At 48.0% G+C, this 60,948-nt stretch overlaps 1 protein-coding gene across 2 annotated transcripts; it reads left to right on the top strand.

Moving 5' to 3' along the window:
• Positions 1 to 259: 259 nt before the first annotated feature.
• Positions 260 to 14,486, top strand: DMRT3 (doublesex and mab-3 related transcription factor 3). 2 transcript variants are annotated; one of them, XM_045065050.1, is made up of 3 exons: positions 260 to 719; positions 12,793 to 13,790; positions 14,239 to 14,486. In XM_045065050.1, the coding sequence occupies exons 1-2, from the start codon at positions 260 to 262 to the stop codon at positions 13,758 to 13,760; spliced, it is 1,428 nt and encodes a 475-aa protein (XP_044920985.1). In that variant the 3' UTR covers positions 13,761 to 13,790; positions 14,239 to 14,486. The 2 variants fall into 2 exon arrangements, with proteins under 2 accessions (XP_044920985.1, XP_044920984.1); XM_045065049.1 differs by having other exon boundaries at positions 12,793 to 14,486.
• Positions 14,487 to 60,948: the final 46,462 nt, after the last annotated feature.

Raw genomic sequence — 60,948 nt, 5'->3', positions numbered from 1 at the left:
GAGGCAGCCGCTGACGGAGGCGCGACGCGCGTGGGATTGCCGAGCACCCTTGGGAGGCTGAGGCTGCGGGCGCCGGGGGATCCGTGAAGACGGCGGCGGCACCTCCCGCCGTCTCGGAGCGCACGCGGCCGCCGGGGCTGCGGGACCGAGCAGCGCTCCGCCCGCCGGCCGCCCCGGAGCCGGCCTCGCTGCCCCGCGGTCCAGCGCCCCCTGGCCCGCTGCCGCAGCCAGCCCGCCTGCTCTCCCTGGAGCCCGGGACATGAACGGCTACGGCTCCCCCTACCTGTACATGGGCGGCCCGGTGTCGCAGCCGCCGCGGGCGCCCTTGCAGCGCACGCCCAAGTGCGCGCGCTGCCGCAACCACGGCGTGCTGTCCTGGCTCAAGGGCCACAAGCGCTACTGCCGCTTCAAGGACTGCACCTGCGAGAAGTGCATCCTCATCATCGAGCGGCAGCGGGTCATGGCCGCGCAGGTGGCGCTGCGCCGGCAGCAGGCCAACGAGAGCCTCGAGAGCCTCATCCCGGACTCGCTGCGCGCCCTGCCCGGACCCCCGCCGCCGGGGGACGCCGCCGCCGCCCCGCAGCCGCCGCCGACCTCGCAGCCGTCTCAGCCGCCGCCGCCGCCACCGCGGCCCGCCGCCGAGCTGGCTGCGGCCGCCGCGCTGCGCTGGGCCGCGGAGCCCCAGGCCGGGGCGTTGCAGGCGCCCCTCGCCAAGCCAGGTAAGAGTGTCTGCGGGGCGGGAGCCGGGCGCGGCGCGTCGGCGAAAACTTTGCAGCGGCCGCGGCGGCTCTGGCTGGGAGGCCCGCGGGAAGCGTCGGGCCTCACCGCCCCGCTCTCGCCGAGCCGCTTCTCACTGTCCGGGCGCAGGCCGGCCTTCGGTTGGACCCGCAGCCGGCACAGCCCAGGCACCCGCGGGCAAGGCGCCTCGGGCGAGGCACACGGCGGGCGAGACTGGGCGTCGGGCTCGCCAAACGCCTTCCCCGGGGGAACGTGGCCGCCGCCGCCGGTAAATAAGGAGATCGAAACACGACCAAGTTAAAACCCACGCGGGCACACAGCCCACGGCGCGGCCGGGCTTTTCTGGCTGCGGCCGTAGAGGGCCTTGCCTTGGGAGGTTGGGACAGACAGGGGCAGGTCACTCTAGGCTAGGCCAAGGTTTGGCCCAGTCCGAGCTGGGCCTGCTTCTCTGGCCCCAGGAAGCTGGAGTGAACCCGAAGCCTTTCTAGTAAGGCGCGGACTATGGCTTCCAGCTTCTTGTGATGTGTGGAAGGAAGCCCTATTTAGAAGCTCAGTGAAATGGACCAGAAAGCTTCCTGAGCTGGTATGGGGGACCCCAAATCTGGCGCACCCAGCTCTTACAGATCTCGGATCTTTGAACGCAGTTTCTCAGACTGCCCTCAGCGGTCTCTCGGGTCTAAAGAAGTACAAATGAGACTTGTCATCCGGCAGGGAAGAACAACTCTGTCCAGAGCTTTTCCAGGGGTTCTCAGTTCTCCGGGCCATGTGGGCCTCTTGCTAACAAGCGGCAGATTGGGAGCAAGGGCTCTCTTACCTCCCCTCCAGTCCTCTCCTCCTCTGCGGGGCTACTGTAGAGAGGGTGGGTCTCACACCCCCACTTCCCTGCTTCCATCTGCTGCCTCTCTCCGGGCCACAGACCCTGGATGAGTCTCTTTCCTCCTGGGGCATCTCTAGCTTGCTGTCCTGCCTAGCACAAGTACTCCTGTGATTTTAGGCTCTTGGAGTTCAGTGGACACGTATTTGATGTTTCCCTTGGAACCGACCTGTACACAGGTAAAAAGCACATCTTCCCAGGAAGGGGAGTAGGGGCTATAGTGAAATTTGGCAAGCACAGGCCCTGGAAGGGCCAGAGGCCTCTTGTAGGTGGACCTCTGATAGAGCTTCTGGTTACACCACCTTTCCCCCCAAAAAGACATTGCCCTTGGCTTCTGGAGACGCCTTCAGGAGCAGACTCACTGCTAAGGGGATAGGCAGCCTGGCTGGCACAGGTCTGTCGGCTGTCCTGTTGCTCAGTTACGCTCTGCAGACTTGAAGCCCTGAGAATATCTATGTGAAGAGGAGAACTGGGCCTTAGTGGACGGAGGACAGTTTGCTGAACTTGGATTTTGTGGATATTTAATCCAAAGTAGGGTATAAGCATAAGTACCAGTAATGGACGGCCCCCATCCCCCATGCCTTGGCGATCTTTTGTCCGTCTCCTCTCTTTGTATTTATACATTTGCCGTAGAGGCAGGGGAGGCGAGGAGAAAGAGGGTCACAAAGATTCTTTTCGCTATTCTCCTTTAAGTGAGGGCAAGTAACCAGGACGGTTGTGTCTCAGTTCCAGAAGCTGACCCATGCCAGTAACTTTTCTTAACCTTTCCGTTTCCAGTTTTCCCTGGCTCCGTTTCCCCAGCAGCCTAGCAGGAGTCAGCGAGTCTGTCCCCTTAGTAGGATTTTGCAGTGGCCCGTCTGCCGTGGGAGGGGGGCACCCAAGGGGGGGGCACCCCAGGGGCATTGGGTTCTGGAGTCTTTGTCCAAAGGGGATTCTTTCACACCCTGTGGTCTTCAAACCGGTCTTTGGGATAGCCAGAGTTCAAGTTTTCTGAAGAGTCGCAAAACCAAAACAACCTGGGGGAGGAGGGGTCGTGAGAGCAGGAAGGAAGGCCGGCAGGGTAGTAGCTGTAGTAGTGAGCTTTGGGGGATCAAAGAGGGAGACGGAGACAGATTTCTACTGGAGAAACCAGCCCTGGTGCACTCCCTCTTCCTCCAAACCAATTATTTGGGGGATGGCCTGAGCCTTCTGAATCGAAAACAAGTAATTGAAAAGACCAGGCTTTGGGGCACCCGAGCATCAGGAACTAAAAGCCCAGTTTCCAACTACTCATTCCTCGGACTCCGTACTTTGCACATTCATTTATATAACTTTTGCTCTCTTCTTTCAACGGGTCCGACCCCGTAGCTCCATGCTTTTAAAAAGCAGCCGACCACCAATCCAAAGGTAGGAGCAGGCAGGAGAAGAACAGATAATGCTTCCCATTAGGAAAGCAAGCCTACAGATGGACCCGTTCCATGCATTGCTCCATATGGAGGAAGCCCATTTGGGGTTTAAGTTAGGGAAAACTGTCTAGTGTGGAGACCGGTTGCTGTTTGTATCGTGCCTTTTTGCAGCTCCTCTTGTAATGTATTTGTAAGTAACATACTTTGCGAATTCAGTAGCCTCTCGGATACTCCTGGACAAGTAGCTCTCTGCATTTAGAGAACTAAGAGACGCTCTGTTAGAATAGTAGGTCCACGTGTACTTAAGTTCACAGACCATTAGGCACCTCCATGTCTCCTGGTGCATTATAGGCCTGTGTTTGTTGTGATATCTGTGCCAAAAATGCCGCTGGTTCTTTTTGCAAAGGACCTCTTGAGTGCATAGCTATGGGCACAGAGGCTTTTTTGCTGCCGGGTACAAACACAGGTGCACAAACTCAGGAGTCTCTCCCTCTCCAGAAATCTTTGAGAAACCCGCCCGCCCTAGAGAAGTGTATGTTTCTTGGGCACTGCTGGAAGAAAAACATCCACTGGGGGAGTGACACGGTCACACCACAATTCAGTTGTGTTGCTGAAAGAAATCTCTATCCCAAAATTCCGCTTCAGATTCTCTAAGGGAAGGGGGGTTATTTTATCTAACAGCGGAGAACGCTGAGCATCCCTGTCAGTATGGCCATGGCCTTCAGGAGACTTTGCACACTCTAACGTTATGAGTTCCAGTTCCGGACTGGAGCGTTCTTTTTTCCTTCTGGGTGTGCATTTCCCATGCTCCTTGATTATCGTTTAGGACTGACCTCATAGTACTCGGTTTTGATTGAGCCCCAAATTCTAATTTAAGCTTCTTTGTACCACTGACTCACTTACTCTCCTAAATTCCCTCTTTGTCCTCTTCACTCTCTCCCCCTGCCCCCTCCCTCATGAAAAGCTCATGGGAAGTGTGAACCTTCTTCAGCTCTTAGTGTATCTGAGTCAGCAGCTTCAACCAGCCAAGCCAGCCTTTCAGGACCTGGGCTCAAGAGCCGAGGCAAGTTAAGGGTCACGACCAAGGTGAGGAGCTTAGGTTACAGTCCTGTGCTCTCCTCCCTTCCCCCAGCCAGAAGCGTGTCCTCAGTCCCCCCAGGGCTGTGCAAGGAAAGACCTGTGGCTATAGAGTCTTCCCACATTTGTCTACACAGTAAGTAGGTGCACAGGTTCTTTGAAATGCTCTTAAAGGAAAAAGAAATAAAAAACGGCATAATTGCTTAGGAACCGAACAGGATCAGAAAAGACAGAAGGAGCTCCTGTTCTGTGCGTTTCTCCTGAATAGTAGGGAGAAAGGGACAGTGTGGAAAGCTGTCTTTAAAAATGTTACCTCTTGCTGGACTCCTCTTAGCAGCTTAATGCTGGCTCGGTGTTTTTTTTGCCCCAGCTTGATTGAGTCCTGTCCCATCTGCTTCCTAATATTTAATTTTACTCTTTATGTATGTATGTATGTATTTGAAGAAGAGACGGACGCACCTGCAAGTGTAGTGATTGTTGCCGGATCCCTGGTCCAGGCTGGAATAGGAAACTCTGGTGATCCTAGGCTAAAAGAAAACGAAAAAAGTGGGAAAGACTTTAAAGTCATTCATCAAGCCTAGTTATGAATTTACATAAAAGCGGGGAGGGGGGGGTCTGGTTATTGAGGACGGCTTGACCTGGGGCGAGGAGCCCGAGTCACAGTTGCCCTCTGAAACTGGAACACCGACCCACCGCAGAGAATCTAGGGGTCCCCTACTCCTGGTCCCTCGCAAACCTTTCCCCGAGGCTGGAGCAGGAAGGAGGGGGGTGGGGTGGGGAGACGCAGGGCGCACAGCTGGGGGGTGGGAATGAACTTGCGGTGGGCCCGGGGCAGCGTCTGGGAGGAGGCCCCCACCCCGCGGCACCCGTGCCTGCGCTTTCCTCTCGGAGGGCAGCGGAACGGGCACCCCAGGAAAGGTGTGCGCAGCGGCGGCGGCACGGCTGCCCTGGGCCGCTGTCCCCTAGCACCCGGTCTGTGTCCCGGGGACACTGCAGGCGGCGGCTCGGCCCGCTCCCAGGCCAGGCGCACCTTCCCGGGCTGCCTCCAGGCTCACGGGGCGGCGAGGGCAGGGCCCGGTTGTTGCGCGCGCGCCGCCCCGGGCAGAAGCCGGCGGCCCCTCCGCGCGCTCCCGCTCGGTCCCTGCTGCCGCCGCGGCTTCGGTGGCGGCCAGACCGACCACAAAAGCGTGCGCTCAGGCCAACCAAAAATAGGATGTCACTATGGCCCGGGGCACACTTCGACTGAAAAACTTCCAGTACTCCTCTGAAGTTCAGATTTAACCGGGCGTCCCGCCGTTTTGTCCGGCAACCCTAGGCCCAGGCAATCCCCCCTCCCCAGCCCCAGTCACCCCAAGGGTGCCCCTGGGGGTGGGGTGTCTCCAGTGCGTCCACCAGCTTCTCGCTGTCCGTGGGGGCCCTCCTGTCCCTCTGGCGGCGCCAGGACAGGGCTGGCCGGAAAGAGGAGCGCGTCGTCCGGGTCTGGGACCCGCAGGTCCGCCGCCAGCCAGGAGCGAACCCCCCCACCCCAGCTCGCTCCTCTGGGTTATAAATCTGGCGGATAGCCGGGCTCAGGACTTACACAACCAACTTTTCTTCTCCCTGATGGATGAGCTCCCGGGTTTAAAAGATTACAGTAATCACAGGAGGACAGTGTAAATCGAATCCGATAGCAATAACTTTCGGGGAAGGTCAGGCTCAAGTGAAATGTTACCAAGCAACAGGCATTTTGTTTGCAAAATACAATCAAAGAGCACTGATGAGAAATTCTTCCTGCCGCCAGTCAGCACTTTCTGCTAACAGCTTTACAGAGAGAGAGGGAGTACATCTTCATAAATCAAGGTCCGGGCAGGACTTGGAGCCCCTTTCTGGAAATGTTGCTCCTCTTCCTGATGGTGCGTGTGTGGAGGTTGGAGCTCCTCCTCGGCTTGCCTGCCTGTCCTCTCCCTCCGTCCTCCGTCCTCTCTCCCTCCCCTCGTGTCTTCCTCCTTTCTTGAGCTTTTTAACCTGCTCTGGCGCCTCAGGTCTCGGGATTGCCACCCTGCGTCCCACGTGGGCCTCGAACTGGGCTCCCGTGCGAGCTCTTGGCAGAGATGGGGGCCTGACGAGTGAACAGCGGGTCAGGTTGTCCTAGGTCCTTCACCCTGGGATCATCCTGTCCCTCTCCAGTCCCACAGGCTCCAAAGCAACTAATGGGAAAGGAAAACCTGTATGGGTTTTTGTTCCCTTTTGACTTTATCATTAAACAGCTCTTTTAAAAATGAGCACAATCAACTACCGACTCACCAGTATTATGGCAAACGGAACGTTCAGAATGGGTCAGTTCTGTACTGAATCTCTAATTTCTTTTTTGGATGGCAACGACTAGGCAGGACTACATTTTATGAAGCTGGGATTAGGCTCCTGCCCCCCTCCCCTTTAGTACTTTTATTAGTTCTATGTGTGTTTGTTGCAACCATTGTCTCTACGCGGGAATGTTTACAGCAGTATGAACTCTGTGAATGCGCCCTAGTCCGCCCAGCTGCTGGCTTTTGAGTTACTGGCTGTATTTCAATGTAAAATTTGACCAACCACACAGATAACGTGGAACTTTTACAGAAGAAGATTTATACTGTGAGCGTCTCAGGGACCAAGAGGCAATGTTTTGATCAGCTCTGTATCATCTTACATAATACATTGCCTGGGCACGTAGTAAGAGATGTAAGGGTTTTTGTTAAATGGATGGATGAATGAATAGCCAGCTGCATTTTTATCAGTTCTGAATAAACTTGGAGATTTATAGATCATTTTCCTCCTGCTTCTTGAAAAGTGCTCCTGAGTCACCGAAGGGTTCAAAACGAAATTTTTGCAAGACCTACAAAGTCCACAGTTGTGAGTCTTATTTCCTTTCTATACCAAGGTTCCCCCCCAAATATTGATCCCAAGGAAGCACCCCTTGTTGTTAACGATTTTTTAAAAAGCAAAGCATGACAACTGTGTACTTTTCACAAGTCCCCCCACCTCTCCACCCAGGAAGAAAAAGAAAGATTTTCCACTGATACTCATTCCTTGTTGTACTTAAGATTTCCAGCCACTCGGGGTTTTTTAATGAGTCAGCACTTCCAGTGTGAGATAAAGATAACAGAAAATGTAAAAAAGTGTGTCTCCGATTAGCGTTCTGACATCTCTTCTAGAAGCACGGTCCTGCTTGGGCTCCTTCCTGTCATTGCTGTAAGATTTGTGTGCTTGGAAAACCACCCATCAGGGAACAGTTAGAGGTGTGTCCCCAAAGCTCGTCAACAGTAGAGGACATACAATCCATGTTCCAAACTGTGTGACATGATTTCAGAAGGAAAAAAAAAAAGTTCAGTGACTTTTGTACTAGGAAACATTCCTCTCTATACCAATGCTTTTGTATTTTCACTAAAGATAATATATTTTTTAAAGATTTTGTTTATTTATTTGACAGAGATCACAAGTAGGCAGAGAGTCAGGCAGAGAGAGAAGGAAGCAGGTTCCCTGCTGAGTGGAGAGCCCGATGTGGGACTCAATTCCAGGACCCTGAGATCATGACCTGAGCCCAAGGCAGAGGCTTTAACCCACTGAGCCACCCAGGCACCCCTGGGTTTTGCAGATATAATTGAATAGAATGGATAAAACCCACCACATACACGTCTGAAAGAGTCTCCATTTTTATGTGTATGTTTATTCCACATATGTGGTAGGCTTCCGCAAAATATTTGAAAAGAATACCTAGTTTTTTTTTAATATGTGACTACATTTTCGCATAAAAACGTCTTCTAAAGGAGGAAAGATTTTGCAAACTGTAGTTTTAGATTGGAAGTTACTTTTGCGTGTTAAGTTTCTCTCCCTTCTTAAAGTCGTTAGTGAAAAGGAAAAAGAAGTCTTGTAGCTATCTTTAGGCTGATGTATGTATTTTCTGAAGTTGGTCGTATTATTGTTGATAGAAAAAGTTTCCTTCTTAATCAAATATCTCCTTCTTTTACATACTTTGACCCGAGTGAAGGGTTTAGTTCCTGGGTGGCTAGGAATATTTCTCTATCATGAAAAATATGAACTTGAAGAGTGAGTAGTAAGATTTTTCAAATTCCTGGATGTTTAAACATGAGAAACAGCAGACTGTATAACTTTGAGTAGGGGATTTGGAATTTCCCATGAAATTGGTTTCTTTCTACTTTTTGGGTAGAAGGTCTGGGTATCTGCACCCATATTCTAGGGGTAAAAATGTTATCAGTTGGAGTATATTCTTACTCTCTATGTTCCAGGAATTAGTGTGTCAGTTTCAAGAAGAAAGAAGGTAAAATGTCTGGGGGACCATTTCCCTTTTCATCTGTTGGTTGGCCGTGTCACATTTCTGTATCTAGAAAGGCCTTTGTGTTTCAAGACAACATGAACATTTTATAAAGTTCATTTTTAGGGGGGGGGAACCTTAGAGATGTAAAGCAACACCTGTTATTAAATTACATTTTATCGCTGGGCTCGAAACCCACCCTCTATAATTACTTGTGAAAGTCTGTATTTATAGAATAACGTACAGTACATCTAGTTTAGGTACAACAGGTCAACCACTAGTAGGTCGTGCCACAAAATCGCGTGGGCTCCAAGCTCTGCCCTTCAGAAATGGTGCTGGTGAGGAAGGATTCTTGGCACAAGGTGAGAGGCTAGTCTACTCTTGCCCAGGTTCGCAACCCCAGCAGCCTGGGCAGGGGACAGGGATCCTGCTCCCCGGACAGCCTGGGGCAAGACTTTATGGGCTGATTCCGAGCAGGAGAGCATTGGCTGTGCCCCATTCCTTGGTTCCTTCAAGGTCTCCTGTCCTCCCTCTGAATGTGGCATGAAGAGTCCTGAGCTCAGGTGCTTGGAATGTCCTGAATTTGTAGATTTGATTCCTGGGACACCCTGTTTGCTTTCTTCACCATGTGGCCCTAGCCTGGACACCCGGAGTGGCCAGCCTGACTGAAACCTGAGAAGAGAGCCTGGATGAGTCAGCACCACTCCCAGAGAAGCAGCCAGAAGCACGTGCTGCTCCCGGCATGCCACTGTGGCACTGTGGGGTTGGGGGAGGGCAACCGGGAACCAAGAAAATCAGACAGGCCGGGGGTTTTTTGCAGGCTGGGGGTTCACAGCTGGTGAACAAGCTGCCCATATGCCATTGTCCTGTGGCCTCTTCTGCAGAGCAGGAACACAGGTACCAAGGTAGAATCTTGCATCCTCAGATTCAGCGTCCTGTCACCCAGGGTCGAGGAGACTGGGATAGTGTATCCTTGGCCATTATGGAAAAACGGTGGATGTGTCCGATTTGCCAGAACATCGTCCTCTAGCTCCTGTCTGGCCAAACCTTTGCTCTTGGAATCACTTTCTTCTGGAGCCTGGCATGTTTTGTGAAACAGTGAATTTGGTGATAGACCTCAACACACTTTCCATAAATGGAAAACTTATTTTCCATTTGGCAGCTCATACGGGGTGGGAAAAATTATATCATATCATATTATATTTCATTTTATTTTTAAGGTAAACTCTACCCTTAACATGAGGCTTGAACCTGGAGATCAAGAGTCAAGTACTCCACAGGCTGAGCTGGCCAGATACCCTGGGAAAAATGGTCTTTTAGCATAGGAAGCCATTCTTAGGTTCACTCATTTAAAAAACAGCTAGGTTTTGAGCTTCCTGGCTGTACTTACATACCTTTTATTTCCTAGAAGAACCAGTTGTTTCTCTTGCTTTCCAAAAAAATGTCACCATCCCTTACACTGCGGTGACACTGTGTGTCCTATTTCTTTCTCTCTCTTGTTTTTAATTATGGTAAAATATACATGCAATAAAATTTACTATCTTAACTGTTTTTAAGGGCACAGTGTAAGGGGACTAAGTACATTCAGAGTGTTGTGCCACCACCATTGTCCATTTCCAGAACTTTCTCATTATCTGAAAGCCTGTGACACAGTAAGTCCCAGTCCCTCTTCTCCAGCCCTGCTGACCACCATTCCACTTTCTGTCTCTGTGAGTTTGTCTGTTCTAGGGACCTCGTCTAAGTGGAACCCTAGAATATTGTCCTTTGTGACTGACTGACTTCACATGGCATATTCTCAGGGTTCATCCCCATCATAACATGGGTCAGAATTTCATTCCATTTTGAGACTAAATAATATTCCACTGTATATACGTACCAGGTTTTCTTTGTCCATCTGTCCATCCGTGGACCCCTGAGTTGCTCCACCTTTGGCTACTGAGGGTGATGCTACGATGAACCTTTGTGTGCAGTACGCATCCTGCTGGATAGGAAGCAAGTTCTTTCCTGGCTGTGTTTGCTCTTCTCCTTGTACGAGCATCTCCTCTGCCCAACGAGCTAAGTCCCCCCAGGTGGGGACCAGTCTTAGACTTCCTGGTATTTTTCACCTCCTTTTTTTTCCTGTTTCCCTGAGTATCTTGCCTATTACAGGGATGCAAATACTTGATACTGATAAGACTAAGTAAAGAAAGCTTAGAGGTACACAGTATTTAAAGCACAATTTTATTAGTTTAATATTTACCTGGGGCGTGTCTTTGACTTGTTTCCCCAGGCTCCACTGAGGAGGGGGGCGAAGTCCAGTCGTGTGTTGAGGCCGGTGCTGGGTGAACACACAGTCTCTGTCCACTCATTTTCCAGGGCTTAATAATCGAGTAAGCGCTAGGAGGGACGGACGGACCGGTCAGGAGTCGGGATAACGTAGATAGGTCTGCCGATTAGAATGTGAATCTGTGGAAGCTTTTTTGTTGTGGCTTTTCTCTCTTGGACGAAGAACAAATACCTGTTCGCTGAGGAGATGGCATCAGGGTCCCCTGTCCTGGGGAGTTGCAGAAGGGAAGCTGGCAAACTTCTCTTACAAAAATAGGTCTTGAGCACGTCCCAGAGGGGTTGCAGAAAGCAAAGTCGGCTTTGTATTTGTGGGCCGAGGATGACCCCTGCGGAGAAACCTTGTATTGGAAAAAGCGGTAGTTGACTTAAAATGCAGATTTGGGTTAAGTGTGAATTTATACCAGACTTAAGACTGCAGGTCGTACTGATAAGAGTTTAAGCCTGTTTTTTAAAATGCATTTACCGTTGCCAGACACATACCGGTTGCTTTGTGAAGAATCAACATTTTGTTTTTCCTTCATATTGAAAATAAATCCCACATTAGAAGAATGTTCCTAAATGGGCCTTTGTTTAAGGCTTTTGAAACAAACAACAATACATTGGAGGAGGGAGATTTTTGGAGCTGCAGTGATGAAATGTCACCGCTGGCTTTCTAAGTACAGTCAGGTGTGCCCACAGGGAAGGCGACAAGGAAGCCATTCAGGCTGGGCTGTAGAAACAGGCTGACCGAATGTTTACAACCTGACAACTGGGTCATTAATAATTTTCATCTTTAGATCAGTTACACTGGCTCTGAGTAGAGACAGCCAGTCAGTGTTTTCAAAAGGATAAAAATCTACTTGCATCTAGTGTGCCAGTAGAGAACACGTCCTTTTATTATAAAGGTCTGTTGGCATTTCCTACTGCAAGCAAATCCAGGCTACTCCCTTCTGCCTGCTTGGCGCTGTGATACCAGCCCTTTGCGGGGACAATGTCTTAGGTCAAAATGCTAAATTTGGAGCTGTTCTGGTTTTCAGCAAATCTTCCAAAAATCTTGGGACGCTCCCCGCCGCCCCCCCCCCGCCTTTTGGTATAATTCAAGAAGGTGTCTTTCAATCCTTTCCATGAACCTTACTAATAAAACAGTTCATGAAATGGTTTTACCTCTTTACCCCTACAGTCCTGGAGTTAGGGGCTCCTTGTTTCATGGGTGGGTCATGTCCCCTGTGCAGTTTGACAGATCTCTCCAGCCATTTCCTCCCTGTCCTGTGACCTACCCTGCCATTCAGAATTCACAGCTGGTTTTGCTTGACCCTTAGTGCAAGGTGCGGGGAAGTCAGGTCTGTCACTCCCTGGAGTGGCTTTGTAAGAAAGATTTCAATGAAGAGAGGCCTCTTCCTGGCACTTCTACTGATTAGTTATTGTACTAGGTAACCCGAAGAAACATAGGACCAGTTCACAAGACCTGTGTAATGCAAAATCTGCCTATGGGAAATGCATTTATAATGTGAAAATCCCCTTCTATGGATAAAGGGTCCTGCACCCGCTGCTGACGTCCCTGGGTAACACCAGCCCCCTCGTTCGCAGAAAAAGAACCAGGAGACAAACCTGAGCTCATTTTCCCGTTCTTCCCTGGGCTGTGTTGATCCCTAAACCTGCAGAGGTCCCTATTTAGATCGTGACTGCTATGACAGCTACATCTTTTATGGTTATAGGTACCAGATCCCTGTCCTGTGTTCAAGGCAAGCCTCTCTGTGCACCTCAGTCTGAGAAATCATTCCAATTTTTAGATTTTTATGTAGTCTGCCCCTCCCCCCACATTGGCCAAGGAGATGGTTTGGATTCTTCTTAAAGGCTTTCGGAACAGGGGGTGCCTGCCTCGCTCAGTCCGAGAGCCTGTGACTCTTGATCTCAGGGTCATGAGTTCAAGCTTCACATTCGGTGTAGCGATGACTTAAAGAAAGGACAAAAAGAAAAGGAAAGATAAAGCAAGGCTTCCGTGTGTTGATACCCACCCAGTGGCATCCGCCCTTCCAAACGGGCCTGTGTGCGGCTCTGCCCCAGCTCATCTGTTCCTCTTCATGCACACCGGGGCAGGATTAACCCAGCTCTTCTCTGCTTTTCAGACTTGACGGAAGAGCGGCTGGGGGACAGCAGCTCGGCCGACAACACGGAGACCTTCAGCGACAAAGACGCGGACCAGAGGAGCTCCCCAGATGTGGCCAAAAGCAAGGGCTGCTTCACCCCGGAGAGCCCCGAGATCGTGTCCGTGGACGAGGGGGGCTACGCGGTGCAGAAAAACGGAGGCAACCCGGAGAGCCGCCCGGACAGCCCCAAGTACCACGGGGAGCAGAACCACCTGCTGATCGAGGGCCCCTCGGGGACCGTGTCCCTGCCCTTCAGCTTGAAGGCCAACCGGCCGCCCCTGGAAGTGTTGAAAAAGATCTTCCCCGCCCAGAAGCCCACGGTGCTGGAGCTCATCCTGAAGGGCTGCGGCGGGGACCTGGTGAGCGCCGTGGAGGTCCTGCTGTCCAGCCGCTCCTCTGTCGCCGGGGCTGCCGCGGACCGGGCCGCCGAGCCCGAGGGGCTGGTGCTGCCCTCCAACGGCCACATCTTTGAACACAGCCTGAGCTCCTACCCCATCTCCTCCTCCAAGTGGTCCGTGGGCTCGGCCTTCAGGGTCCCGGACACGCTGAGGTTTTCGGCCGACTCCAGTAACGTTGTCCCCAGCCCCTTGGCCGTGCCCCTACAGCATCCTTTTCCCCAGCCGCCTCGCTACCCGCTGATGCTGCGGAATACTTTGGCCAGGAACCAGTCGAGCCCCTTTTTGCCCAACGACGTGACCCTGTGGAACACCATGACCCTGCAGCAGCAGTACCAGCTGAGGTCCCAGTACGTGGGCCCCTTCCCCGCCAACTCGGCCGGCGTCTTCCGGAGCTCGCCGGTCCTCCCCGCGCGCGCCCCGGAGGACCCCCGCATCTCCATCCCCGACGACGGCTGCCCGATCGTGGCCAAGCAGCCCCTCTACACCGAGGAGGACTATGACGAGAGGTCCGACTCCTCAGACTCTAGAATACTCAACACGTCCTCCTAAAGGCCGCTCCCTGCGGGGCGGCGTGACCAGGTGACCTTTTCTGTGCATTCGAACCCCGGGCCCGTCAGGAGAGGCCGCTTCTGTGTCCACCCTTCCCTTCTGTTTGACAAAGTGACTGTGCTTGATTCTATACCTTAGCAATAAAAAGCATAACTTATTTAATTTCTTGCACTTCGTTGGGAAAAAAATGCCAAATAGCTCTGCTCTGTGGCTTTAGTGCTGAATGTTTATTGTCAAAGAGAGTCTGATGCTAAGAATAGTCTTGGGAAAGCCGGGTCCAGCGGCAAGGTTTATTTGGGGAGGGAAGGCTGGGGGCCCGCTTTGCTCCCAAACTCGACCCGGAATGTCCGACAAAACAGTATACTTGAATGCGGTTTTGTGAAAGAGGATTCCTCAGGATCTGTAAAAACGGAAGCAAGCGATTTCGGTTGCAAATGGACCTTATATTCTTATGCTAAAATTCCTTCTTGCATTTTAGAGAGACGCTGCACTTCAGGAGGGAGTGAACCGCTCACCGTGCTTATGTAGGCTCGGACAGTTTTCAGAGACAAACTCCTTTAAGAATTCTTCTTTCCACGTGGCTGAACTGAAACATGCGTGATGTCCGTGTAAAGCCCATCCCAGCTGTGAACTGCATGAAATGTATTGTGAAATGAACACAAGGTTAAGCTTTGTCAGGTGAATGTAGCATGCTGAGGGCTCTAGGAAAAAAAAATAATAAACTAAGGAGACGATCTTCGTTTATGTCATTTCTGCTTGTGGAAAGAGGATCTCTAAAGAGAGCAATTTGATGTAAAAGCTGCTTCCTAGCACATGGATCGGGGGGCCCAGGGGTCTGTTGAATGGGGACATTTCTTGAGAAATATGAATGAGAGTTTGGGGGCTGTGTTCAGAAAGAGGATTTCCTGTTTAAGAATAGAGCTCAGTCCAGTCCCTCCACACCTCCCGCTGCTCCAGCAGATGCGTCGTGAGGGCCTCGCCTGTGTAAGAGAATGCTTTTGGTCTGCTATTTCCCGAGTCCCCTGTGCGCCAGTCCGAGCTAAGCAGGGATGATCGTGGAGAGTCCCATTCAAAAAAAGTAAAAATGAAACAATTTGCACCGTGAGGCGCACGTACTTAGCACTGTGCCCGACACAGAGAAAGCGCTTGGTGTGAGTGAGGATTGCTTTTAATCGAGCTCCCTAGCTTTTGCATTCGTGATCCGATTATTTTAAAAAGAGAGTTTTCAAACAATAATGCTCAGTGGTGCCCCACTATAGCCACTTCTCTTGCTACATCTGTTCTTCAAAGAGCCTGAAGGCAAGGATGACCCCTTAAGTCACGGTAAACGTACAAAGGTGGAAGGAAAAGGAAAGAGGATGCAGAAGGCGCTCCCAAGGCCAGAGGAGTCCGAAGGGCGCTTCAGTCTCGAGGGGAGGACAGCAGGTCGTCTTGGCCTAAGTTCCTCCCTCAGCTGGGGGGCAGGAGCTCCTATCAGCTGCCAGCCACTCCCGGAAGGGGTCCCAGAGGGATACAAAAGCTACTTAGGACCCCAAAACCCCCCATCTCATCTTTATTTCTATGGAACACTTTAGGAATGAGAATCTCTGATGGGAAAAATCTTATGTTAATTCGACTACTATGTGTTTCAAGGACATGAGTCCCTAACAGAGTTTAAAAGTACATACTCTTGTTGTTTGGGTTGTATCATGACATTAGCCTATGGGTCAAGGAAGAAAGTGAGGGACTGAGGAAGAAAACTGTCGGACCCCTGTTGTCTGGGACAGTTTATGTCGTGGTGCTGGGCTCGCCTGGGCCTACCCAGGCCGAGCCTCTTTCCCAAGGCGTGCTTGTCTCAAACGCTTACCTGCATTCATTTAACAAGCAACAGCGGTAGCAGGTCCCCTTGAGCCCATGGGGCTACGAAATCTGTCTGCAGCTGTTCCTTCTTCAGGGTGAAGGCCCCCGGATGGAGCAGCCCCCGCCCTAAGGTGCAGTGTCTCTCCAGCGCGATTGCCCCGCCCCCAGCAGATCTCCAAACTTACTGACTCCCGACAATGGCCGGCAGCGTGGGGTCACCTGTAAGGCAGCGACCTCCTAGGCTAGTGCAGGTATGTTCGATCCTTGTACAGTCTTCTGAAGCAGGACTTGCTTGTTTGGGGGGGTAAGTGTGGTCGGGGGTCAGATGGGAGAAATCGGTTCAGATCCTGCGTCCCACAGTCGCTGTCCTGTGGCCAGAGCCCCCTCTCAGATTCTAGCTCAGCTCTGGAAGACCACCCTGCTCCGACCGGTAGCCCAGGGGCGCTCAGTTACTCCTTCGCATACAAGAGAAACAAGTCAGCCACCTCCTTCTGGGGTGCTTGGCCATGGCTTGTTAATCCACAGGAAACCAGGCCTCCCGGCTCCCCCCACTAGTGAGGACAGGCCAGAAGCTGGTCTTAAATGCTTTGTTCATCCACGATAAGAGTGTGGGTGGGCAGTCACCTTCTACAGGTTCGTCTGCAAGTGTGCCCCCCGCGCCCCAAGGATTCCCCTTCTAGCTTAGATTCCTGAGCCCTGCTTGTTGAATTCAGGATCTCAGAGAGCCTCAGCACCTCCATTTTTATTGTCCTCCCCAGGTGTTAAATCACAGACGGGAGAACATCCCATCCTTAGGTTTTCTTCTCAGGTTCATGCGCCCTAAAGGGGCAGAGGGAGAGGTTGAAACGCCTGCATCCTTCACTCCTGCCCTCCATGGAGTTCAAGGAACTTCAGGGCCAAGGTTAATGTTGGACTCAAGGACACATTTGGGATCAGAAGTGCCTGTTTTTGGAAACCCCTGATGGGCAAAGCACCTGATCTTAGCACTAATGCGCTCCCCTTTCCCTCAGGGAGGCTGCCGCTTAAGGCTCCGGGCTTCTCCAGGGCTGCCGGCCCTTCAGGTGTGCCCTGATTCCAAGTTTACTAGTGACACCTGGAAATAGGTTTCGCTCGGGAGCTGGAGCTCCGAGTTGTAAGAAACATTAATAGTTCCCTCCCCGAGCCCTCCCTGTTTGACTAAGATAGAATTGACATACAACATCGTATCAAAGAGAACATCTCTCTCCTGTTCTCTTGGTACCTTCCAAGTGTACAGTGTAGCTATAGTCACCATGCGGTCACTTGGATATCCAGAACTTTCTCATCTTATAAGTTTGTTTCCTTTGACCCACATGTCCCCATCTCCCTCCCCATCCCGTGGCAAGCCTGGTTCTACTCAGGTTCCGTGAGTTTGGATTTTTAGGTTCCATGTAGAAGCGAGATCCCACAGTACTTGTCCTGGCGGGACAGGCGTATTTCAGTTAGTAGGTGACATCTGCTTTCTCTCTGGGCCTAGTGAGGGACACTTAGGTTGTTTCCATGTCTTGGCTATTGTGAAAAATGCTCCAGGGAACAGGGAGTGGCAATTCAGGATGCTGACTTATCTTCTCCAGAAATGTACCCTCAAGGGCCATTGCGGGATCACAGGGCAGCTCTGTTTCCCGTTTTGTGAGGAGCTTCCATTCCAGCCTGTTTGCCAGAGACGCTGCAGCAGTTTGCAAATTACTAATGTTGCACAAGGGCTCTGTTTTTCAAAATTTTATTTTAATTTTTTGGAAAATATTTTGTTCATTTGTTTCAGAGAGAGCGAGCATGAGTCAGGGGAGGGGCAGAGGGAGCGGGAGAAGCAGCCTCTTGCTGAGCAGGCAGCCTGATGTGGGGTTGATCCCAGGCAGGACCCAGGGATAACTGGATAAGGACCTGAGCCAAAGGCAGACCTTCACCAGCGGAGCTACTCAAGGACTCCCTTCTTTTCTCATTCTTGCCAGCACGTAGTTTCTCTTGTCTATTTTGTAAAAGCCATTCTAACAGGTGTGAGGTGATGCCCTCCTGTGAAAAATCAGTGCTCTTGATGATGGGAAAAACAAAAGTAGTTGCACAGACGTTTCTAGAAGCAAGGCATTTCTCAGCTGGGTACGTGGCTGTGGTTGAAATTAATAGCAGAGTGCCTGGACAGGTGACAGGGACTTGGGAGAGGGGCAGGGATTCTGGACCCCCTGGTCCAGGCTGTTGGATTTAACTGCAGACTTCTAAGAGCCTGAGAACATTTAAGATTCACAGAAAGAGATTGGACCGGAGGAGGAGGTGTGCCTCGGAGCAGTCATGTGTTATGGGGTCTGCTCTTTCGGGACTCATTGTCCGAGGTCCCCAAGTGGCCCTGTGGCTAGGTTGGTGGGAGGCGATGGGAAGGGGGGAACCCTGGGAACATTTGTTGGGTCCCCAGAAAACAGGCACTGGTTGCCTCTGATCTGACATGTTTGAAAAATGGACTTGATTTCAGGGCGTACTGTTTCAGCCGTTCATCCTTTATATGCGCATTTACTCAGCAGAAGTGAGTTGAAAATAAGATGGATGCTAAATTTATATGTTAATTTTCATATTGAAGCCATCCTCTACTTGAAGAATAAGATCAATGCTTCAATTTCATTTCTTATGCGGGACCGAACGTTGTCATTACCGGAAAAAAAAATCATCTCCAAGTGCATCCTCCGCGAAGTCCAATCTCCGAGGGCAGAGGCTTGCAAGGGGCCATCTTGCCTCTTGCCGGTCGTCGGTTCGGTGAGGTGCCTTTAGTGTCCCCCCAGTGTCATTTGCGATGAAAAGGGTCGTGGCTTTCCTAAAGTACAATGGAGACTTTTAAGCGATTGGATTCTGAGAGTGGGTGGGGGTTGTTAGACGGTGTCAAGAGTTTCATGTGTCCCACGGGCAAAGCCACTGCACTGAACCAAAAGTAAATTTAGTAGCTACAGAAAATCATACCTCCAGACGACCTGAGTGGCTGCTTGGTTGTTTTAGAGCCTGACCTCCTCCGTACTTAACACTGCAACAACTTCAACAACAACAACTTCTTCTCCTTCTTCCTCTTCCTGTTCCTCCTCCTCCTCCTCTTTCTTCTTCTTCTATTTTAAAGTGAGCTCCACACCCAGTGTGGAGCCCAGTGCAGGGCTTGAACTCACAGCCTTGAGATCAGGACCTGGATGCTGCCACCCAGGTGCCCCTACACTGCAACGAAAATGAAAGATTCCAAAGGTCTGTGGAAGGTTCTTTGGGGAGGAGAAGGAGCCTCAGTATCTCCCAGCTACCGCGGGTGGAACCAGATGGGGGGTGTCTTCTCTGGGGGGAGGGTTGGTGGGTAGGACTTGGGACCCAGAACCACCATGGCGATCTGCATGGGCTCTGGCTCACCAGCGACTCTGGACTCCCTGAGCCAGCCCTGGTCTTCCTCACTGGCTTCTGCCTCCAGGGAGCCCACGGTGACGTTGGCTGCCATGGGTGGTTGTGCCTATTGTGTGATGCCCCAGAGAGTTTGGCTAAGAGGGCAAGGGGGGACTCAGCTCTGGACTGCATGCTCTTTTCTGATTGGCCAGAGCAGATCAGGGAGGTTCCTTTTTCGACTTAGCATGAAGGTAGAGTCAAGCGTAGCGGGCGCCCTGGGGAAAAGTCAGGAGAACGGACAAGAGTGAATGAGTTGCAAGTGAACAGCCTGAACATTCCAGGAATTAGCTGTGGACGCTATGGATGTCTTTGCCACGGCATCTCCCTCAGCCTGTCCCTGTTCAGGAACTAGGAGGTCATTTAAAGTGTGAGAAAATTCTGCTCCTGCATTTGAGATTAGAAGGGGGAGATGTGAGGGGCACCTGAGGGGCTCAGTTCGTTAAGCATCAGACTCTTGACTTCGGCTCAGGTCATGATCTCCGGGATCCTGGGATCGAGCCCCGCGTCAGACTCCATGATCAGCCGGGAGTCTGCTTGAGAGTCTCTCTCTCACTCTCTCCCCCGTAGTGCTTTCTCTCCCCTCTCCTAAAATAAGTCACTATCTTTAAAAAAAAAAAATCTTAAAAAAAAAAAAAAGAAAGGAAGGAAGGGAAATGTTGGAGAGGGAGGAGAATGAGCCTTTGTTGAGTTATCCTATTGCTGGCATGTATCTCAGCCTCCATTCAGAGCCTAGGACATCTCAAGGGTTGTCCTGGTTCTGTAATTCGCTCAGGCCACCAGCAGTTGAGCAGACAGATGTCATTTGGGGCTGCCTGAGTGGGCAACAGTGTAGGGAAAACAAAGCTGATGAATGAGAATCGCCGGCAGCAAGCTGGGTGAGATGCAGCTTCCTGTCTTCAGGGGCGCTCTGAGAATCAGCCCGGCTGCCTCTCTCGAATACGGTCACGTCCAAGGTTCACTGCAGACCCTGCTTCTTCGAGAAGCATGCGTCTTGTGGTTTAGTCTTAAAGATATTGTGTGTAGGGTTTTAAAAATTGGCAATTAGGCATGATGTGTGTCTAGCTCCCTGTTAAATGGACTATTTGATTTGCCAGAGTCCCCTGTATGTATGTCAGAAACGTGTTCCAAAAATCTGTGTTTATACCCATAGAGAAAATATTGTCAATCCAACATGATTTATTCAAATTAACAATTCAAAGTACCTGTTAGATGCTACTAATTAGTTTAAAATATGTCTAGAGCCAATCCAAATGCCAATTAATTTATTAAAAACAGAGGGTGTCTGGGTGGCTCGGTTGGTTAAGTACCTGACTCTTGATTTGAGCTCAGGCCATGATCTTGGGTCATGAGATTGAGCCCCACGTCGGGCTCCACGCTGGGTGTGGAGCCTGCTTGAGATTCTCTCTGTCTCCCTCTGCCTCCCACGATCTCTCTCTCTGTCTCCCTCTGCTTGCTCTCCATACTCTCCTTCCCCCTCCCTCGGCCTGCCCCCTGCACTCTCTCTCTGTCTCTCAAAAAACAAAACAAAAACAAAACCAAAAAAATGCTACCCAGAATCCAGTATTTTTCAGAAATAGTTGGGAGTTAAGAGGGACTCAGGAGCGATCATTCGTAAAGCACTTACTCTGTTCTAGCCGTTTTTCGACACGATGATTAGCATCTATTAGCTCATTTCATCTCTCAATAATCCTATCAGGTCAGTAGCAGTCCTGTCTCCCTCTGATGGATGGGGAAGCAAGGAAGCAAGTTATCCAGGGAAAATCGCCGGGAAGTGGTGGATGTGGGGCTCACCCTTTTGGGTTCATTCTATGGGCTTAGACTTCACAGGGTTTTATTTATTTCATTGTTTATTTCTTCAGTTTTAAAGATTTTATTTTTATCTGAGAGAGAGGGAGCACATGCAGGAGTGGTGGGGGAGGGGCAGAAGGGGCAGGAGAAGCAGGCTCCCCGCTGGGCAGAAGGCAGATGTGGGGCTTGATTCCAGGACCCCAAGATCATGACCTGTAGGGAAGGCAGATGCTTCACTGACTGAGCCACCCAGGCGCCCAACAGGGGGTTTATTTTTAAGAAATTGTTTTAAGTAGGCTCTACACCCAACGTGGGGCTTGAACTCACAACCCGGATTATCAAGTGTTGCCTGCTCTACAGAGACAGTCAGCACCCCCCGCCCCCCACCCCGCCAGAGTTTGTAGGGGTTTTTAGAGCTCCTGTTCCTTTCTTTGCCAAGCTCCCTGGGTTTCCCCGGAGATGGGAAATGCAGCTGTGGCTGCAGTCTGGGGCTGTGGGACAACCAGGACCTTCCCGGTCCCTTGGTCAAGTACAGCTCGCTGAACCCACCATGACCTGCTGCCGAATTGGTGAATGTTCTCCCCAGCTTTGCTGCTCCCTGGAGGCCAGTGGGAGTAAAACGGAGGCCATCAGCGGTTCCCCTCTGCTTCTTGTGAGGCAGGAGGAAGAGGAGGAAGGAGGCGATGAAGATGGAGACCCTCTGGGACAGAACAGGGCCCCTGCTGAACTGTGGAAGGTCCGTGGTCTGTGCCGGAGGGTGGGGCTGGTGGTGGTAGCGTCTGGGACCTCTGCTTGGCTTCTTGACCAGCAGCGGCATCCGCCCAGCTCCTCCCAGGAGCGAGACGGTGAAGGGGATCAGAGTGTGTCACCCCGAATGGGCCACTTTGGTGCAAGGATTATACTGAGCTGAAGGCAACTGAGAATCAAGAGATGCAGGAGGTCTTTGCCCGCCCTGTATCTGCCTAAAAGCAGGGCATACATTTCCCTTTGAAGAAGTTGCCTGCCCAATATCAGGGATAGAAGAGCATCTCTTATCACTGCAAATAGGCAATCAACACCCTGATGAGCTTGCATAAACATAGCCCTTGTCTTCCATTAGTTTCCCCTATGTACATCCTAGTCACATCCCTGTAATTTATCACCTTTGACACACAAATCCTTTCTTTCCTCTTATAAAAAGGCATATAAGCCCCAAGTTTAACCACTTCTTCGAGTTTCACTTGTTTTCTGTGAACTGACATGCATGTAAGTATTTTTTGACATGCATGTAAATAGTAATTAAAATTATGTGCCTTTTCTCCTCTTAATCTGCCTTTCGTTAGTTTAATCTGCAGACCCCCGGTTACTGAACATAAGAGGGTAGAGGAAGAATTTTGCCTTCCTGACCGTGGACAGTGTCAGACAATGAAGTTCACGGTAAGGGGGGAGGATGGTGGTTTCTGAGCTCCCTCTCGGGGTTGTGGGAGTGGGAGGGGGAGACTAGAACAGCCCCAGCGGAGCTCCGCAGCACCACCAGCCCCCCTGCTAGGACTTAGATGATGAAGGTCCAGAGGGCAGTAGAGGTGAGCAAACCTGTGTATTGGAATTCCAAGCATCCTGCTTCAGTCCTCACGGCAGACACCATGTACCCATGAGCAGTGGGCTTGTCTCCCAGGGGATCAAAGGGAAAATGCGATGTGCCCACTGTGACCTGAAGGCCTGTCACCTGGACAGAATTCAGCTTGCTGAGGGATGCCTGACCACACATCCAGATCCAGCGGTCAAGGACCCCACTTGCTTATGGGAGTGTGTCGGTGTGGCTTGGATTAAGTCTACTTTATTTTTCAGATTTCCTGGACAACTGAGACCAGAGAAAGGAAAGCTCACTGATGAGCTTCCTTGGTCTGGCGCCAGGTACAATATACCAGTTAAAATGGAATTTCACATAAACAGTGAATATTTTTTTTTAGTGTAAGTATGTCCCAGGCAATACTTGTATCCGTATCTATGTTGGCGTATATCTGTATGCACAGTATAGATTCTAAGTATGTCCCAGACAATATTATATTGTGAGAGTTGCCTACGGCATATTTCTATTCTGCAATTTAAGTATTGCCTGTCCATACTTATACTAAAAAATTATCCATTGTTTGTCTGAAGTCCAATGGAACTGAGTGTCCTCTGTGTCCATTTGCTAAATCTGGTGGCCCTACCTGGAGAACAGGGCTCCTGTGGCCTGCCCGTGGCCATGGCTGTGGTCCTGTCTCTACAGTCGAGGAAACAGGACCGCCAGAGCCTTGACCCGATGGACTGAAGGCCTCGCCAGCCCTCCGATGTATTTTGTCTGACCAGTATAGAGTTTTTACATTCCTTTCAGCCGACTGCTGACATTGAAAGACTGGCAGATCTCCCCCGTACGCCGGGGTTCAGGGCTTTCCTGGAAAAAGTGGGAGATCTGGCAATTTCGCGTGGAAGCAAAGTGGTTGGGGCCCCTGATGGGCTCACTAACTTGTGCCTGATTCCTGTAGCTGAATTTGGGACCAACGCATTGAGAACATCGGGATCCTAAATCCTGCCCTAGGTGGAGAGGAGTTTTCTTTGGTCGTGCAGCCCTGAGTGACTGTGGCCCTGACTCGGTGCCTCTGGGGGCTTGGGGGGCTCTGTCTCTCTGATCCTCCACTTTTGACCTGGTAACCTGCTCTTCAGAAGGGCTGAGCTGTGATGTAGCACAAATCCCTGACCCCTTCCTCTGGGTCTCTGTTTTCACCTCTAAAACGAGAGGGAAGTGGGACGCCCGGCTGACTCAGGCAGAGAAGCATGCAAGTTCTGATCATGGGGTCACGAGTTCGAGCCCCACGGTGGGGGTAGAGGTTAGTTAAATAAATAGGATAAAATGACAGGGAGGTAAATCCAGCTTTCCCAACACTGTGTTGTTGTTGTTGTTTTGTACCCAGAGTTCTGTTTTGTCAACCCCGTGCCACTGCAGACCCAATGTTTTGAAAGATCTTGTTTCCCTGAGCAAATGACACGTACCTCCAAGAGCCTGCGAGTCCTGGTCAGCCTGAGAGCTCACCAGCGAACCGATGTCACCACACCTCATTGATCAAATTCCCTCTAAAAGCAAACACATTCTGTAAGCTGCAGAGTCGCGAGGGGCTGGGGTCCCGCTCAGTCACGTTGGTCTCGGGGACGCTGCAGCAGCAGCTCCGGAATTTCCAAGGCTGGACCCAGAGAAGGGGAAGCCCACGTAAAGCATGCGGCGGGCTCGACGGGTAGTGACGCACGTGCTCGGGTTCTTTCTCTCCGTGGCTCTGCCATCATCTCAACACTTTGTGATGAGGGAGGAGCGAGCAGAAAGAAGGGCTTTTCCTAACCTGCCTCTGCTCGCATTTCACTGGCTGGATCCCCCCTGGGGCCTCACTTCAGGGAAGGGGATGGGAATGACGGTTGCCTGTGTGTCCGGGAAGGAGCAGAGAGACACACACACAGTGAGCACGAAAGGGGACGCACGATGAGCCACGGCACCCCCTCAGCTCCAAGATCCCACACCCTGTCCCCCTTCAGAGTGGTCCCCCGGTGTGGGTCACAGGTCTGCTGGCCCATGCGGGATGATGACTGGTCGCTCCAGGCAGAATGGATGCTCAAGATACTCTGGCTTTTTTGGTTTTAATTGTTAAAGATTTTATTTATTTATCTGACAGGGGGAGCAGCCGAGGGAGAGGGAGAAGCAGGCTCCTCGCTGAGCAGGGAGCCCCATGTGGGGCTCGATCCCAGGACCCTGGGACCATGACCTGAGCTGAAGGCAGTTGCCTAACAGACTGAGCCCCCCAGGTGCCCTGATATCCTGGCTTTTAAATATTTCCGAGTTGCATCTTTTCCTTCCCCATCAGGATAGATAACTCTAACTCTTTTACGTGCATGGACTCACAACAGCTTCACCAGATGGATATTGTATTTTTTTCCAGTCACTTTTTTTTTTTAAATAGGTCTGTGTTTTATGGATTAAAAAAAAAAAACAGGCCCTGTCTGTGTTTGAACTGACCTACTGACCCCACAGCTCATGGTTTCACAATTTGTCTCTACGTGAGGGTCCCCCCCAGCACCACGCCAGGAGTCCCCACATGCCTCCCTCCGGTGACACAGCTGGCCGGTGGGGATGAGACTCTTCCTTCCCTGAGAGCCGCAGCATGGAGCCTGGCCCCTGGGGGGCTCTGCCGGTGCTGGCACTGATTTCGGGGGGCCTTGGGGCATTGATGCGCCGCGGCTACCTCCAGAGCCCCTTCCTCTGGGTTTCGGAGACCACCTCATCTGAAGACTTCAGCCTCCATGGAGGATGGAACTGGGATCGTCGGACCAGCCTCCGGGATTTGGCCTCATTTTAAATTTTTTTAAAGTAATCTGTACACCCAATGTGGGGCTTGAACTCATGGCCCCGAGACTAAGCCGTAGGCTCCACTGACTGAGCCAGCTTGGCGGCGCCCCAACAGGGACTTGGCTTTGATTGATTTAGAAGGGATTCTATTTTGCCACTACAGGGAGCATGAGCCATGTTTTGTGATGTTTTGTGGCCCGGTGGCCCATATTCCAGCACATTTTCCTACTGGCTGCCACAGCCTCACCCTGAATCTGGGTCCCTTCTGTTTCCCTGAAGTCTGGTTTGAAAGTCAACTGATTCCTTTTTGCCTTATGTTGTTAGGAAATTAACTGTATCTCTACCTTTTGAACAGGTCATGTATTTACACATAACAGAGTTCAAGAGTCAAGAGAAAATTCTCCCTCCTGCCAGCAACCTGAAAGCAACCAACGCCATTCATGTGTTGGGCATTCTTCTAGAAGCTTCTCTGTATGCACAAGCAGAGGTAATCTTCTTTCATTCTCTACACAAATGATTGCATACTATAAACAGGGTTGCTTTCTCTGTCCTGCTTTTCCCTCCTCACTTAATATGTCTTGGGGGTAGTTTGATATACTTATAGACATGACTTCATTGAAAATAAGTTACATATTATTCTGTTGTGTGTGGCTGTTGCATAATTTATTTAATACTCCCCTCTGGTAGGTATTTAAGTTTTCAAATCATCTACTAGTACAAGCAATGTGGCAATGAATAGCAGACACATGTTGCTTACGGTGGGAGCAAGTGTGAGCAGGATAAATCCGCAGGAAATGGAATTCCTGGGCGAAAGGGCGTATGTGTTTGTAACTGTACTAGATGCTGCCAAATTATCCTCCGATGGGTTCTGCTCCAGGTTACACTCCCACTAGTAAAGCATCCATGTTCCTATATCTGTAGCAAGTATGTTTTCGGGTGCTCTGATTTTCCACAACCTGGAAATCTCACTGTGTTTTAATTTGCATTCTGTTATTATGAACGAGGGTGAGCATCTTTCGTGTCTCAGAGCCCCCTGCGTCTAGAGAGCGGTCTCTCCTGGCGTACGGGGACAACACTTGGGTTTGAACAGGTGCCTGACCCCAGCTCAGAGCTGGCGGAACCCCCTGCGGCCCGCCGCCTGGATTCGTAGGTGAAGTTTCTAGGCGAACTCTTAAGTTGTTTATAGGGTGTCCCACTGGAGGTGGCTGGAGGCTCGGAATCCAGTCCTAACCTAATCCAGGCAGGTGGCGCCCTCTGTCCTTCTGAGATGGATAAACAGAGTGCTTTGGGGTTTGTGAGGGGCACATTGGGTCTTAACGTAACACTGATGGAGGTCCCATACCGGTTGTGGGTGTTTCCCATCAAAGCTGAAAACGATCTCATTGACCTACTGAATTTTCTTTTGTCCCACAGACTGTCACAGAGATAGGAACATCTTTTTATTTTTTGATTATTAAAAACCTTCATGCTATGAAACAAAAAATATACACAGAGAATACTGAACCCTAACATACACGCGGCCGTGATTCAGCTGTCATGGTGATCACGTCACTACATTCATTTCTTCCTTTTGCTTCAGAGCTTAGGGCAAGTAATATCAATCCCCCCTTACCAGGGTCAGTAAAGACATCCCAGGAATGGGTATATTCATACATGACGAGAACGCCATTACCACAGCTGACAAGATTAACAGTAATTCCGTGGTCTTATCAGATACCTCATCTTTGTAAAAATCCCCCAACCATCTCAAGGCTCTCTCTCTGCCATCGGTTGGTTTCACTCATGCGGCACACGCTGCGTTTGGTTCTTTTGGTTCTGAATTGCTTGATTTCAGAGCACTCTCTGCCTTTGTGAGGAACTGAGGTCCTCACGCCGAGTCCATTCATTCTGAATTCGCATATTTGCTTTCTTGTGGTACCATTTCATTTGTTCCTGTATCCCCTTGTTTTTTTCTGTGGTGGGGAAGCTAGTGCTAGAAACTCATTTGATTTCTTTGGGTTTTTTTTGGGTGAGAGTTCACAGGATGTAGTGCTTGCCTCCTCTTGCATTGATACGGAAGGCACAGAGCGGGCCTGTTTTCACACTAGACAACGGTGGGGTCAAGTGACGTCAGCCAGACGCCTCCATTGCAAATTTCCCCTTCAGCCTTTCACACAATGATTTCATCAGCCCAGTGTGGTGCCCGAGTCAGTTATTTCACTAGTGGGGGCAAAATGGAGATATTTTAGCTCTATCATTAAAAAACAAACAAACAAACAAACACACATTTATTTATTTATTTGAGGAAGGAGGGGCAGAGGGAGAGAGAAAGAGAGAATCTTATGCAGGCTCCATGCCCAGGGCAGAGCCCAGCGTGTGGCTTGATCCTATGACCCAGAGACCATGACCTGAACCAAAAATCAAAGAGTCAGATGCTTAACCTACTGAGCCACCCAGGCGGCCCAAGTTTTATCATTTCTATCATTTTTTCCCACATTTATTACGTAGATTTTTTTTTTAAATATGAGGAAAACCAGGGTGATTTGGTCACTCTGGAATAGTTTATGCTGTTTGTAAAATGGCTAAGGATCTCCTCAGGTTTCTTTGGTCCTTCGTTAGTCCAACCTTTTCCAGTTGAGAAAAACAAAAAATAGTACAAGAGGACCAGATGGTGTTCAGGCCATGGAATGGTCCTGGGAGAGGGTTTTCTTAGCTTAGCTTAGTGTTTTACATTCAGCACCGAATATGTGTAAAACTTCACAATTACTAGTTGATTCATTTTAACCACTAGTCTTACTTTTTCTCCCTGCCTCTTGTCTCCTCTTCAGGGTCTGTCTCCTCAAATAAAGAAAGTACTGAGATATGAACAAGCATGTAGGCAGAACTATCATCACTGAATTATTCTTTTAGGTCTAAAGCCAAGTGGGTTTTATTTGGGTAATATAATGCAGTGACTATCAATCATATACACTTTAGCGAGAATTAATACAACTGGCTTGCTTTCCATTCTGCAGCTTACTGAGGAAGAATAAATTTGTTTGAAAGTTGGTGGGGGGAGAAACAGCCCTGGGAAGGAAGTACTTTAGAAAAAAAGGACTAAAGAAGTACTAGGAAGGAGGGAAAGAGACAAAGGTGTTCCCAGAAACTTTTGCTGCTTAAGAATGGGTTAGGTGCTCCTGTTTTGGGCACGTAGAATACCCATTCTTCCCTTATGACACCGTATCATTAAGATGTTTTGGCTACAAGTCATGGAATACCAGACTAAGAAAGACCAGCTTTGGAACATGTGCATTTGTGAATGGATATTGATTGAGAGGTAGTACAGGGCACTGGTCAAGTTCGCAGGATTTGCGACAGATCAAATTGGGTTCAAGTCCTGGCTTCATAATTTGGGCAAGTGCTTTAATTCCTTCAGCTTCTCCACCTGTAGAATGGGAATAATAATAAGGCCAGAGGGATGAAATTAACATTAAGAGAAAAATGCACTTAAAGTACTAAATACATTTTCATTCACATAAGCTCCCAATACCCAATAATTTTGGGAAAAAGTTTTAAAAAATAGGGAGAGGTTTTTTTTTTCTTTTTCACTTCATAAAAGGATTCTACTAGTGTTTGTAGAAAGCGATTACATTTTCACTAATCCACTGGGCACACAATTCCTCCAGGGATCTTTGTCTCATGTCAATAAGAGTGACCTGGTCAGCCCCCAACAGCTGGATGCTTCTTAGACATTGCTAGATTGTTCCAAATGTCAACGGTTCCTGGCCTGATGAAAAGCAGCTTCTAGCAGCCCTGAGTTTTCTCTCGTATCATGTTCCTTCCACCTGTCTAAGGATTGTTCCCTAAAGTAGGGCTGAAACCAAATCCACACCGTGAGGTTACCGATGCTTTATGTTCCTCGAGCCAACAGCGCCATCTTGTGGTGATATGGTGCTAACACACAGTTTGGCTCTAGTCCCGGGTTTTGCATAAATTCTCTGATTTACCATGAGGGTTCCCAAGAGCCTCTGGGTTTTAAAAATTTATTATTTTTTTATGACATCCTCTTGTTTTCCACACATCATAAAGCAAGTATAGAGCCGGGTGTCTGGGCTTCATCAGCTTTGGAGATGATGGCAACATTGTTCACGGTTCTCCTTCTGGCTCTACCTGTATTTCTGTGCCTCTTACTGTGTCATGTGTTGGCCCTGATCGAGCTGTCGGTGGACATGAGGGATCCGGAGGACCCAGGCCAGAGTGTTAGCTAAGGGAATCCTGGAACCTTGCTACAAGGTGTGGTCTGGGGATCCAGAGCCATCGCCCCAGCAGCACTGGAGGCTAGTTAATTATGCAGACTCTAGAGTGATCCCGGCCTTGCTGAGCCAGAATCTGAGGTCTAACAAGACCCTGCGGGGGTCGGTATGCACAGTAACATTCAAAATGCACTGAGCTACAGCAGTGCTTCTCGACTTTCATTGTGTATTAGAATAACCTGGGGAGCTTTAAAAGATCCTGAAACTCACGCCTCAGACCAGACTGGTTCCAATGGGATTTCTGGCGGCGGGACACACATTTAGAAAGAAGTTTGACCATTTAGAACAGAACCACACAATTACCCAGAGCTGGACTTCCCCATAATGATGGTTTAGGGAAGCTGGACCACAGACCCTTCCTTCCTGAAGACCTCACAAAAAGACACAAAGTGTCAAAACCAGCAAAAAAACCAAAAGCCAAAAAACAACAATAACAATAACAAGAAATGAAACAAAGAGATACAAATCCTTGCTAGAAAGTTTAAAATGTGGTAGACAGAAGCGTCTCCTGTGGAACTGAGAAGTACGTACCAACTCCATCTTTCCCACCAGAAGATATTTCAAAGAAAGAAAGCTGGTGACAAAAATCTTGAGAATTTTCACTATTATCTACCACTGTAAGGAAAAACAAATAATGAAAAACAAAACCTCCTAGAGAGTAAATAGGTGGTGTAAAGAAAGTTCTGAGTGTTGTGTGTTCTAGAGACCTGAGCAGAGGCAAGAAAGAAAACCAGCAGATCTGGCTAGTGGTTTTCCAGTGATGCTTTGGAATTGGGCAGATGTCCACTCAAAGAATCCTGGGAACGCGATTCATCTCCCGGTATAGAACATGTATAAAACCTCGTGTTGGCCAGGGAGCTCAGGACCTTCTGTAAGGATGTGCACTGTCCCAGCAAAGCCTCTATGCCTGTAGGCTGGGATAAGTGGGTCATACTGCACTAAGCAGACTTCCAATGGAAGTTTGAACCGTGGACAACCAGGTCTCAGGTGGTCAAGGAAAATTCAGATAAAATAGATCACAGGTTTTATCACTGTAACTTCCTACCAGGACCAGGCAGGTGCCATAAGTAAGTGAACACGGGTTAGATATGCGACAACAGGGAGTGGTGTAGTAACTAGAAAGCAAAAGCATCATTTCAAGCAATGGGTCTTGAACTGTGGTCCTCAGATCATCAGCAGCATCACTTGGGAGCTCATTAGAAACGCATATTTCTTAAACTGTGGAGGTGGAGCCTAGGAAAAATGATTTTAATGCCTCCAACTTGGCCCAGATGGTCCCGATACTCATTGAAGTTTAAGAACTGCCAATGTAAAACGTCTCTGGTGATTGTTGCTATCAGAGAATGTTGTCATGTTTCCTGGTGGTTTTCCAGAGAATTACAAGTGCAATTTCATGTGGAACTTCCCGGTTTTTTAATGTTGGTGACAAATTTGCATTTTTGCAGGAAATGCTGGGTGGACCGAACAAAATACATGTTTGTATCACGGGATGAAAGTTTGTTTGATGTGGAATGTCTGGGTGAATCGCCCAAGGTAAGCCTGTAAAGATGAAAGGGCATGGCAAATGCACAAAATACTGCAGAACAGAAAAGGAATAAGAGAGACAATCCAGTCCAGAAGGAAAAGAATACCCATAAGTACCCAAGGGAAAAATACTTAAAAAATGGGATGATAAAATGTCAAGAAAATGGTGCCATCGCACTTTAAAGAGCCCGGAGACATAGAGGTTTGTCCTGCTTTCAGAAAGTAGCTCTACTTGCCTCCATTAGGACCTCTTTTCCTCAACCTAAGAAATCTGGAGATTTTCACTAATAGGAAGAAAGCTCTGATCATATTAATGAAGGTCTTCCATGGAAGCAAAGTGGTGGAAGGCGAACTTTCCGAAAGCAAGGTCCACGTGCATCCCGGGCTTAAAACCCCGCCAACCAATCAACAGCGCTGGAATTCTGAGGACAGGCTTTTACAAGCCAGCCAATCAGGGCCAGCCTCCTCTCTGAAAGCCAGCCAATCAGGAAGGGACTCACTGTACTAAACACGCCTCTGACTGCCAACCAATCAACAACTGCTTCATCCGATGACGTCATGCAAGGGCTCGCGTTCCTTCAGCTGCAGGTGACGTCAGGAGTTCCCTCTGCTGCGGAGACGCTGAGAGAGCGGGACCTCCGGGTTTGTCTTTTTATTTTGGACACGGACGGGTGGGCTCGTGGTTGGACCGAGGCTGTAACCAAGAAGCTGCCGGAAAAGAGAGACATTGCGGTGAGTGACCGGTGCAAACCGGGACTGATCAGAAAACCACCCGAGGGACGTAGTTCGGTGACGAAGTGAGATGAAACTGGTGAGAACGAAACAATCGCCAACAGGCTGGGGAGGAAAGTGGGAGGAAGTTTAAGATGTTGGATTTCCCGATTTTTTTTTTTTTTTAAAAACCTGGCATCGTTTAACAGTATAAAAGTCAACCAATACGTTAAAAAGGGATTCTAATCCATGAGTACTCGCCTAATATTTTCTTAAATTATTTTTATTATAATTATGACCCACATGAGGGTGGGTGTCCTCAAATCCTCATAGTCTCATACAAAGCAAATACAGACAAAACTAGTAAAGATCATACCAGCGATGGCAATTTATTTATTTATTTATTTTTTGGATAGCAATTTTTAAAAAAGATTTTAATTATTAGAGGGAGTACAAGCTGGAGGAATGGCAGGCAGGGGGGGCAGGAAGCAGGCTCCCCGCTGAGCAGAGAGCCCGATGCGGGGCTCGATCCAAGGACCCCGGGATCATGACCGAGCCACCCAGGCGCCCCACACCACAATTTTTTTTTTTAAATGTTTTTTTTTTTTTTTTAAAGATTTTATTTATTTATTTGACAGAGAGAGATCACAAGTAGGCAGAGAGGCAGGCAGAGAGAGGAGGAAGCAGGCTCCCTGCCGAGCAGAGAGCCCGATGCGGGACTCGATCCCAGGACCCTGAGATCATGACCTGAGCCGAAGGCAGCGGCTTAACCCACTGAGCCACCCAGGCGCCCCACAATTTTTTTTTTTTAAAGATTTTTTTTTTTTTTTAATTTACTTGAGAGAGAGACAGTGAGAGAGAGCATGAACGAGGAGAAGGTCAGAGAGAGAAGCAGACTCCCCATGGAGCTGGGAGCCTGATGCGGGACTCGATCCTGGGACTCCAGGATCATGACCTGAGCCGAAGGCAGTCGTCCAACCAACTGAGCCACCCAGGCGTCCCCCCACACCACAATTTATTTTAAGTGAGTTGGATGCCTGGCCTGAGGCTTGAACTCATGAACCAGACATCAAGAATCACATGCTCTACTGACTGAGTCAGCCAGAAACCCCTCCCCCGCAACAGTTTAAAAATGCATTTTGAGTATCCGGTAGGTATGGAAAAGAGCACAAATCATGGCAAATCATTGCATAGCCACGCGAGTTTTCACGAGATGACCTCACATGCGTGCAGTCAGCACCTGGCTCAAGATTCAAAATATTACCAGTACTCAAAGCCACCTCCTGTTCCTTCCGCCACTCATCTTCACCCCCAACAAAGGTAACCCCAAGTCTGATTCCTAAAACTAGATTCATGTTGCCTTTTTTTTTTTTTTTTTTTTGAACTTTATACAAATGGAATTATACAGGGGCGCCAGGGTGGCTCCGTCAGCCCGGTCACACACTCTTGGTTTTGGCTCAGGTCATGATCCCAGGGTGGTGGGATTGAGCCCCGCATTGGGCTTCGTTCTCATCCGGGAGCCGGCTTGGGATTCTCCCTCCCCTCCGCCTCTCCTCCCCCAAATAAATATGTAAGTAGATCTTAAAAATAGAATCCTACCATGTGGCTCCCTTTTGTGACTGGCTGCTTTCACTCAGCTTGCATCTGTGACATTCATGCACATTGTTGCAATGTGGATGTAGCTCATTTTCATGTTGCATTGTATACAGTTGTGCAAATACACCACAATGATCCATTCTGCCCATAATGGGCATTTGAGCGATTTCTGGGTTTTGGCTACTATTCTTAGTGCTTCTGTGAACAGTACATCTTTTGGTGAACAGATGTATGTGTATCCATTATGTATATTGGTAGAAGTGGAGTTGCTCAGGCAGAGTATACATATGTTCAGCTTAAAAGCAGATGCTGCCAAACAGTTATAGCAATTGTAGCAATTTCTGCTTCTACCAGCAGTGCGTGAAAGTTGCAGATGTTCCATATTCTTGCCAACAGTTGGTACTGTCAGTCTTTTTAATTTTAGCCATTTTGCTAAGTGTTTAGTGATTATCTCATTGTAATATTATGTGCATTTCCCTGACAACTAAGGATGGGGAGCATTTTTTTTCACATGTTTATTAACCATTTAGGTATTCTCTTTTATGTAGTGTCCACTCACATTCTTAAAATTAAAAATAAGGTTATCTGTATTTTTAAGTTAATTTGGAGAAGGTTTTATATGTTATGAGTCTAAGCCTATTATTTTATGTACTTGAAACAGAAGTTCTTAATTTTAATGAAGTCCAAGGTTATAAAGGTAATCCTGTGTTTTCTTCTAGGAGCTTGGTTGTTTTACATTTCATATTTAGATTTGCAATCCATCTGGAACTGATTTTTATGTATAAGGTGAGGGAAGGGTCAAGATTCATTTTTTTTCCCCCATAGAGATTTCCAGTTGACCCAACACCATTGACTGAAAAGGCCATCCTTCCTCCCCTGCCTTGCAATTCCATCATAAATCAAATGACTACCTAAAAAGTTTGTTTCTGGATGATTTTTAGGTCCATTGGATGATCTATCCCTTTGGCAATAACTATATTAATTACTGTAGATTTATTATTTTTTTAAAGATTTTATTTATTTATTTGACAGACAGAGATCACAAGTAGGCAGAGAGGCAGGCAGAGAGAGAGAGAGAGGAGGAAACAGGCTCTCCATGGAGCAGAGAGCCCGATGTGGGGCTCGATCCCAGGACCCTGGGATCATGACCTGAGCCGAGGGCAGAGGCTTTAACCCATGGAGCCACCCAGGCGCCCCTAATTACTGTAGATTTATAATCATTCTTGATATCTTAACATGTAAGTCCTCTAGTTTTGTTCTTTAAGATTTTAGTGACTTTTATTGGTCATTGTATAAATTTTAGATTTAGATTGTCAATTTCTTCACAGGGGAAAAAGCCTGTCTGGGAATAAATTGAATCTATAAATGAGTTGGGGAGAACTACTATCTTTCCAACTCTGGAGATATCTGTGTTTATTTAAGTTTTCTCTAATTATACTGAATAATATTTTGTAGTTATCTGAATGGAGATCTTGCCTACATTTTTTAAAATTTATTTTTTATTTATTTTCAGCATAACAGTATTCATTATTTTTGCACCACACCCAGTGCTCCATGCAATCCATGCCCTCTATAATACTCACCACCTGGTACCCCAACCTCCCACACCCCCGCCACTTCAGACCCCTCAGATTGTTTTTCAGAGTCCATAGTCTCTCATGGTTCACCTCCCCTTCCAATTTCCCCCAACTCCCTTCTCCTCTCTAACTCCCCTTGTCCTCCATGCTATTTGTTATGCTCCACAAATAAGTGAAACCATATGATAATTGACTCTCTCTGCTTGACTTATTTCACTCAGCATAATCTCTTCGAGTCCCGCCCATGTTGCTACAAAAGTTGGGTATTCACCCTTTCTGATGGAGGCATCATACTCCATCGTGTATATGCACCACATCTTCCTTATCCATTCGTCCGCTGAAGGGCATCTTGGTTCTTTCCACAGTTTGGCGACCGTGGCCATTGCTGCTATAAACATGGGGGTACAGATGGCCCTTCTTTTCACGACATCTGTATCTTTGGGGTAAATACCCAGTAGTGCAATTGCAGGGTCTTAGGGAAGTTCTATTTTTAATTTCTTGAGGAATCTCCACACTGTTCTCCAAAGAGGCTGCACCAACTTGCATTCCCACCAACAGTGTAAGAGGGTTTCCCTTTCTCCACATCCCCTCCAACACATGTTGTTTCCTGTCTTGCTAATTTTGGCCATTCTAACTGGTGTAAGGTGATATCTCAATGTTTGCCTACATTTTGATGGATTCATTCCCAGACACTTGATTTTTTTATGCTGTTATAAAGGGTCATTGGAGGTCATTAGAAGCTCCATTTCTGAATTTGTGAGAGCTGGCTTATTTCCATTGTCCTAAATCTTGAAGTAGAGGCTTTTAGGGGTCCTAAAAGAGCTTGGGTGTTTCACAGGCCCTTTCCTCCTAAACCCCAATAAAAACTCTGTTTAGTTTCTAGCTTCTTGGATCCTAGTTCTGTATTGGAAAATGCTGGAGGGGAAAAGTAGAGCTGCGTGTCAGGTCCCCGTCCGTGCTGCTCTTCCTTCTGGGATCTTGGCTCCAGAAATCTCCGCTTGCTTTCTGTTATTATTTTAAAAATTGTAGCCATTTTAGTGGATGTGAGGTGGTACCTCCTTATAACTTTGATTTCCACTTATTTAAATGACTGGGAATACTGAACATCTTTTCATGTGTGTATTTGACCATTTGTATGTCTTCTATGGGGAAAAGTCTTTAGATCCTCTGCCCATTTTAAAATTGTGCTGTTTGCCTTTTTATTATTGAACTGTATGAGTTCTTTTTTAAAAAGATTTTATTTATTTATTTGAGAGAGAGAGAGAGAGAAAGAGAAAGCATGAGACAGGGGAGGATCAGAGGGAGAAACAGACTGCGCCTGAGTGGGTAGCCCGATGTGGGGCTCCATCCCAGGACCCCAGGATCATGACCTGAGCTGAAAGCAGACACTTAACCAACGGAGCCACACAGGTGCCCAAACTCTATGAGTTCTTTATATATTTTGGATACCAGTCTTTTATCAGACACAGTTTGCCAGTATCTTCTCCCCTTCTGTGAACTATGTTTTTACTTTTTTGATGTTATTTTGTGTAGACAAAAGTTTTAAATTTTGATGAAGTTGTTTATTTCTTTTTCCCTCTGTTGCTTGTGCTTTCGGTGTTGTACCCAAGAAGGCTTTGCCTGATGGCAGGTCACCTAACTTTCCTCCTGTGTTTTCTCCCAAGAGCTTCACAGTTTAAGCTCTTACATTGAGCTGTGCATTTAGATCTGTGCTCTGTCTTGAGTTAATTTTTGTGTATGGTGTAAAGACCATTCTTTTGCATGCAGATATCCGTTGTCTCACCGGCTCCGTGCCCCATGTCTTCTGCAAAATCCCTTCATCACGTTCCCCACAATGACTCCAGGACCCTTCCTCCTACATGACCTTATGCTTTCCCGCAGCCTGGTGATTCCCGAGACATTTCCCTCATGATCCAATGAGTTCTTATGCATTTGTTCCACAGGACCTAGAGTAAATTAGAGATTGCCTCAGTTGACAATTTTAGCTTTGCTATCTTCATGACTTGGTACAGAGTAGGGACTACATGTAATTTCGTGGGAGGATCTTGGTCAGACTACTAGCTTATAAAAGAGACCCATCCCACAGGCTCCCAATTTCCTTTGGTGGAAGAAAACCCATGGTCTGGCAGTCAGAGACTGCTCTGCTCCAACACCTGCCACTCTGTCCTTTGCAGAATTGGCACCCCGCCCGTTTCCTCACTGTAGGTTCTAGAAGGGGTTCTAAAGCTTCCCACTAAGGGCAATAAAGCCAAATGACTTTTTTCTTTTCCCGGAAGGAATACCATAAATACAACCAGGTGCCTGAAGGTGTCCACCGTGTTCAAAGCCCATCCGCCATGAGCTCTGCTGTCTGATCCTCTTCAGAGATCCCCACCTGCCTTAGAAAGCACGCGGCTTCTGCTTCTGCTTCTGTTTCCGCAAAGTGGGGGCTTATAGTCTCTGCCTTTACGCATAGAGACAAAAATGGATGCTACCCTCCTCACAGGTGGGACAGACTCCCTGACCCTGAACACTGTTCCTGAAACATGTAGAGACATCTGGATGGTAGCCTGTTGCAGACGACGTGGTGGGTTCCTGCGGTGTCTTTCCTGGCTCCGTGTTCAACTGTTCCATACCAGCTGCCCATAGTTCTTCCTCTGGAAGGTTCACACAGACCCCTCATGTAGCAAGGGCCACATCTTCCTTCCTACTAATCTTCCTGCGTTGTTTGAAAAAAGCAGAAAGCAGAATCAGCACTAGGAGGGGGCGTTCAGCCACCAGAGGGAGGACTTCCCTTCCAGGCCGGGGGGGCTTTGCTATTCTGAAGGCTCCGAGCCTCAGGGGTGGGCAGCAGAGCTGTGGGGTCTCTGTCCCTCGCTGCTGTGTCTCTGAGGTAGGCAAGGGGAAAAACCACAAACTGAGACAAATCTTGTGTATCAAGTTGAGGAAATGTGGCTGAACTGGACCATTTGCTGAGTTACTGTGTATCTAGCCCTGTACCTTGTGGTCAAGTTCTGGTAAGGTTTCATTTTTCTCTGGTACTTTTTTTTTTTTTTTAAAGGTTTTAGTTATTTATTTGACAGAGATCACAAGTAAGCAGTGAGGCAGGCAGGGGGTGGGGAGCAGGCTCCCTGCTGAGCAGAGAGCCTGATGCGGGGCTTGATCGCAGGACCCTGCGATCGTGACCTGAGCCAAAGGCAAAGGTTTAACCGACTGAGCCACCCTGTGTGCCCCTTCCTTCGGTTCTTAATTCAGTCAACAAATATTTCTTGTGCACCTACTGTGTGCTGGGCTTGGTGCTGGAGATAGCCAGGGCCAAAGAGCTCAGGTGCCGTGGGGCTTATGGTCCAGTGGGGGGAAATCTGGATAGATCTCAGTCTGGAAACAAATATAAGTATAAATACAGATAAACTACAAACAGAACTATGAAGAAGAAATTAAAGGGGCGCACAAGCAAAAGGCTGGTTAATTCTGGGAAGGCTTTCTGAGGGTGTTGGCTACTTTTTAAAATCAGTTGTTTTATTTGGGTGTAGTAGACACAGTGTTACACTAGTTTCAGGGGTGCGGCCTAGTGAGCCAATACGCCCTGATGGTTCATTTTATGTGTCAGTGTAACTGGGCTAAGGGATGCCAAGACCAAGTGTACTAGGGGATGCAAAGACCAAGCTGGTAAAATATTATTTCCAGGTGTGTCTGGGGGGGGGGGTGTTTCAGGGGTTAACATTTGAATTGCTGAGTTGAGGAAAGCAGAGGGCCCTCCCCAACGTGGGTGCGCATCACCCAACCCCTTGAGGGCCTGACTAGAATGGAAAGGCAGAAGAAGGGTGAATGCGTGCTCTCTCTGATTCACCTGAGAAATATATCTTCTCCTTCCCTTATGCCCTCAGACTGGGGCGCTTGTAGTTCTCAGGCTTACAACATCAACCCACGTTCTGGAGACTTTTGAACTCGAACCGAATAACACCACTGGCTCTCCCAGGTCTCTAGCCTGCAGGTGGCAGACTGTGGGACTTCTGAGTCTTGCGGCTGCACTAGCCAAGTCCTGTAACTGACCTCTTTATATATATATGTATCCTATCGATTGTTATTCTAGAGCATTCTGATTAATATGCAGAGTATGGAATAGACAAGAAATAAAGGAGGCCCATGGGGAGGAGGAAAGTTTTAGAAAGAGGGAACGGTAGGTGCTAAGGGCCTGGGGTCAGAACGTACGTGGTGCCTGTGAGGAATTGAGGAAGCCACTGTGCCTGGGTGAACCTGCAGAGAGCAAGGAGATGAGACTGAAAGAGAGTGGGGGAGGGGCTACATGTTTTGACTTTCCACCCTGAGGACAGCAGCAAATCATTCTAGGATTTTCAGGAGGGGAGTGGTACAGTCTGATTTTATATGCACGTCTTGCGGGGCTCCACGAGGACAGTAAACTCTTTAAAGCAGGGCCAGAGTCTTCTGTTTCTTTATATGTTCCGCAGAGTCGGCACCATGCTGTGTGCATCCCTGGGGAAGGGCAGGGTGTGTTGTGATGATGGTTCACGTAGGAATTCACTTAACTTTAGGTTCAAAAGTTTGTTTTGTTGCGCTTGGTAAAAATAGAATATCCATGTTCCCTGTAACACAACCTCGGAAAACTAGAGTTATCTCAGTATACTACAAGGAAAAATGCTTCTCTCTCTGTACACACATCACACACGTATGTACACATGTGTACACACTTCAAGTGAGACCGTTTCTTACTGCTGGCGATCCAGACCTGATTTATGACTCTTCCTAACCCCTCTCTCTATCTCGCCGAAGACTATTTCTTTTTTCAATTCACCTAAAATATTGTCCAGCTAATAAATAGCTTCAAAGACAGACAAAAGGAGCTTCCACAAGTTATGAGAAAATGCCTGGGCTCTTGAAAGACCTCCACAGATACAAAAGCATACATAAATCTCACAGAGCTCTTTTGAAATGTCATTCACCTTCCTTTCTCATAGGAAATCAGGGCCCGGAGAGAAATTAACTAACGTTACAGTTCATCTGGACCTTGTTATTCAACCCAGGATAAGGACGGTCGAGGAGGATGAACCCAGTAGAAGCAGACCCATTCGGAGTTTTATAGTTTCCCATTAAGAAAAACACACACACACACACACACACACACACACACACACACACACACACACACAACCAAAAAAAAACCCTCTTGAGCTTTCTATAAGACAAATGTATTTATGCAACATTCGGCACCTGGCAGATATTATTCACTGATGACAATCCAAAGAATTATCTATTAGGCAAGGTTGGGATTGCAAACAAGCAAGGCAGAAACAGAAGTCATCACTTGGTTCTGAAGCAGTGGGGCTTCTAGAACACATAAAGCCATCAAGGATGTTTTCACATGCTGAAGCCCCGAGGCCTTAGCGGGCTGGGGAGGTGTGCTTCTATCACTTCTGGTTATGAGCCTTTGTGTTTTAGGAAAACACAGCTTCACTCACTTACTCATTTCCCCATCCTTCCTCTCCTCCTCCTCCTGCCTTCTTTCCGTCCATCAGATAAGATATGGCCCATCGCTCGTGTGTATAGGCGCGCCGTGGTGGATGCATGGAGGTCTAGGCAGGGTCCCTGGCTTCCTAGAATTTTCATTCTAGTGGGAGATAAAAGATGCTCGATGCGTGCAGGATGGAACCTGCGAAGCACCCCGAGACTGTAAAAATGTGTCCCGAGCAGGGATGCCGGCTCAGGTTGGTGAGGAGAAGACTGTTAAGGGGGATTAGTAGTCCGGAGTCAGGATTTAGGGGACAGAGACCCCAAGGAGGTCCTCCTGTTATCAGTTTGCTCTGGGAAGAGGCTGATTCATCCACACGCATGGCTTGAGTGGCAAGATTTCTGCTGTCAGGTGATTTTTTGGATGTGGAACTGGCGACGCCTGGCGCCAAGGCTGACCTCGCCTTGTCCCTGCCCCGAGGGGTTAGCCAGAGCGAAGCTTTGTGTGCTCCTGCAGAAGAGGACGTTGACGGTGTATTTTCTTTTCTTCCCTCTCAGACCCCTCTGCTCCCGAAGGAGAGGAGCCGTCAGAGGGCCACCTCCCTGTATTTCCTCCATCGGGACCTGGCGGCCCCTTCTCTTCTCACTGTTTTCCCTTGAGTGTGTTTTTGTGCCCCCTTGGATGAACCAACCTGGGACTCAGCGTGTTGGCCTCAGCGCATGTCTACCTTACCCGGCACACAAATACACCGTCTAAGAACTGCTGGTGGCGTCAAGGGCTTGGGGAGCTTTCAGATGTCCTTCGAATCCAGGCTGCTGCCCCCAGAAGAACATTGCCTGGGTGTCGAGATGCCCATTCCCTCTAAGAAAACAGGAAAACCTATTTATCCCCGTTGGGATGTGCCCCCTGTGCCCTCTGGGGCTATTCTTAGTAATGCTTCTAGAAGATCCTTTTTAAAGTTTCTGGGGTCAAAATAGTACCTGCTCCAAGAGGCAGTACTAGCCAAGTGGCTGAGGAAGCAGATTCCCGCAGACGCACTGCCTGTGTCCAAATGCGGGTTTGGCCACTTACCAGCAGAGGCACCAGGCATCTGCTTTCTCCCTCAACCGTCAGGTTCCTGCCGGTATGTTTCTCCCACGCTCCCGGGAGGATTACATCTCCGCAGTGTCTAAGGGGTGCCCCGGCACAAAATAAGTATCATATGCATTTTCTCTGTGACCATTCCTCTGTGGATCACAGGGGACATCTATTCTTAGACTAAATTCTCATTAGCAGCTGCTTTCTGAGTCTTACTGGTCAGAGGTTTTTTTTTTTTTTTTTTCCTTTAAAGATTTTATTTATTTTGACAGAGAGAGAGAGAAATCACAAGTAGTGAGAGAGGCAGGCAGAGAGAGAGAGAGAGAGAGAGGAGGAAGCAGGCTCCCTGCGGAGCAGAGAGCCCGACGTGGGGCTAGATCCCAGGATCCTGGGATCATGACCTGAGCCGAAGGCAGAGGCTTTAACCCACTGAGCCACCCTGGCGCCCCAAGGTCAGAGGTATTTTGCTAAGGAAGACTGATAACTTGTTCCTGCGGCTGAAGAGAGACCTAGATTGGGGAGCCCTGACATTTTTCTGTCCCTTCCCAGGTGTGTCCCCAACCCCAGCCCCAGGTAACTGCTGTCTTGCTTTCTGTCCCCACACGAGGTTTGTCTTTTCTAGAGTGTCGTGTAAATGGAAACCTACAGTGTGCTATAGTCTTCTGTGTCTGACTCGGTTCACTCAACGTGGTGTTTTTCAGGTTCAGCTATGCTGGTGTAGGCATTAGTTCCTTTCATTTTATTGCTGAGACATATTGGGTATGGCTGGGACATAGCCACATCACAATTTGTGTATCCATTCACCTGCTGGGAGACAGTTTTTTGTTTTTTGTAAGATTTTATTTATGTATTTGATAGGCAGAGATCACAAGTAAGCAGAGAGGCAGACAGATAGAGAGAGAGGTGGAAGCAGGCTCCCCGCTGGGCAGAGAGCCTGATACTGGGCTCCATCCCAGGACCCTGGGATCATGACCGGAGCCGAAAGCAGAGGCTTTAACCCACTGAGCCACCCAGGTGCCCCGGGACAGTTGTTTTATTTCCAGTTTGGGCTCTTCTCAATACATGTGCTGTGAACATTCTTGGACATGTCTTTATGGAGACATATGCTTTCCTTCTTCTTGAGTGAATACCCAGGAATGGGATTTTGGGGTCATATGCCCAGTGCATGTTTTACCGAATAAGCAACTTCCGGAACATTTTTCAAAGTAGTGGTACTGGTTTCATTCTCACCAGTGAAGGATGAGAGTTCTGGGTGTTTCATATCACTGACACTGGGCATTGTTGAATTTAAGCATTTTCTAGCGATGCTAATAGAGAGGGCTGTTTCATTACGTGACTGGTGACTCACCACGGCAAGCATCTTCTCGTGTGCTTATTAAGAGGGTGTATGTCTTCTTTGGTGAAGTCTCTGTTGAAATCTTTTACCCATGTTTCTTTAGGTTGCATCCTTTGCCTTTTATTTGCAAGAGTTCTTTATATAATTTAGTTACAACTCCCTTGTCAACTAGATGTGTTATGACTATTTTCTTCTAATCTCATTGGGAAAGTCCCCTCCTTCCACGCCGTACTGGTTGTTGATCAGGAGCTAACTCACCCGCAAGTAGCCCCGAACCAGGGGATCCTTAAAGAAACACCAAGTCATTGCTTGTCCCAGCAAGCTGGTATTTCTTCCACTCTTGGAGCTCAGTGTTTACGTTTGGAGTTGAAAAGACACCCCGTGTGAGCTAGAAACAGTATCCATCTAATGCTGTCAGAAGAAACAGCTCTTAGACCCAGCATCCCCGACTCTGCAAGATGGAACAAACAGATGTTTTGTCCGTCACAGAGGGGGGTCTGTCACATTTCTGGAAAGTTGTCTCTTTCTCCACAGCGTCCTGGCTTTTATTAGCAAGCAGTCTGACCAGATGGGCTGTCCCTGGCCTCTTGGATAAAGAATCCAAGACGCGCAAGGTAGGTCCTGTCTACTCTTGTAGGCTTAGAGGATGGGCAGTGGAGGCCACTCGAGCCCCATGGAGTAAAACCCAGAAGGCATTTCTCAGAGCAGGAAAATAAACCTCTCGAGGAGAAGCAGCCAAAGGGGAAAGTGGAGGTGGAGGCAGTCAGGAAGTGTGTCCTTCCCATCACCGTCTAACAGAGAGTAAAGTCATAAACACACTGTGAGTGTTCCTGGAGCACAGACAAGGCACTGGGCACCGTGATGGACGCTTCCCACAGATGCCATTGAATCTTCATAAGAACCCAAAGAGGAAGGCACTTTTATTATGCTCATCTCAGAGAAGGGAATGGAATCTTAAAGTGACCATATAACCGATAACGGCAGAGCTGGGACATTGACTCATGCCTACCACCCAGCCCGTGTTTGAGGTACTTCTGGAACGTTCCCCCTGACAGAGAAGGACTGAGTCTGTGTTGTTAGCTTGCCCTCTCTTTTGTCTTTCTGGCTGCCTTCTCTCTGCTAACCCTACACGTTCCCAGAGGGAAGGGTAGGGCCCAGTTCTTTCCTGACTCCTTTGCTTAGAACAGAATTCCGGATTCCCGGGGCAGGAGGGCACAGGGAGGTCTCTCTGCATCATCTCCGAGCTGATTTACTGACTGACCCATGCAGATTGTACTGTGAACACAGCTCATGGAACCAAGTCCTTCTCCTCAACCACGCCAAGGGTCTATTTTCTGATTTCTTTGTGACAGTGAGAGAGGAGGCTGACCCAAGACCTTCTGTGGTCACATTCCAGGGCCTTTGTGAGAGCCCGCATGTATCAGTCTCTTTCCTTCTTCCACAAAATACATTCTAGGTTTTGAGAAGAGAGTCACACAGATGAGCTGCAATGTATACACTGGGTGCTTAGTGATGCTCACTATAATGCAGGAGCTCGCTTCCGCACACGCCACAGAACAGACTCAAGTTCGTCCCCCAGAAAAATTGCTCGTGTCCACGTGTCCTGATGTTCAAGTCGGCTCAAGTTGGAACCATGAATGTTGAAACTGGGAATGCGAAGAGTCCACACTACTTAAGATTTCTCTGTCCATATCCTGCGATAGTAAATGAGAGGAGTCAGGGCTTGTCCTTCCAGAGGGAAATGAATACCCAAGTCCTTATCTGCATCACTAGGCACCTCTCAGCAGAACCCTGGGGTAGGGGGGTGGGCTTCACAGCGGGGGGAGTCATGGAGGAGGCAGGAAGGAGATAAACCGGGGAAGGAAAGAGCGTGCATCATGTCTGCACACGCTCCTGAGCGTGGGGAGGGAGGAAGCCTGTGTGTGTGTGTGTGTGTGGCTCCTGCAGATGGCGTGCCCATCCAAGCTGCGCTCTGTGCCCTGGCCTGGCCCCTGACGTGACTGAAGGGCTTTTAAATATGAGGAAACCCACTTCAGGAGCCCTTCTCCGTAGGCTGCCGTTGTGGGAATCTGCCGCGCTCTGGGGTAGCTGGGCTCGAGGCTTTTGATCACTGCTCAGACCCAAAGCTGTTCCCATGTTCCTTTACCAGCCCCGAAGCGGTGCAGAGAAGTTTTGCTTTGGTTTCGATTAGCTTGCTGGTTCTAAGGCTTGTTTTTTGGGGGGGGTGGGGATCCAAAGCACACTTATTTCCTTTTTTGTTTTATTTTTAATTTTACTTTGAATTTTTATTATTTCATTAGTTTCAGAGGGAGAATTTAGTGATTCATCGGTTGCATTACAACACCCAGTGCTCATTCTATCACGTGCCTTTCTTAATGCCCCTCCCCCATACCGCATCCCCCACCGACCTCCCCTCCAGCAACCCTGTTTCTTCCCCAGAGTTCAGGGTCTCTTATGGTTTGCCCTCCCTCTCAGTTTCCATCCTACTTTATTTTTCCCTGGAATGAAATCTTGCCATTTGCAGTGACCTAGATGGAACTAGATAGAGGGTATCACAGTGCTCAGCGAAGTAAGTCAGAGAAAGATACCGTAGGATCTCACTCATATGTGGAATTTAAGAAACAAAATAGATGAACACTTCTCTCTTTCTTTATTTCTTTCTTTCTTAAGATAGGTCGGTACCTAGATGAGTGCCTGCTCATCTTTTATTTTGAGGAAGAGGAGGGGGTACTTGGACTTTGGGCTCCCAGACCTAGTATACGTAGAACCGAGACATGAGTAAAATGTATTGCCTGAGCCTGGATCCTGGTCACCAACCCCACATCCCATCTCTCAGGCATTAGTTTCTCCCCCTGCTTTTGGGACGGCCTCTGTCTATCAGTCATTTACCCATGATGTAAATTTTGCAGTCACTCTCTTTCTAAGGAGGCACGGTGTCATCCTGGTTAATGTAATCAGCCTGCCTGAGTTCAAATCCCTTAATACATGAACGCGTTTACTTAGCTGTCCTCTGCTTGTTACGCTCTTCAGATCGCTTCCGACTTTCCCCATCCCCCTAATGCCTCCGCACTTGTATTTGTGTATAGAGATTTTCATTCCTGTGGGCTAATTTACTCCCAGCCATGGGATTGCTGGGTCAGAAGGCATCTGGCTCGTGTGTTGGCAAGTTACTCTAAGCTTACATTCCCTCATTTAGAAAGCGAGATCGAAAGTAATAGTACTTCCCTTACAGGCTTGTTATGAGCAGTGAGTGAATCGCGTATGCAAAACACAGAATAGCTGGGCCACGGCAGTTACTGTATTTGATACTTAATCTGTTATTATTATGGTGTCACTTCTAAGCCTTGTCTCTAATTGTGAAATGAAGGGTTGTCCCTTTTTGGAAAACATCTCTAGTGTTAAGGAGTGGTGGGAAACCGGTTCCTTTATTTTATTTTTTTATTTATTCATTTGAGAAAGAAGAACAAGAGCATGAGTGAGGGGGAGCAACAGAGGGAGAGAGAGAAGCGGACGCCCTGCTGAGCGGGGAGCCCAACGCGGGGCTCGATCCCAGGACCCTGGGGTCATAACCTGAGCTGAAGGCACACACTTCACCGACTGAGCCACCCAGGTGTCCCAGAGAAGTGGTTTCTTTAGAGGGAGGCATTTTACATGATTCCGGGAGGCAGGTGTCTAATCGTATTGTTGGGGACATGGGTCTGCGTCAGAGGCAAGTGGCAAGTAGGGCAGCCCGGGGAGCTCTCTTTGGCATGGCCAAGCCCAACAGCCCAGGATCTGAAGCAAATCAGCTCCCTCGAATACAAGCTTGCTCCCCTCCGACCATGCCTCCAGAGACCTAGAGGGACCGAGGCGCGCATAGCAGAAGGGCTGAGAGATTGCATTTGAGAAAAGGAACAACGCTGCTTCATCACCTGCTTCTGTCCATCATCTCTACTGCCCCTGGCACCCAGGCATCACATAAACATTTATAGGGCTCTTTGAAGGCAAGTGGTTGCTGAGGCCTGGGGGCTCCAGTACAACACTTAAGTTGAAGTCTTTAAAGCGGTGGGCTGTCAGTTCTGGGCACAGGGGGCCCTGGCACCTCTGTCTCCCATGATTGCCCCAAGGCTCTCATCAAATGCCTTTAAATAGTCAAGTGAGCCCCCATACAAGGGCCACCAACTTCCTTGATATGAATACCGAGCATTTGATTTAAAATTTATTTTTTTTCCAGATTTATTGAGATATAATTGACATATAACTTGTACATTTAAGGTGTACAACCTATTGATCTGATACACGTGTATATTACAAAATGATCACTGCCCTAGGGTTAGCTCACTGTGTCACATCACATAATTCCATTTCTCTTCTGTGGTGAGAACATTGACTGAGCTCCTCTCTTAGCAACTTTCTGGTATGTAATACAGTATTGTTACATAGAATCACCTTGCTTGCTTTGCACCCTCAGAACTTCCTCAGTTTGTAACTGAAACTTTGTTCCCTTTGAGCATCTCTCCAATCCCCCTGTTCCCCAGCCATTGGCAAGCACCATTCTAGTCTAGTCTCTCTGTGAGTTTGGCTTTTTTAGATTCCACATGTAAGTGATCTCATGAAGGATTCATCTTTGTCTGACTTCTCTCACTTAGCATCATGCCCTCAGGGTTCCTCCTTGTTGTAGCAAATGGCAAGATTTCTCTCTCTCTCACGGCTGAATCGTATTCCATTGAATGCACGTACCCCAATCTCTTGATTGGTTCATTCACTGGTGGAACCTTAGGTTCTTTCCATCTCCTGGCTGTTGTGAATAAGGCCGCAACGAACACAGGAGTGCAGATATCTTTTCCAGGTTCTGCTTTTATTCCCTTGGGATAAATACCTGGAGGCGGGATTGCTGGATCATAGGTTAGTTCCATTTTGAATGTTCTGAGGAACCTCTATGCTGTTTCTGACAGCGGCTGCACCCGTTCACATCCCCACCAACAACGCACGAGGGTTCCTTTTGCTCCACATCCTTGCCAACACTTACTATCCCTTATCTTTCCGAGGATGACCATTTTTACAGGATACGGGTGTTTTATTCCCCGACGATCTGGGTGTAATATACATACCAGCGGTCTGTGGAAGGCTGACTTTTCTTGATTTAAAGGGAAATTATCTCAACGTATTTTTTTACCTTCCTTATCTGTTACTGATTACTCTTAGACTGTGAGAGTGGGGAAGAGGGACTAGTACATGGGGGATGATTAATAAATGTTTGCTGAATAAATGGGGCGCCTGCGGGGCTGTTGTTTGAGCATCCGATTCTTGATTTTAGCTCAGGTCAGGATCTCTGGGTTCTGGGATCCACCCCCTGTCGGGCTCCACGCCCAGCACAGAGTCACGCCTGCTGGAGATTTCTCAAAGATGAGAAATGATGATCTCAAAGATCTCAAAGATGAGATGATATGGCAGCACAGCACTCATGCCTGCTTGAGGTTTCTCCCTCTTTCTCTCGCTCTGCCTCTCCCACCGTTCATGCAGAGAGTCTCTCTCCAAAATGAAATAAATAAATCTTTTTTAAAAATTAAAAATATGTTTTTTGAATAAATGGATGGATGTACCGTAGTTTACCTAGCTGGTCTGTATTGCTGGGCTTTTGGGTGGCTTCCCTTTAAAAAATTTATAAATAATGTCACCTTCAATATATTTGTATATGTAGCTTTTTCTTTCCTTTGTGTTATTTCCTTTCAGAAGTAGGATTTCTGGGTCAGAGGGTATAAACAATGTTATGGCATTTGATAGGTTTCTAAGCTTCTTTGCTCAAGGGTTGTACCAATTTTGGATGCCCCCAGCAATGTTTCGGGGCCCGTTTCACACCACTGGCTTTGGGTGTTGACATCACATTCTTTTTTGCTGCTTTATTAGATGAGTAATGGTATCTTGATATTTAAAATTTTGTATTTCTGGGTGCCTGGGTGGCTCAGTGGTTAAGCTGCTGCCTTCGGCTCAGGTCATGATCTCAGGGTCCTGGGATCGAGCCCCGCATCAGGCTCTCTGCTCAGCAGGGAGCCTGCTTCCTCCTCTCTCTCTCTGCCTGCCTCTCTGCCTAATTGTGATTTCTCTCTGTCAAATAAATCAATAAAAAAAATTAAAAAAAAATAAAATTTTGTATTTCTTTGATTTCCAATGAGGCCATTTTTCTATATCCATTACTCATTATATTTATTATTTTGTGACTTCTGTTCATTTCTCTTTTCGATTATCAAGTAAATAACACTTTTATCTACTTAAGATATTAACCCTTTATCCTGTTTGCTGCAAATGTTTTCCCTAGTCTCTTATTTTCGCCTTTCCTTCTCTTTCTCTTCTCTCCCTCCTTCCCTTCTTCCGTTCCTTCCATTATTTTAATGTTCAGGTCATCAAATCTGTCGATCTTTTCCTTTGACTTCTTTGCTTATAAGCTGTAAGAACTTAAATACTAGTCACAGGGGAAAGACAGGCACCCAGTGCATGAGCTGGGAAAAGGTCTCTAGTTTTATTTTTCTGGCTAGTTCACACCTCACTTCTTATTTACTTTAGGAATTTTTGGGTCATGTAATTCGTTCCTAGCGTGAAGGGCATGATGCAGTTCCAGTACCTTTGGCACTGTGCTTTTGTTCAGTGGGATTTAGGAAGAGCTAGGCCGGAGGCTCACTTTCTCCTACTTTCTCCTTCCATCCCCCCTTTGTGGAGACTCAAGATGGCAAGAGGGGGGGACAGCAGCCGGCTCGCGTTGTCGCGTTGTCGGAGGAAGGAGGAGGATTATCGTGTGGAATACCTTTGCCGGGACCAACTACCTTCTAAGCAAAACCTGGGAAAAAGAGGAAGGATACAGTCTGTGCTTCTGGGCTCAGGCAAAGCTGGCTTTTAGGGTTGTGTTAGGGGGTGTGTGTGCAGTGGGAGACTTTGCCCACACGCGTGTTCAACTGCTAGACGAAAGGGATGCGAATGAGCCATATTAAAATCAGGTGGAAATGTTGGGTCAGCCATCTTCTGGGCATATCCAAAATTCAGAATACTTGAGCCTCCAAAAGGCCAGTCCACGAAAATCCTGAAGCACGTGCCTCCCCAGGGATTCCCATCTGGGTTTGCTATTCTGTGTTTTTTGTGGTCTCCCTGTGAAGAGCAGGGAAGTTGCTAGCTGTTCCGTCATCAAACAGAGCTTGCGTGCCAACTCCCCAGCCGCCGGGAACCGCTGTCCAGAGAGTTCACATGGGAACGAGGCGGGAGTAAACATTCTCTTCCTCAGTTGCTGAATCTGACTTTCCCTGATGTTATTGTAAATATTGAGCTACTATTGCCCTATGGCCTGACCCCAGGCTGTGGCTTGTGTGACATCTATTAGCAACAAACAATTATTTGAGCTACTCGTATCATTGACCTAAAAAAACCATGAAGGGTTAGCCATTGGTACCTCCACTCTCAGTTATACGGAGAACGTATTGGGCTTAGAGCAATTAATTAGTAATTGTAATGAGAGGTGAGTGTCAGATGTCACGTAATTTTGAGTTGTTGAAGTGTGAGACTCACAATGCAAGACTGATGAAGAATGAGGGACACAGATGTACTGTATGGTGACTAACGTAACACGATAAAATTTATAAAAAAAATAAAGCAGGTAAAAATTAGAAAAAAATTAAAGGTGAACTGGAAAGTTATTAAACAAAGGAGGTAGGAAAACGAGATATATTTTTGGTTTGTTTTGCTTTTTGTTTTTATTGAGGTTTTCACCAAAATGTAAAAGAATCAAATTCATTACTAAAAGCAAAAACCTGGGTGGGGGACGCCTGGGTGGCTCCGTGGGTTAAAGCCTCTGCCTTCAGCTCAGGTCATGGTCTCAGTGTCCTGGGATGGAGCCCTGTGTCCGGCTACCTACTCTGCGGGGAGCCTGCATTCCCCCCCTCTCTCTGCCTGCCTCTCTGTCTACTTGTGATCTCTTTCTCTGTCAAATAAATAAATAAAATCTTTTAAAAAAATAAAAGCAAAAACCTGGGAAGAAAAAAAAGAATGAGTGACACAGAATATAAATTCTGTACTTCGCTCAAGAATTGGTCATGTCTAAGTTTGCTAAGAGCTCTGCGCCATCAGCCCCTGTCCTCACCAGTTAATACAAGTGCTGGCCAGGCATATGTGGGATCAGCTACTTAAAGACAGTCATGCCAGCTGGAATGACGGATGGAAGCACAGCTGCCCTTTAGGGATTTCTTCTTTTGGCTGGTGTCCTCAGGGAGTAATCCAAATTTTGATTCCTGGTTCTTTAATATATGTGCCTTTTAGCCCTACCTGATCCTTCCTGCTTGGTGCTGGTCCATCGTGAAGACTCAGGTGGGGAGGATTGGTTGAGCTACTTACGGAAAGAGGAAGAAAAGTGAATGCCCTCCCTGCTATTCCTTATTTGAGGGGAGCTGATGTTTTTTTTAGATCCTAAGGAACCGTTTGGGGTAGTTTGCTCATTTAGGAAGGACCTGGGGTCTTTTTGCCTTATTTATAGGTAAAGGCTCTGACCTCTTGAAATTGACAGTAATGACAGTCAGTATGAAATGGGTTTTGACACCATGCTGAAACCTATAGATGGTTCTCCAGGTGTGGGCTCTGGTCCAACCATGTCGTCATCACCTGGGAATTTGTTACAAATCTAAACTTCGACCCCACCGGGAAGTTTATTAGAAATGTACATCCTCAGGCCCTAACTGAGACACCGAATTGGGAAGTTTGGGGGCGTGGCCCAACCATCCGTGTTTTAGTGCTTGGACTGTGTGATCCTGTAGCATACTGAAGTTTGAATATCACTGTGTTAGAGTGTACTAAGTGAGTTATCTCATCCACACAGCATCCCTGTAGAGGAGAACCTCTTTCTAAAAAATCTTAATTTGGGGGCACCTGGGTGGCTCAGTTGGTTGAGCTTAGGACTCTTGGTTTTGGCTCAGGTCCATGATCTCATGAATCATGGGATTGAGCCCCACATGGGGTTTTGTGCTCAGGAGGAAGACTGCTTGGAAGATTCTCTCCCCCCACCCCCTGCTCTCTAAATGAATGAGTAAGTCCATAAAAAGTCCCAGTTTTACAGATGAGGGAAGAAGCAAAGGAAGACGCAGTAGGTTCCACAGCAGCAGAGGTGGGCGTTGAACCAGATACGCTGACTTGGGTCGCAAGCCCTTACCTACTGTGCCGAGATGTGTGGACGGTAACGGAGGGAAGAAGAGGGCCAGTGTTACAGGTCACGAGGAGCAAGGGTGATTCTATTCAGAAGGATTTACATAACTTACAACCACGTACTGGGGCCTGTTCCTCCCGGCGTGTGAGGAACACGTGTGAACACCTCTTCCCGCCCCTACATTCAGGGGTGCCGGGGTCGTAGCTTGAGACTGGCCGTGGTGGGAATGTTTACACCCCAGAAACTACCGGGCCCTGCACCTCACGGCGGCCTCCGTCCATCCCCAGGCAGTTGTGGAACGTTTCCCCGCACCCCACTGCCCAAACGTCTCGACACGTATTCCCTGTTCCCAGGCGATACTACGTTCCAGGTATCCGGGATAATCGAAAACAAGCACCAGTGAGTCATTCCTATTTTAGTCACTTCCAAAAAAACTTTTGTTGGCCACTACTGTATTTTCTCACGTGGACACAATGGCTTTGACAATACTGGAACTCTGGAACCCTACCATGGAAAGGGAACTTGAAATTTGTCTTCCCAGCGTGCTCGGAATTTACAAAAACAGGCCTGCATTAATCACGTGCCTCGAGGAGTGCCAGGTTTTTCGACATCCTTCCTGAGCTCATTTGGTACCTGTCAGGCTGAGGTGGAGGTGCACAGAGCTGGCCCAAGCCTGAGAGGCAGCAGCCGGCCTAAAACCTGGTGTGAGGGGAGGGCAGTAGCCTCCCTGTGGCCCCGCAAGGGTGTGGGAGCCATCGGGCCCCAGATTCCCTGCCTCTGGAACGGGGTAATGGATTGAAATGTCAACACAGAGCCTTCTCGGAACTTCTGTCTCAGAGGGTTCACGTAGGAACAAGTGAGGATTTGAGATTTCAGGGTTTCCAGGCCGGGGGGCCGGGGCCTTCTGGGTTTTCCCGCCAGGCTCTCATTGCGTCTCTGTCTTGGATGACAGGTTACACCACTCCCAGGCCGGTGGGGTGTCCCTCTCCCCAGACGGAATCAGGAATGAATTAGCATGTTTCCCTCTTGTAAGTGATCCTCTTTCTAGAGTAAACATCCCCTGGGTTTCTGTGACGTGTAACTAATGGGGTGCCGAACTCTCAGCGCTGGTTTCGGAGTCCGAGCGCACACGTGTTGCCCATCCATCATGCTTCCAGTGCTAATTAACATAGCAGGGACACAATAAAGCCGCAGATCCTACGCACATTACCCAGCTCGGGTTACCCTCTCTAACAGTCTTGCTGTTGACCCAGCGAGAGCCCAGGTTGGGAAACGGAGCTCCGGCCTCTTCTCTCTGGCCAGACCTGCCCCATTGGGTGAAAAAATGCCCTTGTGCAGTATTATAAGCACGGTGCCCACTGGCCACTTGGTGCTTGGGATTCAGAGACAGGGCCCGAGTTCCAGGAGGGGTGGTGTGGGGCTCTCCGGCTGCGCTGGACCAGGACTACTTCTTCAGCCGCCTGGGCTAGTGTTCCGACTGGGACTTCTGGCCCCTGCCTGGTCATTGGCTCCCGAGGCTCTCAGCAAGACTTCTTTCGGAGAACGGCTTACTTGCACACAGCATCAGGCATCTCTGTCACCCCGAGGGCAGTCAGACAGACATGCACTTGCATCTCCGTTGGGGTGTTGGTTACGTGGGCATACACGTGAATCATTGAATCGTACACTCAATCGTGGCATCTTTCACTGGATATAAATTCCAGGTCGATTAAAAAGTTTAAAAAATTGCCTCTTGCTTATACTTTATAGCCCTTGCTTAACCCTATCTGAATGTCTTACAATCGAGATGAGATGCAGAAACAGGGCACTGCGGTGGCTCAGTTGGTTAAGCGTCTACCTTTGGCTCGGGTCGTGGTTCCAGGGTGCTGGGATCAAGCCCCGCATCGGGCTCCCTGCTCAGCGGGGAACCTGCTTCCCCCTCTCTCCCCACGGGCCCTCTCTCTCTCTCTCTCTCAAGTAAATGGATAAAAATTAAAAAAAAAATTGATAAACAGATGCTGAGGTTAATATGACAATAGGGCCCATAACTTGTCTGTCAAATTGGTTGTTATTACCCGATAATATTATTCTCATTAAGAAGTTTTATGGATGTAAACTTATAAACTACTTCAGAAACGGAAAAGGAAGGGTATGTGCAGAGCCCATTCATGGTGGAGCCTCATGTTCTAGCAGTGGCTGGTATATAAAACGTGGCAAATTCCTGCTTTCGGGACCCCTCATAAAGGGACGATCCAGGAAAACCCGATAAAGCGTCTGCTGTCTGGTGTTGAAATGCTCAGCAAACAAGTCCTGTGTAAGAGAGCCTCCGACTAAGCCCCCCTCTCCTCAGTTTCCATGATTTAGAGACCACCAGGCCGGGCTGGGGAAGTCGGGAAACACAGGGTCCTCACTCCTGTTTCAGTCAGGGCTGCTCTGGACTTGAGCGTTTCACTCTGGGGCCTTCTCGGATGCTCTCCTGGATAGCAAGGGGTCTTACGCTAAAATAGGTTTGAAAACCGCTTGAGTAGATGATTCCTAAGTGTCTCCCAGTTCTTAATGTCTCGTCACTCCGTAGCGCAATGAGGAGATGTTCGCCTGAGCACACACCTCACGGGAGCTGTGCTTCAGTGTCCCTCCACAATCAACAAATCTTTTCATGTTGAAGTACGCCCAACACGTAATGTAGGGAAAATGGTAGTTATGCGGAATGTAAGATGTTCAATGTTGTTTAAAAAATCCATATATACTTAATAGTTATATGAAAGAAAATAATAACTATGCACCATCTAAAATATTATAATGTGTTAAATATTACATATGACAAATTTTTTAAAAAATTTTATTTATTTGACACAGAGAGAGAGATCACAAGTAGGCACAGAGGCAGGCGGAGAGAGGGGGAAGCAGGCTCCCTGCTTCTCTCCCATTGCGGGGCTCAATCCCAGGACCCTGAGATCATGACCTGAGCTGAAGGTAGAGGCTTAACCCACTGAGCCACCCAGGCACCCCAAATTGTTTTGTACAAATAGGAAAAATAATAAAAACAGTCTTGAGACTTGTATTGTGTAGACAGAGAAAGGTGACCTGAAAACGGCTTGTGTCCTTCCTGCCTAAATATTTTTAAAGATCAGGTTGCTGGTAAACAGTAGCATGTTTTTCACATATCCTCAGCGGAGGGATTTGACTGTCCAACAAGTTGGCCACTCAAGAAAATACTAAACCAATAATAAACTTTGGGAAAAAAAGACAAAAAGAAACAAAAAGTGTCCCACTGTTAGGCTCAGAAAACACTGGAGGAAGAAGCTAAAAGCTCTTAAGAGAAACAGTAGCCAACAGTTAAATAAACAAGCCATTAAGAATTGTGGCGTCAGCACGTTGACGATTTGGTAATTGCTCATTGTTGGTGGCTTTGATCCAGCCATGGGACTGCAGTAAAACATAGCTTCATTAACCATGACCTGTTTCATAAACCACGTGATAATTCAGTTTACCCTTCTTCTGAAACATGAACATTATTAGCTAATGAACAAGTAATATTAAAGACTGGGCTTTCTCTTGAGATCTCAGTCGGCACACCCCTGTGATCAAGTGGAGCATAGGTAGGTTTTTACCTGTTAAATATCAGGGCTACTGTTTCTTGCCAGTTCGTTTCCTTGCTGGGGTTGGGTCGGATGCCTCTCTCTGCCGTGGTCTCCCGCTTGGCTGTCGTATAAGCTGGGCTGTTGCACGGCCCATTCATGACAGGTGTTGCTCATCCATCACTCTGCTCTGGCCTGCCCCCTTCCGATTCCCTGTCACGGTGCCATGATCATGGCAGCCACAGACTGGCCATGTGAGCTGGAGCAGGGATGGAGACCCAGTTGTCATCCAGCCTCTGACTGCCGCTGCTTCCTTTTTTTTTTTCTTAATTAAAATCAGTTAGCCAACATATAGTAAATCGTTACTTTCAGATATAGTGTTCAGTAATTCATCAGTTGTGCATAACGCTCAGGGCTCATCACGTCGCGTGCCCTCCTTAATGCTCATCACCCAATTATCCCCTCCCCTGCCCACCTGCCCTCCAGCAGCCCTCAGTGTGTTTCCCGAGTTAAGAGCACTACTAGGTATTTACTCCAAAGATACAGATAGAGTGAAAGGAAGGGGCACGTGTACCCCAGTGTTCATAGTAGCAATGTCCACAATAGCCAGACTGTAGAAAGAGCCCGGATGTCCATCATCAGATGAATGGATAAAGATGTGTTACAGACATACAATGGAATATTATGCAGCCATCAGAAAGGATGGATACCCACCATTTCCATTGACATGGATGGAACTGGAGGGGATGCTGCTAAGTGAAATAAGTCAGTTGGAGGAAGACAATCATCATATGGTTTCACCACGGCTTCCTGATGATTCTAGGATCCAGGTGGCCAGTGGGTACCTCTCTTTGCAGTGACAACACTTCCTACTCCCTTTTTGCTTACTAGACCACCTGTCCGTAACTCCTCCTGTGACATATTCCGGTCTAAACACTATGTCTAGAAGTTCATCTGAATGACACAATGTTTTATGATTCTAAAATGAAAAAGAAAAAAAAAGAATTTGTTAGATCAATATATGCCCTGTAAGCCTTTCAATTACAAAGTCAGAGCTGGACAAATTCTCTGGATATCAGGGCTCTAATAGAACATTTGTGCCTCTAGGTCAGTGATTTTTTTTTTTTTTTTTGCTGGTGGAAACTCATTTTTTAAAAAAATTTTATTATGTTATGCTAGTCACCAAACACTACATCATTAGTTTCTGATGCAGCGTACCATGATTCATTGTCTGCGTATAACACCCAGTGCTCCATGCAATACATGCGCTCCTTAATACCCATCGCCGGGCTCACCCATCTGCCCGCACCCCTCCCCTCCCAAACCCTCAGTTTCCCGGAGTCCATAGTCTCTCATGGTTCATCCCTCCCCTTCTTTTTTTCCTTCCTTCTCATGTCCTCCATGCTATTCCTTATGTTCCACAAATAAGTGAAACCATATGGTAATTGACTTTCTCTGCTTGACTTATTTCAGTTATCATAATCTCCTCTTGTCCCACAGATGAGGAAGGTGTGGTTCTATACACAATGGAATATTACTGAGCCATCAGAAAGGATGAATGCCCAGCTTTTGCATCAACAAGGATAGGTCAGTGACTCTTAATCTTCAGTGGGCATCAGAGCGGCTGGTATTCCCTTCAGATCTGTTGATTCAGCATCTGCAGGAGTAAGCACTCTTTTTGGAGGGGGAAGAAAGAGCCAGAATTTCGCAGGTGGTTGCCATCTGTTCTGGAAGTCGAGAATCTCTGCCCTGGGGGATAGGTGTGGTCAGTATCTGTATCTGTGGATCTTGTCCAGACTAATGGAAAGGCTGTAGTCGCAGGGCGTGGAGGGCTTCTCAATACAGAGCTGTCACCCTCAGGTCCTTCATGCAACTTTATTCCACGAGAGGACGTCCAGTAACACATTAATGGCAGATAAATTATCACTTACCTGTTTAGTGCCCCTTGCCAACATCTGCATCCAGATTCTCAAATGTCAAGTGCAGTAAAAGGAGATGCTCATACAGCTGACATTGACTATCTTTTTTTTTTTTTAAATATCTTATTTATTTATTTAACAGAGAGAGAGAGAGAGAGAGAGAGATCACAAGTAGGCAGAGAGGCAGGCAGAGAGAGAGGGGGGAGCAGGCTCCCAGCTGATCAGAGCGCCCTACTCGTGGCTCGATCCCAGGACCCTGAGATCATGATCTGAGTTGAAGGCAGATATTTAACCCACTGAGCCACCCATGCACCCCTGACATTGACTATCTTATAAATAAGTCATCTGTACTCAAGAGCATGTTTGCAAAGGTAGTAGATGTTGGAGATTTCTGCCATTTCCACAGGTGGTGGTGAAGGGATTGGGCTCTGGCGTCAGATCTACCCAGGTCTGAATGCCCCTCTCCCCACTAATTTATCATATGTGTGATCTTGGGCAAGTTTCTTAAAACTCTTTAAGTCTAAAAATAGTAGACATAATGCTTGACTCAAAGCACTGTTTTGAGATATGAATTAGGTAATCTATTCATGCATCTGGTCCAGGTGAGTGCCCTATAAATGTTGTGGTGTTTCTGTTTTACACAAATAGCTGGAGTGCTGATATGATCTTAGACACTGGCATTCATGCCGAATGCTACAGACTGAGTTTGTGTTTTACATTTCTGTTTATTTAGGGTTCCCTATCTCTCTCAGTGTGAAGACCCAGGTCCTCTAGACTCTGTATGATCTGACCCTCCCCACCTTTCAAACACTTGTGCACCACCACTGTCTCCCTTACTCACGCTGATACAGGTGCACTTGCCACTTCTTGTTCCTTAAACAAGCCAAACACAGTCCTACCTCGGGACACTTGCATTTGTCATTTTCTCCAGCTGGAATGGTATTTCACAGACATCTTCAACACTTCCTTTAGGTCTCTGCTCAAATGCCCCTTCTCTGTGAGTCTTTGTATATAAGACAGCACTCCTGCAGCCATTCCTAACTTTCTCTCTCAGGGCTTTTTCTTCCCGATGTAATTTATCACCATCTGATGTATTATGTACTTTCTGGATTTTTATTTTTTTTCTATTTTTAAAAAATATTTTATTTATTCGAGAGAGAAAGAAAGAAACATGAGCAGGGAACGAACAGGGGGTGGGTAGAGGAAGAAGCAGACTCCCCACTGAGCAGGGAGCAGGATGACTTGAGGCTCAGTCCGAGCATCCTGAGATCATCATCTCAACCGAAGTCAGACACTTAACTGACTGAGCCACCCAGGCGGCTCTCTGGTTTATTCATTATTGTCCTTCTATCTCTCATGATGCTGGGAGCCTTATTTTTGTTCACTGTGGTGTCCCCAGGGTTTAGAACTGGGCTCAGCACATGGTAAGTACTCAGTAAATATCTGTTAAATTAATTGAGAGACTTTTCATTGCCTCTCACAAATTAACAGCTTAATTAGTCATTTAATCAACAAATATCCACTAAGCAGGCATATTTTTAAGGTATTGTTCTAGGTGCTATTGGGAAACGAGTTTTAAGATATGGACCCTACTTCTAAGAAGCTGACAGCCTAGATTTGGAAAAATGACTCAGGCCAAAATAGTAAAAACTAAATAAAACAATATAAACGTAACTAAAAATGCACAATGGTAGATTATAAAGGACATAGACATTAAGGTGAATCGGAGGTCAAAGGAGAAAAGGATTTCTTGGATAGGGTGGGCAGGGATGGTTTTTCCTAAAACAGGGATCTGAGCAAATCCTTAAGATAGGGTAGTTGGGTGGAGAACTGAGGCGCCGGCTCCAGTTCAAGGATAGAGCAAAGGCATCGGTGAGCACCAGCAGGTCTGAGAGAGCGCATTGGCTACTCTCACAGCCACAGTGGGGATTGAGGTTGGATGGCTTTGCAAACTGGACAAGCATCAGGGCGGGTGGCCTTGTCCGGGGACGACGGAGGAGGGAGTGATGGCTTCGGAGAGCGGGTGGTGGCAGTGTCGCCCGGTGACGCACCTGCCGATGTGTGCGGGAGGGCTGAGCGGGGCCGCTTGCCCGCAGAGGAGGCTGTGGAGGCAGGCCAGGCCGAGGGCATGGGAGATAGAGCCAGGCACCAGGGAAGAAGGCTGGCTTTGAAAATAAACCCTTGAGCCCACAGAGGCTGGCTAGAAAGCTTGGTCATTATCTAGGCTCTACTATCACTTTTCCTCTTCCTTTGATTAACATTTAGCTTTTTGGTCCTTTCATGGCTCGTGGCCTCTTTCACTAGATAAGAAGGGTGAAATCTAGTCTTTTAAAACCTTTCTCAACCCCTGTTTTAAAATTGGTTTTCAGAGAAAGAGCGACTTGGGTTCTGGGCTTTGATAAACATTAAAAAAAGATATTGTGAGCATTAAATTTAATGTTTTATAATGTCTTATAAACACTAATTACATCAGGCTGCATGTTTAGCAAGATGAGTTCACTTCGCCGGCCCATCCCTAGTCCCCAGTGCCCAGATGGAGGGGGACCCCCTCCTGAAAACGGTTTCAGCTGTCTTATGTGGCGCTCACAGATGGGTTTAGCTTAGACACTCCTCCACTGGCAAGGAACAACAATGGTGTTAAATAAATGTTGTGCTGGTGGCTGAGACCCTATCAGGTTAGTGGGCTTTGCTTATGCTGGTAAGAATTTTCCGTTCATGTCTGTTTGGAGACAAGAACCCACTCCCGTGACCCGCTCCCTGACTCCCTGACTAGAGGCAGAGCAGTCTGAGTCTTTGAATTACTTAGCTCATGGCCCCAACTGTCCTCTGGCTGTTCTTTTAGTAAGTGATGGATATAACTGTATCTCAAACACGTTAGAATCATCAAGCCCTGACGTGGAATCTTGGAGAGCCGTCCCATATGGCCTGAGCATTCTTTAATTTTGCTGACAGATGAGTAAAAAAGAAGTCCTTGCATACAAAGGAAGGGAGCTCTTTCAGTGTTTTTCAGAATTAAGTAGATTGGGTGGTAGGAATTTAAGTAGAGGGAAAAAAATGGATTCACAGAAATGCCTTTTAAAGCCCATTAAGATCTGCTTTCATGGAGGCAGGGCATGGTAGAGGATGCTCGGTGGCTTTCCCCTCTATCCTGGTGTTTCTGTAAGCAGCTGCCCCACATGTCACCGTGACTCCACTGAAGCTTAGTAGGGCTGACTTGGATTGAGATGAATTACTTCTTGGTTGGGTGAGACTCAAAACCAAGGTAGGACTGGGACCAGGGTCCCTGAGGATGGCTATCATGTAACACAGTAGCATAAAGCGAGCAGCATCACACGAAAAATCTCTTGTCTGTCACTCCTGAAAAACTCCGGCGCACGTGATAAATTACGTTCCCGACTTCCTTTGTGCGAATACTGTGATTACTGAACAATCCAGAAGTAGCCTCTTTTGTCTGTTTGCCTGTACCATGTTGCAAACAATGAGAAACAGAAATGAAATGGTTAGCACCTCTGGGGCGAGTCTCCTTCCCCAAACCATGCACCACAGATACTGTTCGTCAGTTTAATTAGCTTTGTAGTTTTCAGAGATCAATTTTACAATGGAAGCAAAAGCAAATTATACTTTCAGA

The sequence above is a fragment of the Mustela putorius genome, unplaced genomic scaffold, assembly GCF_011764305.1.
Source record: "Mustela putorius furo isolate JIRA1106 unplaced genomic scaffold, ASM1176430v1.1 tig00003854_pilon_pilon_pilon, whole genome shotgun sequence".
NCBI lineage: Eukaryota > Metazoa > Chordata > Mammalia > Carnivora > Mustelidae > Mustela > Mustela putorius.
The sequence above is the reverse complement of the archived record's forward strand: the minus strand, read 5'-3'. Positions and strand labels throughout refer to the sequence as shown.

Bases quoted from the DNA above. Each gene is read 5' to 3' on its own strand.
- DMRT3 (XM_045065050.1), top strand. From the start codon at position 260: ATGAACGGCTACGGCTCCCCCTACCTGTACATGGGCGGCCCGGTGTCG. The intron at 720-12,792 runs GTAAGAGTGTCT...TCTGCTTTTCAG, and splicing joins GGCGCCCCTCGCCAAGCCAG to ACTTGACGGAAGAGCGGCTG.